We start from the raw sequence: 60,948 nt of genomic DNA, 5'->3' as shown, positions 1-60,948 counted from the left end.
TCTCTCTGGGTTCTCCCACTTTCTTCATGATCACCGTCTGCTTTAGCCTAGCCATCATAACTGTGGGACGTAAAACTGAAATATTTCATTTTTATACCCTTTTAGGTTAAGGGAAACGACAATTAAGACAAATGCTTGATGATAAAGATTTGGTAGAATTATAATGTGGGAGAAAATAGAACTGCCCGAAAAAACCCTCGGACATAAGGTTGTCCACTACAAACTTACTTGGTCTGGGATTGAATCAGGGACCCCATGCACCAGAGGTAAGCACTCTACCACGGAGCCACGGTGCTCCCTTAGCATAGATGGAATTTAAGGGGGGCACCATGTTAAAAAATTACAATTCTTTCACAATCTGTAAATAAATATAGCGTCAGGATATATGCAACATAAACTACAGTGCAGAAAACAAACCAGCCTGTGCTAAGTGGCCACTGAAAAGCATGAATGTTATGAAACCAAATTTGGACAGGGCGTTCAATATGTGCGTCTGCGCGATAAGTGGGGGAGGGGCGCGTCGCTAGGAAGCAGGCATGTCAGGGAGGGTAGTAAAAATACGTAAACTTTTGCTGTAATATATATTCCTCTAGCACTTGTAATGGTTTCACACTAGTAAAGCTACATTTGTAAAATAAAAATGGAGGTTTTGTAAGATTGTGCAAAAACATTGTGCCGTCAGTAAATATCTAACACAATCCTTTTCCATATGCGCTAACTTATTTTAACTGTCGTATTGCATATGTAATGATTTTAAACTAGCAGTGTTAGTCTTAAATATAAAATATTTTGCTGTATTAATTCCTATTTAAAACTGCCTCTCTAAGAAATTTGTTCCTTATAAACAAGTTTCTCAATGCAGAGTATTGAATTTTATCTGTAAAACGTGTTGTGCCTAAACTTGACCTGAACCGGATAGAATTCTACTTCTTTAAAAAGTTATCATGGTTACTCTTGAAATTGACTTTGTAAAATATAAATTACGTAGTAAACCACGCTCCGATCAATTGGTATAGCACGCTTCCAACATCCCTTTGCATGAAGCCAGTCCACCTCTGCCTATGCCCTGTGCAAATTAGTCTAGCGAAGCTACTGGAAATCAGTTATCAAAGAACATCCATTTGGTATGACCACTAACGTTTAGTCATTAAGAATAGAATAATAAAGGAAGAAAATGTTCAATAAGCATAAAACTCCGTATTCTTCAAAAGCGATATGTTATATATTGATTCCTGTTTTGTTACTCAAGAGCGGATATCACATGTTCTCATGAGTATTGCATGGAAGAAAACATACAGTATAGCAGAGTGGCGCAGTGGAAGCGTGCTGGGCCCATAACCCAGAGGTCCGTGGATCGAAACCACGCTCTGCTAGTTTTCTTTCTATAAACCACAGGGGATACATATTATGGGCGAAGAAGATTTTTTTAGTTTGAAAGATTGAACGGTGAGAAAAATTTTTATTTATGCATACGTTCTTTGTAAAAGTGGCACAACATCTTTCCCAGGTCTTTTCTTTGCCGACAAGTAGAGACAAAACTTTTTCGTTATGCGATATGTGCGAAACGTTTAAAAAAATGCTTATATGTTTCAGGAAACCTCAAACATTTAGTTTCAGAGCCAGAAATCACGTTTATATTATAGCGTTTATATTACTTGCGATAAATGCGAATGAAAACGAAGAAATGGAATTCTTGTTAATTATTGTTAATAATAATAATTAAAAAGTGCATTTCGAATAATATTTAACTTAAAAAACATTGCATTTATGAAAAGGCTCTGCGAGTTATTTGATCTACAAACTATTTCACTTCATAAAGATGTAGACATCAACAAAACTGAACTGTTGTTTAAATCCTTGACTGTGTTTTGTGGTAAAATGTTCATAATTTGTTGCTTACCGTGAATTCAAAAGTAAGGTTATTGAAGTTCTCAACAGTGAGGATAAGGAAGTTGGTATTATATCACTGCTAAACAGTTTAAAAGTTAACTACAGATCTTTTGCTATCAACTCGTTACGTTCAATATGGTTGCTAGTCTCGAGTGTTGATGACAAGAGATCCTTTTCCAAGTATAATATGATTGTTACTGACAGAAGAACAAACTGAAAGAGTGGTAATATTACTGCATGTTATTCTCTAACTAAGGATGAGGTTAGAGGAAGTTTTTAAATTCTTGCACTAATTTCTATTTCAGTGAGTACATTAGTTAGAATGTGCACCTAATCAAGGTATATCCTCATTTTTATATTAGAGATACAGCTTACTACCAAAAAAATATATTGTTTACAAGTTTCATGATTTTTTAAAAAACGTGCTACGTTTAAAAAATAAATGCGACATAAATGCGAAAATTGTAATAATTAATGCTACTAAATATCAAAATTGTTGCGAAAAAATTTTCTCGTCCCTACCTGTAAGTTGCCTGAAACAAATCTCGTAAGAAACATGTGAATATTATGCATTAAGCAGTACTAGTATCAAATATTGAAACATTTTGTTTTCCGAAACTTCCCTCCAAAGTCAGAACTAGTTTTGCCCACGAGGCGAAAAAGTAGTTTACCTCCTCTCGTGTTTTTTTTTTTGGGGGGGGGGGATTCTCGTCCCGTCTCAATTTTAGAGACCGTTTCTCGTCTTGTTTTGTAAATTTATGTACAAAACTTATGCACTGATATTCTTCTTCACTTCAGTTACAAGTTATCAGTACTCTTCCAGGTCACAAGAAGTCCATAGAGGGTGTGATATAGCAATATTTAAACATATTTATTAATCCAGTAAATTATGTAATAACTTACGTATTTTTAAACGGTGACAAATAGTGTTCATTGTGTTCGTATGATAAATTTATAGTTTGTTTTTAAACTATAAATCACGTAACACTAAAACAGTGTTTGAGAGCCAAGATTTTGATGACAGGATTGTCATCGTTTATATTTCGTATAGAATTTGAAAGTACCAAATTTCACAATAGTAAATCCCCACGTTAAGTGGGTTTGCATATCTAGGCTCCTAACTATGAAAACATTTACGATCACTCCAATCCCAATCATTACCCAGATTCAACCTGTTGCATATAAGTTACTAGGACGTAAAATTAAATGTAGTTTATACGAAAAAGGCCTTTATGCATTGCAAGACCTGTAACGCCCAAATATTCACCACAAACTTATAGTGGTATCGACATAAAAAAAAAAGGGGGTGGAGCAGGAAACTACTTTACACAAAAGTCTAAAGAAGCTCAGGGAAGTGTATTCGCGCTGTGAACGTTGTCGAGTAAACACGTTCTCTGTGCTCTCTGCTGCTACGCTTGTGTTGTGTGAAGTGAGTCAAACTCATCCATTAAGTGAAGCATTTTTTTTCTTTTTTTTCGTGTTTTTTTTTCACTGTAATTTTTGTGGATCTTTCGGCGGGACAGTTTTGGTGTCTTTTTTTTTCCTTGGTTTGTGACTGCGAATAACTGGAATATGTCTACACGTCGAGTGAATACATTGAAATTTGATTTCGGAGCGGTTAGCCAGCGGCCTACCTCTCTGACAATTCATGAATGGTTATATGATCGTTTTGCCTTTCCTGTTGAACAGGTTTTGAGTCTTGAACTGGATATTTACCGTAAGTGTGTGTTCCTCAAACTTTCGTCTCTCGCGTTATGTGAACAAGTTTTGAATGACACCAGTGGTGTAGTTCAATTTACTGATCCCTCAGGCACATATGATATACGGATTTCTTGGGCTGATACTCAGGTTGTTACTGTGCGCTTACATGTAATTCCTATGGAACTCTCCAATGACACCATTAAGGATGTAATGAGTCAGTATGGTACTATTTATAATATTCATGATGAACTATATTCTAGTGACCATGTTTACCAAATTCGAACTGGGAGGAAATTATTACGAATGGAATTAAAGAAATCGATTCCATCATTCGTACTGATTCAACAGCACCGTTACTGGGTCACTTATCCTGGACAGGAGAAAACTTGCATACGGTGTCACAGTACCCAGCATTTACATTCAAAATGTCCCCAACGTCCCAATAACGCACCTCGCAGCTCTAATAGTTATGCGGGTAAATTGGTCCCTTCTACTACTAGTTTGGATGCTGCAGTGAATTCTTTTGTTCCTCACTTCTCCAGCCTACCAGTGACGTCTCAGGATCGGGTTCCCAACCTATTGCAATCTGAGGCACCTCAGTCCCATCAGATCTCCATGGACATTAATGTTCCTCACACAACAGATAATCTTCATGAGCACCATGCACCTCATCTTCAGGATAGCGACTACCCCCCTCTCCCCTCTGTTGCCATCCCTCCGGATGATGTTTCTTCAGTTCCGTCTGTCGCACAGCGCAGCTTATCAACATCTGTCGCTGATCGTCCACCGATAGTCTCCTCATCCTTGTCATCTTTGGTCGTCAGTGATTCTCCGCATACTTCTGCTACAGCGGCGTCAACTCCCGACGTCCGATTGGCCCCTGCGATTTCTTCGGCTTTACCCACCACAGGTATGACGACCAGTGATAGTGCGTTCAGTGCACGAACTCTCCCTTCTGTGAATGTTTTGCCAATTTCTACCAGCTCTATGGCGCCGGCGGTCTCTGTGGTTTCCTGCGTGCTCAGACCTGGCAACCCAGAAAGTGTCGATGGTGAGAACGATTTGTCACCTTCCACTGTTAATACTGATCCTTCTCCTCTCGTTGTGGAACCTCCAGTCGTGGGCGCTGGTGTGAACTCTCCTACTTCTGCTTCTGGTACTGGCGAACGGTCTCGAATTAAACGTTCGAGACGCCAAGAACTCAGTGACAAACTGTTCAAGAAAAATAAAGAAGAGGCTGAGATCCTTCCTGACGTTGATATTCCCATTGTCACTGCTGCTGTTGACTCTCAACCAGATGATTCCTCGCAGAATCAACTCTGATGCTATAATATTTATAGGTAATCCTGGTTTCCTTTGGCACATTTCTTGATACTGATGTTTGCTTTTTGTGTGTGTGTATTGCAGTGCTGGTGCTAAGTGCGAATTGTGACAAATGTGTTATTGTTTTCCTTTTTTTTAATCTCTGTGCTCCGCCCTTGTTTTTAGTGCCTATTTGAAAGTTCTGTGATGTGAGCGTGCCTGTCATGCTCACTTCTCATTTCTATGTATGGTTCCTTCTTTTTTCAATGACATTGAAGATTGCCACTATTAATATTAATAATTTACATAGTAATACCAAGCTATTCTCGCTGCGTGACTTTTTACAACAAGCACATATTGATATAGCATTATTGCAAGAAGTTGGATTGGAAGTGTTAGACCTTGGTCCTAATTTTACTGTTTACAATAATTTTACTGTCACTGGCACTGGAACGGCAATTGTTGCTCAGCGTCATGTTCAGTTTTCCCCTATCTTACTACACCCAACTGGCCGTATTATCAGTGGTCGGCTCGGTAAAATTCACCTTCTCAATCTGTATGCTCCTAGTGGCTCTCAGGCACGTGTGGCTCGTAACAATTTCTTTGCATCTGATGTGGCTTCCTGCATTCTCCCCAACAGTGACATGGTTCTTCTTGCTGGTGATTTTAACTGTGTTTTAAATCCTGGAGACCAGTCTCCGGGGTTTAATTATAGTCCGACCCTGCAGGAGTTAACACAAGGTCTTCATCTCCAAGATAGCTGGCTGTCTACCTCTCCACGTCACCAAACCTTTACTTATGTTAGCCGTAATAGTGCTTCTCGCATCGACCGCATGTACACGTGTCCCATGCTGATTCGCAACATATTTGACGCTGAAATTGTGCCTACCATATTTTCTGATCATTGTGCTTATATTGTTACCTTGCGTATACCTGATGTCAAGGTTGAACGCGGGCCTGGTTATTGGCATTTTAATACTTCTCTTCTTGAGGATCACGAATTTTGCGAATCTTTTATAACCAAGTGGACGAAGTGGTTAACCCAGCAGAGACATTTTCGGACTGTTACTGATTGGTGGTATCAATATCTCAAACCACGTGTTGCCAGCTTTTGTCGCTGGTATTGTGCTGAGCGGGAGCGTAATCACCGAAGTCTTTTCCATTTCTACTATCGTTGTTTGGCTGATGCTAAAAGTGCTGTTCTCCATAACCCTTCTGCCTTACCTGTCATGAAGCAGTATCAAGCTAAATTGTTGTGTCTGACCCGCCGTCGCATGGAAGGAACGAAAATCCGCAGCAAATCTACAGTCCTCGACCCTCAAGAAGAACCGTCGCTCTACCATGTCTTGGCAGAATATAAACGAGGTACACGCAAATATATTGAGAACATCAAGGATGACGACGGCAACATCCACCATACCTTTGCAGGTATTAAGCGGACTTTTTACACCTATTACTCCACCTTATATGGCACATCGGACACCGTTGACATACCATCTTCCTTCTTAGATCGCCTCCCATGTGTGCTCGATCAACGTGAAGCGCAATCACTGGAAACTCCATTCACCAAAGAAGAGGTGCAAACCGCAATTATGAGTGCTTCGTCTGGAAAATCTCCTGGAATTGATGGCCTTCCGGCTGAGTGGTACAAACGTTTCTTTCCACTTATTGGTGATACCTTAACTGCTATAGTGAACGAACATTTTGCTCCTGCTGCAAGGACCCCGTATAAAGCGGCTGGCGTGACTATCTTTTTACCGAAGCAATCACATCCTACTACCGTTTCCCATTACAGGCCAATCACCTTGCTGAACTTTGACTACAAGATTCTCGCTCGCTGCTTGAACAACCGCTTACGCCCTTATTTAGCCAAGTTAGTGGGTCCTCACCAATATGCGTGTGTTGAAAACAAGAAGATCTACCATCTTTTACAGTGCATTCGTGACGTTATTGCTACCCTTGAAGACTCTTCTGCCTGTCATGCTCTCCTGTCACTTGATTTCCATCAAGCCTTTGACCGCGTCCGCCATGATTACTTGTGGCGTATACTCTCCACCTTAGGTCTCGGGGAGCAGTTCATTCGCTGGATTCGTATCTTGTACGACAATGCTCAAAGTAAACTTAAAATCAATGGATTTCTCACTGAGCCTGTGCGTGTCAAACGAAGTGTGCGTCAAGGGTGCCCCTTGAGTATGAGCTTGTTTGCCATTTCTCTTTGCCCTCTTCTTTATAGTATTCATGCTCGTCTCTCCGGCCTTTCCCTTCATGGCCATACCTTACGAGTCTGCAGTTATGCTGATGATGTGACAGTTTTCATCCACGATTGCAGTGATATTCGCACCCTTGATACCTGTTTGATGGAATACACTGCATTATCTGGCGCTCAGATCAATCAGTCGAAAACTAAGCTTTTGGTTCTTGGCACACAAGCTTCTTCTGAGTATCCACTTATCACTAATGTAGTGCCTCAGTTAAAAATCTTGGGCATCACATTTTCCTCTACCGTTTCTGAAACAGTCCATGTGAACTATAAGATACTCGTAAACAGCATCCGGCATATTCTCCAGTCTCATTGTTCACGCCAGCTGTGCTTATTGTCTCGGATATACTTTCTGAATACTTATGCTCTATCCAAATTGTGGTATGTGTGTCAGCTGCTTCCTATGCCCAGTGATATTGCTCAACGCATTGCGAGTGTTGTTAATTGGTTTCTTTGGCATGGTCACGTCTTTAGAGTTAAGTATCCCTTCACATGCCTCTCCCCAAAAGCTGGTGGTCTCAACCTTATCCACGTCGGTCTAAAAGCTCGGGCTTTGTTTCTGTTCCGAGGCTTCCAGAGCCTTACCACCAGCCTTACGGGAATCAGCCATGCCCTTCTTTCTTACTGTCATGACACTGTCTCATATACATTTCCCCTTAATGTCTGCCATATTCCTGATGTTTATTGGTATTATAGTGATGTTATTTGTTCCTATGCTTATATGACTGCCAGTCTGACGGCTGCGTTGCCTAGTTCAGTGAAAGACTTGTACCAGTATTTACTTAGCCAACTTTCTCTCCCTCCTCATCGCCTCTACGAAAAGCACCCCGCACGACAATGGACGAGAGTATGGAGTAATATCTTTGCCTCTCACCTTTCTGGACCGACAATCTCGAGTTGGTACGCTGTGGTGAACGACCTTGTGGACACTCGTGCTAAACGACATCGCTTACATTTCAGTGACAGTGCCCTTTGTATCAAATGTGGTCGTGTCGATGACTTGGACCATCGATTAACAATTTGTTGTAATGCAGCTCATATTTGGGCGAAGTTTCAACGAATGATCAATACTATTTGCCGTACAGTGCCCGCTTCTGTTACCAGTGATCTCGTCTTATTTCCTGATTTCCGTCTCTTTCCCAGCGCTAAACACAACTCAGTGCTGTGGTTAATATCGAGTACTGTTCATTATATCTTTACTCCTGAGTTACGCCGTATCACCGACTACCAGGATTACTTGTATACCAGATATAGACATTTTCCACCAACCAGACGAAAAACCCTATTTGCACATTTCCTCGATGTAGCTCTTGTTCAAGCTTATAACTAACGCCCTGACCTTGGACGTTCTACCACTATGTAATCGTGTATTCTGATCTCTGTCACTCTACTAATAGAAAACAAGGAACTGTTCTCTGATACTCATGTAATCTGACTGTACTTTATGATTTATATGTAACTCTACTGTAATAAAGAAAATGAAAAAAAAAAACTGGTCGAGCGGTTTGGATCAATAGTCTATCAATCATAAGTTTACGTGTTCAATCTCTATAGGAAGTATTCGTTTTTTTTTCCTTAAAAGCGTGTTCCTTATTTTCATCAGAGGACTGAAAACATTTCTTTGAATAAATCTTTGGCAACTACTTTCTCTCAAATTCGATTAGAAGGGAACATTATATGAATTGCAAATCTAAAATCCAAAACTGAAAACAAAATATTAAGTATGTTCATTATTTCATTATTATCCTTTGATTTGTAACGAAAAACTAATTATAATCATTGATGATTTCAGAAGATTCTCCCCGGGTAATGGTGAATATACGAATGAGAGGAAATTGATAGAACATTATTAGTCCACTTTGAGCATGATCGAAGATATGGCCACCAATTTATGTCGACAGGGTCTCAAATTCTCCCAAAGTCTCTCATCAAAATCTTGGCTCTCAAACACTGTTTTAGTGTTACGCGATTTATAGTTTAAAAACAAACTATAAATTTATCATACAAACACAATGAACACTATTTGTCACCGTTTAAAAATACGTAAGTCATTACATAATTTACTGGATTAATAAATATATTTTAAATATTGCTATATCACACCCTCTATGGATTTCTTGTGACCTGGAAGAGTACTGATAGCTTGTAACTGAAGTGAAGAATATCACTGCATACATTTTGTACATAAATTTACAAAACAAGACTAGAAACGGTCTCTAAAATTGAGACGGGACGAGAATCCCCCCCAAAAAAACACGAGACGAGGTAAACTACTTTTTCGCCTCGTGGGCAAAACTAGTTCTGACTTTGGAGGGAAGTTTCGGAAAACAAAATGTTTCAATATTTGATACTAGTACTGCTTAATGCATAATATTCACTTGTTTCTTACGAGATTTGTTTCAGGCAACTTAGAGGTAGATACGAGAAATTTTTTTGCAACAATTTTGATATTTAGTAGCATTAATTATTACAATTTTCGCATTTATGTCGCATTTATTTTTTAAACGTAGCACATTTTTTAAAAAATTATGAAACTTGTAAGCAGTATATTTTTGGTAGTAAGCTGTATTTCTAATATAAAAATGAGGATATACCTTGATTAGGTGCACAATGAATGTACTCACTGCACTAATGTACTCACTGAAATAGAAATTAGTGCAAGAATTTAAACACTTCCTCTAACCTCATCCTTAGTTAGAGGATAAACATGCAGCAATATTACCATTCTTCTTTCAGTTTGTTCTTCTATCAGTAACAGTCATATTATACTTGGAAAAGAACCTCCTGTCATCAACACTCGAGACTGGCAACCATATTGAACGTAACGAGTTGATAGCAAAAGATCTGTAGTTAACTTTTATACTGTTTAGCAGTGATATAATGCCAACTTCCTCATCCTTACTGTTGAGAACTTCAATAACCTTATTTTTAAATTCGCGGTAAGCAACAGATTATGAACATTTTACCACAAAACACAGTCAAGAATTTAAACAACAGTTCAGTTTTGTTGATGTCTACATATTTATGAAGTGAAACAGTTTCTAGATCAAATAACTCGCAGAACCTTTTCATAAATGCAATGTTTTTAAGTTAAATAATATTGGAAATGCACTTTTTAATTATTATTAGCAATAATCAACAAGAATTCCACTTCTTCGTATTCATTCGCATTTATCGCAAGTAATATAAACGTGATTTCTGGCTTTGAAACTAAATGTTTGAGGTTTCCTGAAACATATACGCATTTTCTTTAAACGTTTCGCACATATCGCAGCAAAGAAAAGACCTGGGAAAGATGTGCCACTTTCACAAAGAACGTGTGCATAAATCAAAATTTTTCTCACCGTTCAATCTTTCAAACTAAAAAAGTTTTCTCCGCCCACAATAGGTATCCCCTTTGGTTTATAGAAAAAGAACTAGCAGAGCGTGGTTTCGATCCACGGACCTCTGGGTTATGGGCCCAGCACGCTTCCACTGCGCCACTCTGCTATACCGTATGCCTCCTTCCATGCAATACTCATGATAACATGTGATATCCGCTCTTGCGTAACAAAACAGGACTCAAGATATAACATATCGCTTTTGAAGAATACGGCGTTTTATGCTTATTAAACATTTTCCTCCTTTATCATTATATTCTTAATGACTAAACGTTAGTGGTCATACCAAATGGATGTTCTTTGATAACTGATTTCCAGTAGCTTCGCTAGACTAATTTGCACAGGGCATAGGCAGAGGTGGACTGGCTTCATGCAAAGGGATGTTGGAAGCGTGCTATACCAATTGATCGGAGAGTGGTTTACTATGTAATTTATATTTTACAAAGTCAATTTCAAGAGTAACAATGATAACTTTTTAAAGAAGTAGAATTCTTCTCAAGAATTCTAGGTTCAGGTCAAGTTTAGGCACAACACGTTTTACAGGTAAAATTCAATACTCTGCATTGAGAAACTTCTTTATAAGAAACAAATTTCTGCAAGAGACAGTTTTAAATAGTAAGTAATACAGCAAAATATTTTATATTTAAGAATAACACTGCTGGTTTAAAATCATTACATGTGCAATACGACAGATAAAATACCTGAGAGCATACGGAAAAGGATTGCACAATATACAAAACCTCCACTTTTATTTTACAAATGTAGCCTTTGCGCTACTATTAGTGCAAAAGTTTACGTATTTTTACTACCCTCCCTGACATGCCTGCTTCCTAAAGACGCGCCCCTCCTCCGCTTATCACGCAGACGCACATATTGAATGCCCTGTCCAAACTTGGTTTCACAACATTCATGCTTTTCAGTGGCTACTTAGCACAGGCTGGTTTGTTTTCTGCACTGTAGTTTATGTTGCATATATCCTGACGCTATATTTATTTACAAACTGTGAAAGAATTGTAATTTTTTAACATGGTGGCCCCCTTAAATTCCATCTGTGCTAAGGGAGCACAGTGGCTCCGTGGTGGAGTGCTTACCTTTGGTGCATGGGGTCCCTGATTCAATCCCAGACCAAGTAAGTTTGTAGTGGACAACCTTAAGTAAGAAGGCTTTTTCGGGCAGTTCTATTTTCTCCCACATTATAATTCTACCAAATCTTTATCATCAAGCATTTGTCTTAATTGTCGTTTCCCTTAACCTAAAAGGGTATGAAAATGAAATATTTCAGTTTTACGTCCCACAGTTATGATAGCTAGGTTAAAGCAGACGGTGATCATGAAGAAAGTGGGAGAACCCAGAGAAAACCCACGCATACGGTGTCTGTCTACCACAAAGCTCACTTGGCGCGAGCTGGGGTCGAACCAAGAACCCCATACGCTAGAGGTTGAACGTTTTACCCCTGAGCCATCGGGGACGAATCTTTGGATGTGAGTGATTGAGGTTAGGACGCACAATAATAATAATAATAATAATAATAATAATAATAATAATAATAATAATAATAATAATAATAATAATAATAATAATAATAATAATAATAAAATGGAAATGAAACTTATGTATGTCACGTATTATTTTTCAATCTCTGGGGGAATTATCAATAAATTTCAATCTTCTACATGTTAAAATAGTTTCTGAATAACTATTTTTCTTAATCGAGAACAAGTATTGTTATGTTGTCAGAAATGTAGTCGACCTCATTGTATCATGACTTTATACTGAACTGAATTATACTAGAGCCTGTCTATTCTATCTGTGTTCTCGGAAAATATGCGAAACGTACTTCGGCCCCAGCTCCGCCAACCTCTGACGGAGGAATTCCTTTCTTTGCTTACGGAAAGGAAGTGAATGACCTCCGCTGTGTTGCCAATTTGTCATTCAGTTATTTGGTCTTGACGAATGAAGATCGTATGCTACTTAGAATATCTAATAAGACAGAGGACAGCGAAGTCCGTGAAATAATTCATTTTGACAACGCTTCCGCATCCAACAATTGAAAGATCTTTCGAGGGAGGTACAGTAAAATACACATCAACGGCAGCGCCAGAATGGGCACAGTTGAAATAGAAAGGCATCTAGAAAAGCTTTGTTTTCCCTACATTTCGTGTGGATTGATTGATTGTATCTCGTTTCATTTTTAACCTCCTTTTTTCCCATTGTATTTTTCTTCTTTCTTCAAGTAACAGAGCTCAAATTTCGTTTCTTAGTACTTGATTTTTAGGAATCACATATAATAAAGTCACTCCTCACAAGCACGGACTTCACAAATGACAAAGAGAAACTTCTGACTAAAAACTGATAACACGCTTATTAATGATTCATTATGCCTATTTCCCGTTCATAGAGAATTTTTTAGCGTGGATTATACATATAGCGAAAAATTCCATATGTTTCCAATTTCCACGAAAATTCCCCTTATCCCATTCCGAATAATTAACATCAAAACTTCCCACTAAATGAGATTTTTCCCACGGGGTGGCATCACTAATTGTGCCGCGCACTCCGCATATTTTGTCATTGGTTGTAAATGTTTCTCTTCATATTTTGATTTTAGATCAAGATTTCGATCACATATAGAGATGTGTTTTTAGTTGGATCCGAAATGTTCTTGCTATACCTTAACAAATCGTTCATTACTAGAATATATTGCGTCTGTTGTGGACTATTTGCTGATGAAGCTTTAACAGAAAAAAGAATAGCAGAGCGTGGTTTCGATCCACGGACCTCTGGGTTATGGGCCCAGCACGCTTCCACTGCGCCACTCTGCTACACTCCAAGCTATATTTCATAGTATACTCATCAGTACATGTGATATCCGCTCTTGCGTAACATAAGAGATATCAAGTTGTAATATAATACATGGCTTTCGAAGAATAAGGAATTTTATGCTTATTAAACATTTGCTTCGTTTAGTACTCTACTTTTTATAACTGAATGTTAGCCGTCATGTCAAATGGATGTTCTTTGATAATTGATTTCCAGTGACGTCAGTAGAAGTAAACTCAATAGTATTCAGCTTTATAAAAGTTAATATATAATTGCTTTTAAAAAACACTCACTCGCCGGTAAAGTACCGGATACAGGGAGCTCAATATTTTACATGGAAACGACGAGTACAAATACACAAGTTTTTAGATCTGATAATGAACTCCTTCATAGCTATATGGTTAGCGCACGCGCTGTAGGCGCGGAGACACGGATTCAATTCCTGGGGCGAGTTTATGTGCCTGTTAGGCTGTAGATACACGCTTCATAGAGCTTCGCTGCTGAAAAGGAAGCTAAGGCTAAACTCTAATTCATCTTTCAAGCCATAGATTTGCTAGTCGGGTCATTAAGCCAACATGTAAGCGGGATTCTGAATCTAACATTTTATGTTGGTACGCAGCCAAGGACGCCGATCCTGGGGGACGAGGCGGCCCGGCCCCCCCAAAGCTGATGTGGGACCCCTTACTTTATTTAAGAATATACACTATTTGGCTTAATTTAAATGCAATTTGTGCCTTCTGTATCTGAATGCCCCCCCCTTCCCAAATTTACAGAGAAATCGGTGCCATGGAAGCAGTTAGAAAAATCATTCGAAGTAGGCATAATAAAGTTTAGTTGTGGCAATCTGTAGCTATTGGGCTATTAACGTTAACTCTTGGATATACAGAGGACGAAGGATTATGGCCGGTCACAATTAGCTGTAATTTACACTAGTAGAAGATGTGTAACGTGTCTTCTGCCCTTCTTCCTACTGGTGCGTATCTACATTTATATACTACTTCGAAGATTCAGGAGAGCAGTGGTGTACACAAGTAAGTTTTCGGGGATTTAACCCCTGTTGAGCAATATATTATATAGAAATAAAAAATTACCATATTGATATACGTATACACACACCTGAAATTATAAGAATTTGGGAAGTTGAACCCCTTCCCCTTGACAAAGTTCTTTATACGCCACTACACGTGAGAGAAAATGGCTCCTGGTTCTGCTATCACAAGCCCATTTCACTTCAGTTTTAATCTCCTTTTTTCCCCCTTTAAGTTTGTTTCTTCATTTCTTAACACGAGATTACGTATAAATATTCTTCTATCTAATTATTTGAAGACTGCATTCTTTACAAAGACTGTAAAGCTTTGCGAAAACTAATTTAGTACTGCTCAATGCATAGTATCTACATGTTTCTTACAAAATTTGTTTCAGGCAACTTATAAGGGAAGAAAGGAGCTGGGAAAGACATTTTACCTGTTTTACAAAGAACATGTGCATAAACGAAATTTTTCTCATCGTCCTTTGTATTATTAGTAGACAGAAATAAAAATAGCTAGCAGAGCGTGGTTTCGATCCACGGACCTCTGGGTTATGGGCCCAGCACGCTTCCACTGCACCACTCTGCTACACTATATGTTTTTACCCAAATAATAGTCATAACGTGAGTACATGCTATATCTGCTCTTGCGTAACACAAAACAAGATATCAAGTTGCAATATAGTAAATGGCTTTTCAAGAATAAGTAATTTTATGCTTATTAAACATTTGCTTCGTTTAGTACTCTGTTCTTTATAATTGAATGTTAGCTTTCTTGGCAAATCAGGGGCGTAAATAAGGGCCCTGCATTGCGGGGGTCCTCAAGCTGTAAGTGGGCCCCAAATCATGAAGTGAGACCTAGAGAAGATGCCCCAATCCACGCTGTTTGCGGGGATGCCCCTAAGCCTTTAGTTACGACACTGTGCCAAATGGATGTTCTTTGATAATTGATTTTCCGTAGCGTCGCTAGGCGAACTTACAGAGAGCATAGACAGGGGTAGACTGTCTTCATGAAAAGGGATATTGGGAGGGTGCCAATTTATCGGAGAGGGGACTATTAAGTCATTTGTATATTAAAAACTCAATTTCAAGCACCATAATAATAGTTTAAAGAAGAAAGTAGAATCCTATTCTTATTTTAATTCTTTAACCGAAGCATTAGTTTCAGAAACGTTATGAGAAACACAAGATCTGAGAAACCCATAAGTCAATTTCGTATTATATTTATTTTGAAATGAATTTAAGGTATTTCTTAATAAAAGGGTCAAATAAATTTAAAGCTTCACGAGAAACCAGGGCTGCCACTATTGTGTTTTAAAATTTACCACTACGTCTTAGAGACCCATGTTTCAGTTAAGGTGTTAAAAGAAAAATATGTCATTCTCTGTGTTATGCTCGCAATAGTTCAGTGATCATGCTGAGACTGAAAATTTACCTTTTATTTCATTAATGATTATAATTGCATTTACAGGAGATTTTAAACCGAGAAGTCTTAAACTATTTGTTTTGGAATTAAAAGTTAAAAAGAAATTAAGTATACCCAATAAACACCAATTTTAACTCCAAAGCATTAAATTTGTAATTTATATGTGAAATAAATATTACACTTTTAATTATTTCACCATACCTTCATGTTTAAACCAGTTGAGAATGCTCCAAGAACATTGCCGGAACGAACTTAAAATAATTAAATTTTCTTATTAATTTTTACAGGCTTTATACCAATTGTTATATGTACTTTATTATTATACTCATTAAACAATTCTTGTAATATATACATCCATTTATTAATTTCGTTGAGTACTAATTTTTTTCCACATCTTTTGTTCAAGAGTTCTGTTAAAACGTTCTACGATATGTTTTACGAAGACACATGCTCAAAATGGAGGGATCAAAAAAATTGAAAAATTCGCAAAATATCATTTCGCTACAACGTACGGTTCCCAAGATATAGCTTCTTAAATCTCCCGAAATCCAAACTTTTTTGGTTAATATCTGGTGAACGGTGGCCATCGGTTACTATTTGGTACCAAAATATTCACCATCCTTTTAGGTATTGATCAACACCAATATGTTCTCTCTATCGCTTACCATTCTCTCCCGCAATAGGAACTTGTTTGACCAATATCTGGTGAACGGTGGCCATCGGTTACTATTTGGTACGGTACATACTGAAACCACACTAAAATTATATATATTGATGATGCTATTCAAATGAAAAACGTATGTAGCGCAATTTGAGAGGTCGCTCCAGTACTCACTATTACAGTAGTCCTGTAACTTTTATTATATCCAGTCACCAAAGTCACAATAAAAGAATATCAGTGCGTGGACAAATAGAATCACTATTAAATACTTCGAAAGCAAGTGCCTCTAAAATGATTTTATTTAAATTGATATAAATATGTCACATTTTCGTCGACGTAAAATAATTCTGAAGTGGGTCAGCTTTTCTCATGGGAAGCCTGCCCTCCTGGTCCCTCCGCTAGTTATTTCTATGATGATTAGCTATTTTAGGGCAATGTTACTTCGGAATAAACATCCTGTATTTTGTATCTAAAATATAAAGATACTTTAAAGATTGCGAAATTATGGCTAGGAATAGTTTAAGCATAAAACGACCTAAAAACAATTTACGCTTAATTAAACGTAGTGCATGTAAAAATTGAACAAAAATTTAAAAATTTTACCTTTTAGTTTCTCATTACAGTAATTCTACGATTATGTTAATCCATCGCTTACGTCAATTCGAAGATACATAATAGATCTCGAAGAATGAAAATAATCTCGAAATTATAGTTGTATTTCGAATATTACATTCATATATTTTTGTTTACATAATTTTCACGATGTTTTTGCTTATACCTAGTCTAGCCATAAATTCTGTCACACACTTTTTTGTGAATATATGAGATACGGTTTGAGATTTTTCAATCTGCTTTTAATATGTTATAACCACATATATTCTTTACAATTGGCACCTATTAAACTTCAAAATGTCCACCATTGGCACGCACACAGGCTTTGAGTCTCTTGGGCCAGTCATCTATCGCAGTACGGAGAGTATCAATCGAAAAATCCGCCACTGCTGCCACCAAGGAACGCTTCAAACTTTTAAGTGAAGGGTCTTTTCTTGCAGACCATGTCTTCTAACACTGCCCACAGTTTGTAGTCCAGAGGGTTTAAATCGGGGCTACCAGAAGGCCTCTCAGCACTGGAGATGAAATCTGATACATTGGCCTCCAACCACTGTTGTGTCATCCTTGCCTTATGAGCTGGCGCAGAATCCTGCTGGAAGGTCCAATGATCATTGTTAAACATGGTGTCACTCAAGTCCTTCACAATAGGCTCCAGAACAGTTTCCAAATATACCCTGGCACTTGTTTTTACATCTTGCTCACAAAAGTGAAGTCTGGTGTGGCCTTCATAGCTCACCCCCACCAAACCATGACTGAGGAGGGGTGATGACCTCTCTGAACCTTCGGAACTCTCCCACGAGCTTCTCGAGAGCTTGCATATATCCTATCATTTTGGCGGTTAAAGGTCTCTTCAATGGTAAAGATTTTCTCGTCGGCAAAGAGGATTTGCCGATGTGCATTGTTGGCGTACCGCTGTAGGAGCTGTCTTGCTTCAGTTTCCTCTGCTGCTTCAGCTGTGGTGTCAAGAAATGCTCCGTGCTCCGCCGATAAGCTCTGACCTTCAGGTCTTCAGAAAGTAACCTGGATATTGATCTTGTTGGCCATGTTGAGCTCCCGTGCCATGATCTGCTTCCGGAGTGGATTTCGCCGCACACGAGCAGCCACTGCTTTAACAGCTGCCACTGTTCTCACACTGCGAGGACGACCATTCCTTCGCCGGCCACGTACACTGCCGGTCTCAGTAAACCGCTGAATTGTGCGGTAAACAAATCTTTTGCTGATTTTCAGAAGTTTCAGCAGTTTGAAAATCTCACTTGGTGAATTTCCACCCTTATGCAAGGCAAACACTGCAACTCTATTTTTGTACTCACTCCATTCCATGCTGAAGCGAAGCAGATCCACCCGTTCTCTTTCTCTGTTCGACACACACTGGCCAGGGCTGACCTAGAGCTAAATTGTACCTTGCCACCTGCACAACAGGTTCTACAGTCAAAGCCAAAAGTTTGTGACAATATTTAAGGCTAGACTAGGTAAAATATATAAAATCATGGTATGTAAATTATATTATATACGAGGAGCAGTCGAAAAGTTCCTGGAATTTTGGTGTAACTCTTTATTATCACAATATAAGTACACACTTACTTAATCGCCTTCAAAGTAGGTACCTCCGGAACACATACATACTTGCTCCACCCAGGGGTGGACTGACTATGTAAAAAGGGCGCGGTCACATACTCTGGGAGGGCGCCGTCCATCTGAGGCTTTCGCTTGTATGAAATACCCCCTCCTAATAAAAGAAATTACTAGGGGACTTTCCCCGGGAAATTAGTACACAAAAAACAACAAAAGATTAAGTAGGTATTGCAGTTAGTCACGATAGAATTATACAAATTCAATATTTTCATAAACAAACAAAGAGACTTTGAGTACTAAATACGAGGCGTGTTTTTTTAACTAAATACGAGGCGTGTTTTTTAAGTAAGGTCCGTTTTGTTGTAGACACTCGTAGTTCGCGCGCATACCGCAACTAACGCAGTGGTGCCCCCCCCCCTCATGTCCATGACGCACCCCCCTCAATTGTCTATCCGTAGGTGTTCTTCCATAAAAAAAAACTTTTCGATTAATTTTTACACCCCTCAAACATATTAATATAGATTTTTAACCCTCCCCCAAATATTTCAATGACGCAGTTTGCGTCATAGCCCCCCCTTGTGGGCACCCCTGACTAACGTGTGCGTCGTGTACCGGCATGCCTCGGGAACAACTGTGCTCAGTTTCAATTCTGTAGCTGACCTTTACGGTTGTGTTCTGTGCTTTCACAATGTTTAAGACTATTAAGTCGCCCGCCGCGTGTGAGGTTCGCTCAGTGATACGGTTTTTGTCAGCAAGTAACCTGTCTGCTGCAGAAATTCATCGACAGATTTGCGAAGTGTACGGTGATACTGTTATGAGTGCAAGCAAAGTGCGTAAGTGGGTAAGAGAATTCAAAAATGGCCGTGACAACGTCCATGATGAGGACCGCTCCGGTCGCCCTTCTTCGATTACAGACGATTTGGTGGCTTCAGTTGAAGCGAGGGTTCGTGAGAACAGGCGCTTCACAATAACAGATCTCTCAAACGAATTTCTTGACGTGTCGAGATCAGTGCTTTACAAAATTGTTTCTGAACACCTAAAGTTTAGGAAACTGTGCTCCCGTTGGGTCCCGAAACTCCTAAAGAGAACCACAAAAACCAAAGATTTGAGTGTGCCATGAAGTTCTTGACTCGTTATTACGAAGAAGGTGACGGCTCCTTGAGTCAGATTGTAACTGGAGACGAAACATGGATTTCGCATACCACGCCCGAATCGAAGCAACAGAGCATGGAATGGAGACACACACAAACCACATGGAAGGTGAAGGCCAAACAGACTCTGTCCCAGCGCAAAATCATGGCGTCGGTGTTTTGGAAGAGGCATGGTGTTTTGTTGGTCGACGTCATGCAGCGAGGAACCACTATCAATGCAGAAGCATACTTCCAAACCCTGTGAAAGCTACGCAGAGCGATTCAAAACAAACGACGCAGCATGCTGACAAAGGGCATTGTTCTTCTCCATGACAATGCAAGACCTCACGCTGCAGGTCAGACTCGCGATTTGTTGGACAGTTTTGGCTGTGAAGTTTGAGCACCCATCCTACAGTCCTGATCTTGCGCCGAGCGATTACCATCTGTTCCTCCATCTCAAACAACACCTCAGTGGCAACCGTTACAATGATGACGACGATGTGAAAACGGCAGTGAACTCTTGGTTATCGGAGCAGGTGGCAAGTTTTTATGAAGAGGGTATTTTGAAATTGGTTGAGAGGTATGATAAGTGTTTGAACAAACTTGACAACTATGTCGAAAAATAGAGTAAAGTATGTACTTTCTGAAAATAACCTTTCGTTCGTGAATAATTTACTTTTTTGAAATAATCTTTCGTTGTGTACTTATGTTCAAACGGTCTTACTTAAAAAAAACACGCCTCGTATATTAAGCCTATATAAATCTGCACACTTTAACTGAGACTACAAAAATCACACCAGTTGTTTAAATTCTTCGGCTACATTTGTTAACAGCCTAATTATAACTGAAGATTTGAGTTAAGTTTGGGGCTTATGCTATTTTTCATACTTCTGTCCTTTTAAAGCTATGCTCATCATAACATTAACTTGTTTTTCATCTATTTTTAAAACCGTTAATAAAAAGTATACACTGAATCATTTACTACAAATTAACAAAAGTAAATATAGAATTATATACCTACCTAGCGAAATAAGAAATTCAAAAACAAAACTGGAAAATGAAAGTAAAGTCACTGCTTTATGCTTGAAGGAGCCTTCGCATCTCCTTGCTTTTTTCACACATTTTGTCAATAATAAGATTGTTGTCTATTTTTGTCAGAATGTCTCTTTCTGAGTTCATCAAGAACAATGATTCCAGATGTTCATCTGTAAGTCTTGAACGGCGTCTTGTTTTTATGTAACGCCACTAGCACCTCTAACGGCGGGAGTGGGAGGGAGAGACATGTAAAAATGATCCAAAATGACCAAGATTAGAGTCAAATCAATATATTTCGAAGTCGCTGAGATCATTAATGGTACCACCAAAGACTAAAACAGAAAGGGCAAGGCCGTAGGCCGAGTAAAGACGGGATCTGGGGGCGGAGTAGTGGGGGTGGGAGGGTTGATATATAAAAAGCATCCAAAATGACCGATATTAGAGTCAAATCTATAAATTTCAGGGTCCCTAAGATCATTATAATGACATTCCCAAAGCCAAAAACAGAACGAACGAGGCCGCAGGCCGAGCAAATACTGGGATTTGGGGCGGAGCGTGGGGTTGGTAAGGGTGATATGTAAAAATCGTCCAAAATGACCGATATTAGAGTCAAATCTATATATTTAGGGGTAAATCTAATATCATTAATAGCATTCCCACGCCGAAAACAGAAAGAGCGAGGCCGAAGGCCGAGCAAATACCGGGGTCTGGGGTGGAGCTCTAGCTGGCCAAACGCTAGCAAATTTATAAAGTAATTTTGTAGTTTTTTTTTTTTTTTAATGTGTTCAGAGAGGAAACTGTGCGCCTTCCCGAGGCTAAGACGGGTCTTGTCTTAGCCCCTCCGAGGAGGGCGCAAAGGCACTGATGTGAGGAGGGCGCAGCGGCCATCGGGCCGGTAGTTGATTATGGCCAGTCCACCCCTGGCTCCACCGTTCCTGCGATTGCTGGAAACGCTGACGAAAGGCCTGTTTTTATGTGTTCCGAAGTTCAGCCAGTGTTACCACACTTGGTACAATTGTACCAAAATCAGCCCTTTTTATCATACATTGGCCCGTTGGTACCACGCTGACATTTTCAGCCCCTTTTGTGAAAAAGTTGGTACAATTCTACTCAATTCAGCACCATTTAACAAAAACGTGTTACATTTTCAGTAACAGTAAGTGACAGTAAGACTTATCCTACACCTCATGTTACTCATACTGTACGTTGACTGTTAAAAAATGCTGTTGAACATTCATTCTGTGACATTGCTCCAAGTGACGCTACGAAGTGTGTGTGGAAAATTCGTAATTCGAACTATACCGGGAACGAATAACGTTAGATGGATGCATCCACGCCGCGCATGGAGACGAGAAAGAAGCAATGTAGTGGAAATTTTTAGCTGGAAATCTTAAAACAAATGAACACACACGTTGAATCAAATGTTGAATATTGTGAAGAAGACCATCGTGCAAGTGAAGTTTCATCTACTTCTACAGTTGTTCGGTTCACCCTATTTGGATGTTTTTAAAAAGCAATTTTTAAAAAGAGTACTTTCTTGATTTGGACTCTTGGAGAGGGAGGGATGTTCTAGAACTTTACCTCTTTTACTTTCGTGTTATAGAGCCTTTTATTACACTGGTATATGGTAAAACAATGAATTCAGCCCTTTTTGTTTCAATTCGGTACTATTTTTCAGCCCATTCCAGAGCTAGGACTGTGGCAACACTGAGTTCAGCCGTCGCGTTGGTTATGATGACTTCTACGGTGACGAAACGAATGCCGATGCTATTTTCCTTAAAACATTGCTAGCGTAAACTGACTTTAGGGCTATTAAAGTAGGTATCTGAAGCAGATTTCCCCAATTTGTATATAAAAAAAAAACTTGATGTTGCGGCGTTGCTCAAATTGTGACAATACATCAACTGATTAACACATACTCCTCCGTTTAGGTACCTACTCGTAAAATGACTGTTATGATCTGTTCACACTTATCGTATTCATAATTGGGGAACCTAAGGACTTTACTGTACAAGTTTCATTGTAATTGCATCACAAATGCCAATACTTCAACATTCCGGGAAATTTTTGACTGTTCCTCGTATATATATTAGCCGAAATGAGTTGAAGAAATTCCCGAAAACGCTATATCTATAGATAGGCAAAGTATATCTGTATATAGCCATAATGATTAAGGCTTCCATAAAATAAACTTGCACCGAGGAATAAAACGTCGCTTATAAACTATATTGTTTATTTTGCCCAGAAGGAGGGATATATGTAATTATTTTGTATTGGTATTGCTATTCTTGATCTACACTGTAGAGATATCTACTTGTTGATAAATGTATATTTTGTGAAATGAAATAATGGTCTCTGATAATGGATTCTAGAATATAAGTAATTAATAGCTTGAAACCGGCAGGTTTGAATGAAAGAGAAATAGAAAATTATAATTTTTCTTCATAGTAAATCATACATAAAAATACGTTACTGTCAAAACTTTTCTAGCCAAAACTGATGAGATAATGTTGCAATGTTATCTGCCGAGAAATTTTTACTCTAAAATTATTTGAGATATCTCTCAATAATAAACACCAAATGGCGTTTGTATTCACATTTTAGTAAAATTATATTTCCCAACATAATTTGGAGTGCATAGACCTCGCAATCTAGCGACCTCTTCGTGATGTGCTCTGGGTTATTTTCAAAGCATAATAAGCTTGGGGAACTGTTAGTAATTAGAAAGCCATCTTTTATTTAGTTTTTTATATCCGAAAACTTTCGAAAGAAAAAAAACAGTCAAACCTAATAGGAAAAAAATAAATAGAAAAAAGGAATTTTTAGCGTAAAATTTACAATTTTGACCAAGAGCATTAGTAAACAGCATCGGAATCCACCCCTGAGACACGAAATTAACATACTTATCATAAACAAAACAATACACAACCATCATGCAGAAAAAAATAGCCATATATATATATTGTGAAATAGTTGTGTGTTGCATACCCAAATCACTATCAAAACTTCAAGGTCGATGCACGAAACCTAAACGATCTCCAAAATATCTGAAAAAATGAGACGTGTTTTTGGTCAGAAATGGCCACTTTTCCTCACTACCTACCTTACCACAACGAAAAAAAGTTTTTTTTTTCGATACACCCTACTAGTCATTTTCAAATAAAGACAGACAGATTTAAACGTAGCGGAGCGACGATTGTTAACTATTAGGAATTAGTATTATTCATAGGCTGAGATCTTCTTGCATTAATATAGTTTCTTGCGATACTACACTTAATGAAAATGTACAAATTCGATTTACACAAAATTCAAGTTACTTAAAGATTTTTCCACTCGAGTCCCCATGTATTCCTCTCGCGACCTCCGAGGGGTCCCGATCCCCAAGTTGAGAAACTCCACTACACATGATAATGATATATTTTTTAAATATATATATATATTTGATATAACTAAGAAGTTGCTGTTATTCTAAACTCTTTTGTATACCAGGTTGCTAAAAACTTAGTAAGCCTTTGGAAGTTAAAATTGAGAAGACATTATTGTTATTCGAAAATGATATGAAATCATATATGTGCCATTTTGTTCGATGACCTTCTGCTATTTTTTTCGGTAATACCAAAATCCTGTTGCTATAGAATCTGAGACTTCTGGTAATATATACAGTATATGACACGCGGTTTTCGCAATGTGTTTTGAAACAAACTCAACATCATTTACGGAGTTCTGCAAAGACCAAAACAAATGATACTCATATGGGGCCGGGATCGGGCTTAAGAATGGATCGATTAAAACCTCTCAGCCAATTATTTTCATTTTATGATAGGTTGTTAAAAAAAACGTATGCGGTCTTTCATTGTCAGAGTGGTATACAACACCTTATCTGTTCACCAATTCCAGCCGTCCTTTTTAAATTGCTAGGCACACTGGTGCTAATTTTCAACACTATAAGTCCGAATCTATCGTTCTGTACGACGGCAGCAGCCCTTGATGTACGATCTAATTAAATTCCATCAAAGGCATAGCATAAAGCCATTGAAAACAAACTCGTTCACGTGGTGTACACGTGACTCTGCTACTTGTTTTATTGTAGCAGAAGTATATTGTTAATAAGAAATACATTGTTAAGTTTTCAAACTACATTAGCAACAATAAAGTGAATAATTACGTTTCAATCTGTATTCTAGGAAGTCCGCGTTTTAATTATATATATACATGTTGAGGCATTGTTTCTTCATTTATATTTCGTCAGCTGTTGAAGATGGTAGCATAGACTGTCATCTAATGTAAATCGAAGCCTTGTACTTTTCTGCGTTTCTTCTTCAGGGATAAAGACAAGTATGGTGTTTCGATACTATTTCCATTTTGTAACAATTCGTTGGAATTCTAATCTACGACTTTTTCTACGGAAAAGAGAGAAAGAAGAGAATACCAACCAATTGATAAAACAGCTGACCTCCACCGATTATGACGCCAAACAGGAACTTCCTTCAAGACTTTACCCTGAGATGACTACACTGAACTTGACAAACACGAGATATTATAACCCGAGGGAGGAAGCATCCTGTTTCTACCCGGACTTGACAAAAAAGTCTTCGCCGTGGGAAAACTTACCTCTACTTGTGCCTTCCCTAACTGCGAACAACCCTGGATATGACTAACCGTGCCCATGGCTTGAGGACTTCCTTTACCCGGACTTGACGCCCGACACACCATGCCTTAGCGCGATCTCTTCTAGTTGAAGTTATGTCCATACCTGGCAAGACAACCCAAAAGCGACTACCCCGATTTCTCAACCGCGGACTTCCTAGGATCGACGATTCGCGGGTATGGTGATGTCTAAGGAGGAAGTGGGTCAGAGGAGGGTACATATTTCGGCCTAAACCGATGTTGTCATCATCGACGGCATTGAAATTCTTGTTGGTATTACATACTATGGAGTACAACCTTTGATGGATCATCAACCTCTTGCCTTGAAGCCACCTCATTATGTGAAGAGACAAGTAGCTACGTTTTTGCTGAAATAGATGGCGTAGATGAGATCAATGTATTGTCTTCAGATTACTCTAGATGTCACTTTTGGGAATATGTGACTAGAAAATGAGGTATTGAGACATAGTTTATCTTGGCTTATGCACTAATATGGATCTAGAGACTGCAGCAAGTTTACTGATTTTAAACTATTCTACAGGATCTACTGGTTCCTAATATTATCTGGTCAAAAACATCTTGGTCTTCATTTTATTCTATGTATGAATTTGGAATATATTTTTGCAAGGTTGATAGTGATGCATCGAATGGGTTTCAACAAGCTAGTTGTGTTCCACCCAGATCGCCAATATACAAGACGTTTGGATGAAATGCATTATGCACACCTCATGGACCGTCGAAATGTAGATCTGGTTTCACTGCTCTGTTATTGAATAACAAACTGGAAGTATGTGCTGCTATTGGAACATACTCTGGATCACCAAGCTGACATTACCTGGATCCTATAGACCGATCGATCTATAAAGACATTCAGTTTATGTTTGCGATTCATACTGGGTGTATATTGACGACTATTTACATTTGGATCGCATAGGATCATCCATATTGTCAACAAATTTGCATTGGACCCTACTATAAAGCAAATTTACGCTTTGATCTCATATCTATGGGCATGTAGACCGATCCAGCTATATACAGTATTTGTGGATCTCAACCAACAACAAAGTCTTCATGCAACCAAATTTATCTGCTGCTGAACTTTCCATTTCTGATCTGCTTGTGAATTGGGCTATGTTGTGAGATATAGTTCATCAATATTATGGACCTTCGGAATCTAGATTTGTATGCTGAACTTTTGTCTTCCTGCATTGGACCAGGAAGCGCTGTATGGATTATTGCCCTGATAATTTGGCGAATTTATGGATAGTCTAGATCTGCTGAAGTTGGACCATGGTTTCTTGGCGTGGAATCTACTGAATTGATTTCAAGACTTCCATGTCGCTTGTGCATGATTTTCAGATCATTTAGATGAACCTCAACTTCTAAACAAGATGAATATCCAAAAACACAAATTATACAAAGCAAATGATTGTACTTTGAAACAGAAAGCAATGACAATAAAATTGCTCCAGAATTTTCCTAATCAGTTTGTGTTCTTTCTTTGATATGTGAGAATGTATTAATATAAGGATATCTAAAACTACAGTTGTCAACAAAAGTGCGTGTTATTATACATATACATACTTTTCTGCCAATAACTTAGGCCATGTTAGATCGGCGTGAATGAAATATCCTTTTTGACGTCTCCTTTGAAACTCATCTCAGCAACACATCACAGGGATAGACTAAGATCACATGTCTAACGTCACCAACTTTGTACTCATCCAACAAACAGGGTGGAGTACCCAAACAGGCAGGATGTAATGCGTTCTTGAACAGGGATATGTGAAAGTGTACCGTGGAGGGCACACAAACGCGAATTTGTTTTTCTTCACGAATTCAAACGGGAATTTCTGCACAGCAAATCATAAAAACAAAACAAAAACAAAAAAAAACCTAGCAGTGCATTGGGTTCAGTAATAGCGAATTGCCACATCATTTGTCAAAATTCGTTCCGGAGACACAGCTTAGAAAAATGAACCTGTAGGCACTAATCAACATCATGTTCGGATGAAATTCTTGAGTGGACCCTCGGAAAATGTTCGTGACAATGCAAACGAGTTATGCATACACCACATCACTGTCACTCGGTGTCCCCGTGCAATTGATAAGGAGAGAAAGTTTATCTCACAGGTACCACATGAGCTCACATTGACCAATAAAAATTGCCGTCTGGAGATGTGTATTTCTCTGAAAAAATAGATGAATGAGCGAGGAGATTTTCTGTATCGGATTATCACATAATGGAAAGTGGATATCCTACGTGAAGTTTCACGTCCCACGATTATGCCGGTTAGGCTAAAGGAAACGGTATGATCAGAAATGAATGAAATGGTGGAGTGAAGAAAGTGGGCGGAAACGGGAGAGCCCCGAGAAAACCCACGAGCACGGTGTTTGTCCACCACAAAGTCCACACGGCGCGAGCTGGGATCGAACCAGGGACCCCAAGCACCAGAGGGGAACGCTCTACCACTGAGCCACCGCGCCCCCTTCATATTTGTACAGTAGTCAGTGAAATGAAATACATAATACAATATGTTTATTATTTTTAGTGGTAGTAGCTACAGTGGCGGACATTTTTGTGAATATACAGTATTATTACAAATTATCTTTCCGAATACAAATTGGAACAAATCTCGCTTAACAATAGACAGACAGGTGAAAGTGAAACCGGAAACCTAATGGAACCGGGGGTCAAGTAGCATATTGTATGAAAGCTATTGTTAAATAAAAGAAGATAGAACAAATTTCAACTCTTTACGATAACCCTGTGCAAACGGGCAACTGATCAAAATGTCAATACAACCTACATCAGAAAATCTACGGCCAAGCTTCTAAATCCTTTAAGTTGTGACAATAACAAAACAGAAAAGCACGTTTAAAAGTGCAAGGTATTGAAGTATAGCAAATTGCTGCAGAGACTCTCTCTCAAAAGCATCATCCGATATATTTTATTTCTGCACCATTATTACAGTTTTCTCCAACCCTCCGATAGAAATTTCACGATGCAATCTGTGAATCTGGGGTCCCGATGCGCGAAGCATATAGCGTTGTCTTTTGACCTCTCCACCCTCCACGGCGGTTGTGATTGACAATGTATTCTTTCTCTACTAGGACACGAAATCAATGGTCATGGTCATTCTATGGTCCATTGGTCATTCGAAGTCACACTTATACTTGGATAAGGTCCGTTGTGCAACTGTGTGAGAGATTGCAGCAATTTTCTTTACTTCAATACCTTGCACTTTTAAACGTGTTTTTCTGTTTTGTTATTGTCGCAACTTAACGGATTTAGAAGCTTGGCCGTAGATTTTCTGATGTAGGTTGTATTGACATTTTGATCAGTTGCCCGTTTGAACAGGGTTATCGTAGGGAGTTGAGATTTGTTCCATCTTCTTTTATTTAACAATAGCTCTCATACAATATGCTACTTGACCCCAGGTTCCATTTGCAAATTTTGAGTTGGACCCCGCCTGGGACCCTGCGAGTGCCCCGGGGACACAAATTTTTCATTCAAAAGGTGCTGGGCTCCACACACTAATTTGATATGTATCCGCTGTGTTTCCTTACCCAACGTTCCCGAAAAATCTGACTCGGAATCCGACTTTGCAATGTATAGTATGGAGCTCAATTCCTAATTCAATTTCTCAATTTCTTTTCACGCTTATATCTCCAGAACGGTTGCGATCGATGAAGTATCTCTTTTCGTGTTATGTTCTTTTGGGACAAGGTATCCAACGACCATAGTCTCGACTCGAAGTCAGAGTTACACTTGGATAGGTTCCCTCGTCAGACATCAGACGTGAACTGAACTGCGACTACCAAACAGACGGATTGTTCTTTTTCTCCGATGTTTTGTCAAACAACGTGTATATCAGCTACCTTTACTAAACACAATCCAGGATCTTCGTGTTTGCATCACAGAGACCATTGCATTAGTGGATCTCGACATGTCTCCGAGTATGTTGCATGAAGCTGGTGACATGCTGGAATATTTCAATGTTACGACGCCCCTTCTCATTACAAGTTAATATGTTGAATGTTCAGTCTCCTAACGCAATGATCTTCTTGAGTGACCACCCTGACCCCAGACCTATCACCTATGAATTTCTACTTTTATGGTAATTTAATGCAACCGTCTGTAGACAAAGTAATTCAAAGAGACAGGACATATTCTTCGCTTTGAGATTGAGCTTGATTTCATTCTTAGTTCTTGATGGTGTAGTACAATGGTTCCTAACTGTTAGGATTTCAACGTTATGAAGCATTCAATATTTGGTTAAAATCAATTCTGAGACAGAATGTACCAATCAACCCCTCAGTAATACGTAAAGTCGCTACTTGATAGAAACCTATTATACGAGGAGTGATCAGAAAGTAAGGTTACAAAGGCTGCAGTGAAACACAGCGAACATAAAATACAAATTATTTTTCGACATAGCTCCAATATCGGTTGAGGCACTTATCCCATCGCGAAATGAGTTTGAATATTCCCGTTTGGTAAAAATCCTGTCCTTACGTATTCAGCCTTGTTGTAACCAAGTGTTTCACCTTTTCGTCTGAAGAGAAGTGACGGCCTCCTAGGTGCACCATCAAATATACTAACAGGTGAAAGTCGCTTGGAGCGAGGTCGGAGCTGTAGGGAGAGTGGTCGATGGTATACCAGCGAAACTGTTCAACAGCGTGGTCTTCTGAGATGTGTACGGGTGCGCGTTGTCGTGAAAGAAAATGACGCTCTCTTTATGAGAAGTCTACAAGCCTATTCCACTATTGTACTTTGCAACTTTTCATTTTCACATTGTGAAATTTGCAATGTGAAAGCTTTTGAGTTCCATCATTATTTTTGAAGAACTTTGCAGTATGATGTTCTGCAACTGCGAAGTTGCAAAGTCTTTGCAAAGTTATTTACTGATGAACAGAAAAAGAGATTCCAGATATGAATGTAATTGAAAGATGAAGAACAGGATATAGAGTCACAAATTACAGTGTATAGTGATTAGACTTTTTTTTAAATAAACGACAAACATGTTATAAATGCTTACGTTAAAATCGGTGTATAATGAATAAATAACGTTTCTGTTGGAGTAGTAATTATTAATTGAGTTAATTCATGTGTTCCAGTAAATTCATGCAAATAAGGTACTTACTTTAGAATTAATTACAGTAGATGAATACCAAGCAGCAATAAAGAAATTGAAACCAAGGAAATCCTGCGGTGTTGATAGTATTCCTCCTTATATACTTAAAGCATGTGCAGATATTCTTAGATATCCCTTATGTTACATATACAATTTGATTATTAAGAAAGAGTCATTTCCGAATATATGGAAGACATCGAGAGTTACACCCATATTTAAAAAAGGAAATGATACGGTGATTGAAAATTATAGACCTATTTCCATTATTTGTGCCCCAGCTAAAATATTGGAACATATAATATATGCAAGAATATTTAATCATGTGCAAAGTTATATAAGTGTAAATCAGCATGGTTTTATACCAGGTAGGTCGACAATTACCAACCTTATAAATTTTACTCAAGATATATACGAGGCTTTAGATCTCCAGAAATGTATAGATAGCATATATATTTTGATTTCACCAAAGCATTTGATAAAATAAATCATGATGTTTTATTAAACAAATTATCTAGCTTTGGACTTAATCGGTCTTTCCTACGTTTAATTGCCTCGTATCTCTCAGAAAGGAAACAATATGTTGCATATAGACAAGCTTTATGATTCTATTATAATATGAATTCAGGTGTACCGCAAGGGTCAAATTTAGGACCACTATTATTTATTATATATGTAAATGATCTTCCAGCAAAAATAAAATATTCTACATGTACAATGTATGCTGATGATATAAAATTATATAAAATAGCTTTAAAAGAAAGTGATATGAAAAATTTACAAGAAGATATAAATGCCATATTTGAATGGAGTAAAGATAATTATTTAGAACTAAATGTAAAGAAATGTCATTATGTAAGGTTTGGAACTTATAAAAACATACAGAACTACAAGTATTATTTGAATAATGTTGAACTAGAAAAGAAACATCAAGTTAAAGACCTTGGTATTGTTTTTGATAGTAAGATGTCGTTTAATGATCATATTCAAATTATTATGGCAGAAGCATATAAAAAACTAGGTTTCGTTATTAGAAACACAAGAAACTTTACAAATTTGGAGGCTATTAAACTGTTGTATTATAATCTTGTTAGAACTAAACTAGAGTATGGGTCAATAATTTGGTCACCGAATTATACTTCTTATCAGAGACAAATAGAAAATATTCAGAAAAAATTTTTACGTTTCCTTTTTTATAAGAAATATAATTTTTCATCGTATAGAATGAGAATTTCTTATAATGAAATATTACAGGAATTTCAGTTTATCCCGTTACATAAAAGGCGCAGATTACATGAACAAATGTTTCTTTATAAACTTATGAATGGAAACATTGAAAGTAGGGACATTTTAAAACAGATTTACTTTAATGCAGGTCAATGTAACTTAAGAACACGGAACTTTTTCGTAAATAAAATACCTAAGACGAACCGTTATAAAAATTCACCACTGTTTAGAATATTAAGCAACTACAATGACATGGTAAGAAATCATGATTTGGATTTCACTTTCAATGTTAACAAGTACAATATTATTATGCAAAACGCATTAAAAATATAAATTAATTCTAATACATAGCTGCAAATTTTTGAATGTATATGAAATGTAAATATGTAAACAGTGTAGAACGTATGTTTATGTGTGTGAAGGTGAAGTATTTATATATAAACTATTTATCAAACAATATATAAATGTGTGTATGTAAAATTGTATTTATATATTTGTGATTATTATTTTTTATATTCTTTTGTAAAATTCTTTATGTGTATATTATGTGTATTTTTCTCTTTGCTTAACTATAAGTTAAATTGTAAACCAATTGTAGTAAAAGCTCCCATAATTGGGGATGATCGTTCCTGTTGGAGTTAGATTGTTAAATAAATAAATAAATCTTGTACGAGTATATACACAGTATGTATGCTATAAACTATACACTACATCAGTGATTCCAAATCTCTTTTAGTGACGACACATTTTATTGAACGTCCACTATACCGTGACACATGTGGTTTCTTATTGATAATAATGTAATTTATAACAGTATAATACGAAGGGGAATCAGAAACTAAGTCTACAAGGTCGATATTTATCGAGTTTCAAATGTTACAGAGAAATGAGGCGTGTGTGGTATTTTAGTACATCGAGTTGGCAGCTGTGCAGAGTTTCAGCTACCCGCTACCAACAGCACCAGTTGTATGTAAACACAAAAGGCGACTCGTTTGGAAAACTCGTCTCGTGAAGAAGTCTGCTCAGTTATTCTATTTCAGTAGGCGAAACATGTAACCGGGGCTGAAATTCATCGGCAGCTGGTAGAGGAAACGGTCAGAGACCTATTCCACCATTGAACTTTGCAACTTTTCACTTTGCGCTTTGCAATTTACAGCAAGGTTTATGTTCCACGAAAAAAATATTTCTGCAAAGTTAAAAGTGCAAAGTGCAAAGCGAACACTTGCAAAGACTTTGCAGAAATTTCTGACTTTTGTTCCATCATCATCTTAAAACTGAAAAGTACAGAGGAAGAGTTTGCAAAGTTCCATGGTGGTTCCCTCTCTTAAATCTTCACCATTGCCGAAAAAAATACGTGTCGATTATTTTTCGATGTTCTACAAGTGTGCAAAGTTTCATTCAAATCGGTGAGTAACACTTCCGTAAGTCTCCTTGTCAGACAGGCCTAAACACTACAAATACAATCTCGTTGTGTCTGCTTTTTCTTTCAAAAATAATCTATTATGTTAGTGAAAGATAAAGCAAACATATCTGCAGAGGAAAGTTGGTAATCCTTTCTATAGAATTCAATATCGAGTTTCAATCTCAATATATCAGTTTGCAATTCCGGTGCAACTAGCTCTTTTATCTTTATCTCTTGATTTTCCTTCTACATCTGTTCAAAAAATTAAAGAAAAACATGTTTCCACCTTCAATGATAAGGAATTTGTTTGTGACAAAGACAAGACTAGTTTTCATATCAAAACTGTGATAACTAACTAAATGGAACGTATGTTCACTATTGTTCTTGTATTTGACAACAATTCGTGCTGGGATTTGTTTGACCATTTGCTTTAGCACTGTCCATGTGATTTTAAACCAATGCGATCTAAACATGATTTATAATGTAGTATTCAAATAGAAGTTCAGTTTAGTAAATTTAACTACCATTACCATGAAGTCTGTTTCCAACAAGAAATATTTATATTAAAAAATATAATTATGATAGATTTTGCCGCCCCTCAAACCTTGCCACCTCGTGCAAATGCAAGTGTTGCACATATGATAGAGCCGGCCCTGCTCCCACTCAAAAGAAGTACTAGAGTCCGGAATTGGTTTGTCACAAAACCAAGATAACTTGCTTTGAGGTCTAAACGTTATTGAATTTAACGTTCTTATAAGTATCATTATAATTTCAAAGGCCTTCGTGATGGAAATCACACAAGTAAAAGGTAAAGATTTTATTGCTTTAAACTGAAAGAAGAAACCTTCCTTAATGTACTAATTGTTGTAAAGAAAAAAATATATATATTAGGTAACCTTTACTCCCTTAATTTCAAGCGACAGAAATTTAATCTTTTCCAACGTGATTTATCTCACGAGTTGCCTATGGTTATAATGCAAGTAAAGTTCGATTGTTTCATTTTCAATAAAAATTGTGTGCGCCATAAAAATCTCATGTTCGCAACCAGCGGCGCAAATCTGTCTTCAACATAGGGGGGGAGGGGGGGGGACAAGTAAGACCTTTTCTTTTTCTTTCTTTCTTTTTTCTTATTTTTTTATTTTTATTTTTTATTTATTTATTTTTTTTTTTTGTTTTGTTAAGCGATGCTCAAAATATTTGTGAAGTTGAAAAACAATCCTGTGGAGGATCAGGGATCAGAGTTGTCTTCAACATTGGGAGACGGACAGATTTGAGGACATGTGGTAATCGGACACAAATCATCAATTTTTTTCCCCAAAAAACACATTTCAAATCGGATTATTGGGGGGGGGGGACAGTCTGTCCCAGTTCCAAGATTGGAGGGGACATGTCCTCCTCATCCCTACCTCTATATGAACAACCTCAATTCTGTATTAATTACAGTGTCACACATACACACTCAAAAAAAGTTCCGTGTAGTGAAGCCCAGGATGTGGATTCGATGTATTTTATTACACAGAATCCAAATTTCGAAACCCCAGGAAGATCGATCGTGTCAATTTTTTGTTATGGTCGAAAAAACTTAAGCGATTTTTGATAGGAAGGATGCATATAATACAGCAATAAAAAAAAAAAGTTCGCTGCATAGATTTTTTTTCTATAGTTGTATTACGTGTATCTTCCCTATCAAGAATCGATTAAGTTTTTCACCCATAACAAAAAATTGACACGATCGATCTTCCTAGGGTTTCGAATTTAGATTCTGTGTCATATCGAATACATACCCTGGAGTTCGATGCACAGAACTTTTATTTTGTGTGTTTATGTAGCTGTGTTTTTAAACACTGTTGTGGACTCTACTAAAACACTATTGAGTGGAAAACATCATTATTACTACTTTAATAGATTATCGAATGGATTTGAGCTGTAGTTAAAGTAAAGAGACATTTCACAGAGGAAACAATCGCTAAGTAATTTTTGCCTTCTCAATGTGTACTTGTTCTCAATGTTGTTTTCTCACTTTCACTTTTATCAATATCTTCTCATTATACAATTTTTGGTTAAGTAGAGAACGAATACTTCACTTCTTATGATGAAGTAATTCAATGAAATATTTAACTTCCTTAACTTGAAGCGTATTTGGTATATTCCCAATATAAAATAAATGGTAGAATCAAGAGATATCTGGATAGTAAATGGCAGAGTATTGAATAAGTGTATTGTCACTAGAAAAGTGCGTACGAATACTACCGCTGAATAAATATAAAAACTATTGGACTACCGAATGAAACTATCGAGTATTTATTCTATAGGAAAAAGTATTCGATAGTACCCATCACTAGCTTGCATTGAAGAAGATGGAGAACTTTAGTGTAGATAATGTGTTCTAGTATTCTCCAAAATTATTATTTTGTACGTTTCCGAATCAGCGAACTTGTAGACTTAAAAGTTCTGATGAGTATTGTCACTACGTACTGCGTCTTGTTACAACCTTCCTACACTGTTTCGGAAGATTCGCCTGTCTTCATCGGTAAGATGAAGTTCTTTAGTGGAAAATCTGTTCATATCTCAAAACGAAATACCATCTTGCACTTTTTGTATGTACAGTCAGAAACAATGTTAAGTATAGGTTGGAGGTATAAGAAATGACAGCTCTGTCTATTGTTTCTGACTGTACATGAACGATGAGATGACAAATCTTAATAAACAAGAATATTGATCTTCAAAAATGCTTGGTGGGGAATATATACTGCTTCCTGTGAAAACTATAGAAACTAGTACTGTTCTACTTTGAGATTCACGAAGTGGAACACAACTTTGGTAATCAATGATGATGACTGAAGGCTAGGTGCTCTATTAATGTGTTGACAGCTATAAATACTTACTTCTTAAAATCAATATACATCAAAAACTATTAAGGACAACCAATTAGATTACTGAATTGTACAGAAGAATTCTTGTTTTCAAAATTTTTACAGAACATTACTTTTTTGTAAGATTTATGGCCTTATCCTTCAACAATCCTGTACATATAAAAAGTACATTTATTGAAGAATTGTATTATTGAATACGTACCATAAATAAATTAGTTTCTTGGCCCTAAAATTATAGAGTAACTTTATTTCATTAGAGTCTTCACTACAACGAAATTAAACTACCGCTAATTTTAGAATTTTTCTGTAATATCTTCAAAACAAATAAAAATATCTTTACCACAATTCACCTATCTGCTTTTGGTATGCCGCTATTTACAGAACCCGCAAAAAAAAAAAAAAAAAAAAAAAAGCGAAATCTATCTACAGTTCTAAATCGAAAGATGAGTTGTGATAACGGTATCACATGTAAAATCGTATTGTCTAGTTCACTACGTTCCTGCTTTTCCAATATTTTTATTTGTTTTGAAGATATTACAGAAAAACTCTAGAATTAGCGTAGTTTAATTTCACTGTAGTGAAGACCCTTAATATGTTTAGGTCCTCCTAAATGAGATTCCCTATAGTCGAGATCTGAAGAAATCGCTTTCTTGCTCCCGAAAATGATAGGTATATCCATCATGTATGTCATGAAAATTGTTAAGCCCATATTAAGACGAAATTTGCAACCAACTCAACCAATATTTTCTGCCTTTAGTGTATTTTATTCAACACTATAATTTCTGTAATTCTTATTTTTTCTTTGTTTTGTTTGGCTGTTGCTATACTATTCCTGTTGATGTATGTTATAAGTTGTATTAGCTGAGCATAATAGAAATTATATTTCATGTACTAAATCACCATAATCCATAAAGCCCTGGCTTGATGTATGGTATCTCTTTTTAACAAAGAGTTGAAATCTTGATCATGAAATTATAGCGCTTGAAAACAATGTTGCAACATACAAAAATACACTGGTGGAAACGCATTTAAGAATACCCCTCATACATAATTCGAATCAAGCGACATTTGCAATATTGAATGTGTGTTTGTAGAGACATACTGATTTCAGTGTGAAGGTCACAACACATTGGTCACCGTATAGAGGACAGGCTGATTGTAGTACTTTAGAAGCATTTTTGTAGTGATTTGAAGGTCGTTGGGGCAACTCGACAAGTATAGTTGTGTGTGATCACAGTCAAAGACTGTAAGGTCACGACAGCCACGTGGTCGTTCCGTAGAATTGCCGCTCACATAGGTCCATCGATGGTGTACTCAATAGGAGGCAGAGGGTTTTCACAATAGACATTTCCCGCAATATACCCGGGAGTGCCTGGATTGTTCAGATCGCCCTAGCCGACAGGAATACAATAGTCAGTGTAATCAGGACCACCATGACTCCTTACCCCAAACCTAAACAATTGATTAATGAAAACAGATATTTGACATCTCTGCTAATTTCCGAGAAGGTTTTGAATGGAATCGATAGAGACTGTACTGGCAGAATGAATGAATGGTGCTAGTTTCCAATGATGAGAATTGTTTCTGTCATGTAGAAACAGGCCCGTAGCCATGGAGGGGCTATAGGGAGCACTGCCCCCGTCCCCTCTAAAAATAACGCTAAAGAGCATTTTCAAACTGACTCAAAACCAATGAAATTCTTGCCATTATATTTACCAAATTATTTCAAATTTGCAAATTCTACTCATTTCTGTGTAATATTATGTGTCTCTTGCTAGATGCACTAAACATCTTCTGTTGCCTTTACCCAATTCAAGAATTTCAAATCGTACCCTATTACTGCAACCATGACAAACATCCAAGAATACCAGGTGCACTTCCAAACAACAGTATCATAGTCTACAACGTTAGTTGTTAATATTAATAAACTGTAGTGTCTCGCTTATTTTGGAAGGTAGAAAATTGAGTGCAAATGTTGAATAAAACATATACGTACTCCTATTTTGTATTGATATGATCTAAAATTGCTATAATATAATTTTGTTCTTATGTTTTAAAATTAAATACTTCAATTTTAATTTATGTAACGAAGTACCTCGCAAAGAGCTTGTATTAAACACACAAAAATGAAACAAAAATTTTGGTTTCGATAATTCAAAAATAAAATACAGATTCTGTAAATAATAAATAAATATACAATTTTATGGTGTTCTTTGATGTCTTTGTCATTGTCCCCTTAGTCATCATTTGTGTTCCCCCCCCCAATAATAAATCAGGCTGTATAGACAGTAATGCACATGTACGTATTCGTAGACGTGCAGATGACGGGAAAATCCAGTATGTTTTCGCATTCGCCACACAAAACCCACATCTGGCATCGGGTACGGGAGGAAAATAAACAATATGACCAAGTCGCTTTTAGTTTTCATTAGGGGAATGTAATTAGTGCATTGTACATACGTAACGACGTCAATTCCGTCTCTCAGCAGAAAAATGCGAGTTTCCATGCCACTGTGGCAATCCAGTGTGTTCTATTTACTGTATGCGTACTGCTAAGCTCTATCGAGTACTGTAGAACATAGTGAGACGGCGTCTAACCACCAGCTAGACCTTGAGAACAACCATCGCTCAGCTATGCCAAAATTTGCATAGAGCGTAGTATACCATACCCCAGACACACACTCAACATCTGTACGAGCGTCTAACTGTCCGAACAACTTTTTGTGTGCTCGTTCGGGCTGGTTACATGTAGTATTAAAGGGACTACTGATTTTTTTAAAATCCTCTACAACCTGTTTGAGATGTCCCTCGGCTCTTCGCTGCAATTACTAACACCTTTTTTTGTTAACTAACTAGCCACGAATTCCTACTGGGGGTTCTTAAATGCCTGTCCATCAGTGAACATGAAAGGACAATAGGAATAAAACTACAGGAAATCAGGTCACTACACACAGGTTTGATTTACTGAGATTTGTGCTTCCAGACGACAGTAGTCATATTTCTGTTTCCGTGATTGTAAGACTTCTAAAAGTAATCAATGATAAAATATATCAAGTTTTGATTGATTTCCAAAAACTAATTTTATTCTACAATACTCTTCTTACGTCCTTACAACATTTTTTTTAATGACTTGTTATAAGGTGAATTTGAAAGGGACTAGAGAAATGTTAATTGTTTGAGGGTCTCCCCGGAATTTTTTACACTAAATCTACGTTAAATATTTCATGTGCTTTTCTTTTCAGATTCTTTATGACATACTTATTTTGAATGAAAGGATGTCCAACAAGCGTCAAATCCCATGTACTGTTGGTGAGTACTCATTTCATTTTCTACTTTAGATCCTTGATCGCGTCGGTAGAAGTATAATAGAAGGGTCCATATGCTACAATAATATGACGGACTGACCTCAATCTTTTTGGTAGGAAGACTCAAACAAGCATTTGCGATCGCGAAAATTCGACCAAGGCCTACAGGTTCTGCGCCTCGTGATCCCTGCGGGGCCCCTCGGGCATAGGGTCCTTGGCGATTGCCAAGTAGCCAACGTGGCCAATCCGGCGCTGGAGGTTAGGTAACTTAATTTCCCCGTGAGAATTACAAACAGTTTACCAGTTTCTGAGGTTAGGTGCATTAATTTATTTTGAAAATATACAAACGATATACCAGTTCATGAGGTTAGGCAAATTAATTTCTTTTAAAAATGTATAAACGGTATACCAGTTTCTACATTCCTCAAGCAAGTGTACTCGTGACACACTTGGTACACTAACTTCATATTATACAATGCAGGAGATGATCTCATGTTACACTAAAACCAATCCTGTCTACTACATTAATTTCTCGTTTCGATACATTGCTTGTTCTCAACTGTGAGGAATACTGTAGCTACCCAGGTAGCACACGATGTCCCTAGGACGTCCCATTTTGATCCCAATTATCCCATATAGTTCCCGGGATTATCGGGATAATAAGTACACATCCCATGCACGTCCTGCATGGGACGTCCTAAAGGATTCCACGTAGGATGTCAACGGGACGTCCAGGATGGACAGGAGATCCCAGGGAAATACAACGCCGGACATATCTAGGACCACATTATCCCACGATTTATCAGTGGACATCCCTTTGAGGTTCCATTTAATATCCCACGGAGGTCTTATGATGTCCCGGGAGCAAATTCAGATGATCCCAGGATGTTCTGTTGTCCATTGCGGATCAGTCTCGGACGTCCCGTGGACGTCCTTGTGCTATGTGGGTATACTTATTGATACATAGGAAAGATCCACAGAAATCCACCTGGATCAAAACGATAAGCGTTTCTACATCTGTTTTATATGTACCGTCCTACTCCTATTATTTCGCGAAATTTAGTATGGTCTACTTGCCGCGCAAAAACAGCACTGACTGCTACATTTTGTTGGCCACGTTGTTATTGTAGGAGCTATAAATGATTGGAATTACAACCAACCATGCCATAACACCACCCTTTATTATTTTAAATCAACCACGTATCTATTGCAATTATTCTGTGTTCCTCCTTACTTCTAAATAACAACAAACACAATTATTTGTATCCTTCCATTATTGAAAAGAGAAAGACAAACTACTCTCGGTTCCCTCTTACTTCTAAACGACAATAAACAAAAATCATTTATATTCTTCCAATATTCAAACGACAACCTACTCTCTGTTCCCTCTTACTTCTAAACAACAATAAACAAAATCATTTATATTCTTCCGCTATTCAAAAGACAAATTACTCTCTGTTTCCTCTTACCTATAAACGACAATAAACAAAATCATTTGTATTCTTCTGCTATTCAAAACCTGATTGGCTAAAGAGGTTTCCTCCCACTGTTAAAGACAGGGAGGAACAAACTAAGTGTGCTTTTTGACGAGAGTAGAACACATAGAGAACACGCAGCAGAAAACATGGCAATGCTTTGTAAAGCAACGATTTTCTTTCATTCTTAAAATTTTCTGCTTAATCAATGATTATAATGAGCAATTAATGTAGCAGAAGTGCTTTAGTGAAAGATGCTCCTTTGTTTTTGTTTTGGTATAGCATTTTCAGAACCAAGAGCCAGTCTTCATACACATATACGTAGTCGAACTATGCCGCTACGGAGAAATCCCTCAGGACGCTTGCTTTTGCAGTGTTATTACGTAATTAAATCATCTTGTTATTATCTCATTTTCAGAACCTTAGGTTTGCATGGTTGTTTCATAGTAAAATTCAGTACCTCAATAGTAAACTAAAGTCCTGTAATTACACATGATTCTGTTTTTAGTCAAATATAAAAGGTTACCTTACATTCGGGGGAAAAAAAAAAACTATCAAACTGTTTCGATGCTCATTGGCATCTTCATCTACGACTTCTATTCGCTGCTGAACTGGAAGCACATAAGAAGGTTCCTGCTTCCCTGTAGAATCCTTAGACAAGAGAAAGTAAGTGAAATTCTCACTTCACAAAAATGTGTTGAACTTCGCTTCTTGACAATCACGCTACAAGGCAGACAGGTATTTCATTACTTGTAGGTTTATATGCATTACTACAAAGGCAATTGATGAGATACGTTAATCAAATTTACCCTATACACGCAGTCGTTATCAAAGTTTGTAATCTTATTATATTTGTATAATTTTAGTATTCTGTTGATGAAAGAGAGGCTGTTGAATACACACAAAAAGCACACTTGTTATCCACTTGACCCCGAAAAGGCGTTTTATCGCGTGCAGGTTTACAATATATATGAGCGAGGAGTTAGATTGTTATACCGTTCATTTTCACAACATCCTAAATATTAACGTGAACATGAAATTGTTCATACAAAATTCTAATTTCTCCGAAAGAATGGTAAGATTTTTATATCAAAGTATTCAATATGTATCATGGATCCGCGGCGGCTCAGTGGTAAAGCACTCATCTCTGTTGTGTGGGTCCCTATAATTATATGTTTATAGTAGGTTAGAAGCAAGGGGAAACAGATATTAATAGTACTGGAACTTCCTGAGTGGTGTGATTTAATTGGTTACCTGTTAACCTACACCATATATAGAACGACATTAAAGAAACATATTATCTTCTTACGTACAATACATGTGTCCTGTCACAAATTATGCAAATATTTTAGTAAATGTCTAAGTAATAAGACCTTTGATTTTGTGAAGTTTATCACATTCATTGTGTGAAGAAGGTATATGATGTTGTCATATACCAATCACAGCCATATTGTGTTTGGATTTTTCTTTCTTCTGTCTTTTATTTATTAATCTCTCGGGAAAGATTGATTTCTCTTTAGCAGTTTGATCCAGTTGTGTGCTAGCCACAACTACTCTTGGACGATCATGAGTTTCTTACTTTTAATTTTTTTTTCTTTTTTTAAGCTGTTTCCCTTTTTATGTATACCAGTTCTCACGTCACTTGTTCTGACTCAGAGAATGTGAGTGTGTAGCCCCCCTCACTCCCATTCCATTTTAAAATTTCCCAGTTACTGTTGGCTGAATTGGAATGAGGCTTTATGTACTGTTCGTCGACGCAAACTGTGTTTTGGTTTTATCTTTGTAAAAGTTGGCAACCCTGTGAGTGATGACTCGTGCTTCCTGTCCACCGAACAAAGGAGGTGCAAAGTGGTTATGACAATCTAAAAAAATAGTCCCTTGAATTCAAATGCCATCGTAAAATACTTTTACTGTTTTTAACACTTTAATTATTTTGTTTTAATGGTGAACTTATTTAACGCCCTTTGATATTTGTATTTTTGATGAAGGATATTTATTATGAATATTTATAAAATCTTTTCTGGCATGCTCAGCGTAAACATACGGACGCTGAGGCAAAAAAAAGCCGCGAAAGGTACTCTCTAAGTGGTTATGGTGGTTGATTGGTTTTACTACAGTGACGCCCGAGAAGAATATCAAAATTTTTCCTCGTAATCCTTCAAGATTTAATAAGTTTGACAATAAAAAGAATAAGCTAAATCTGCGCAGGTATATAAATATAAAATTAGTACAAAATCTATGTTCGTATACCAAGACAACGTTTGATATGTGAAATCATGTAAGCAACGAGGCATGATAAAGGAACCTACACAAGTAAAAGGGTGAATTCCACTTGGAATTGACAGGTAATAACTTCCACGGAAGCTAAATAATGACTGGCCAACGAGCAACAAGAAGCATGGAGAAATCTTCTTCGTAAGAATAACTACATGATCCCCCCCCCCAAAATCCATCAATTTATAGTGTGGTTAAGTGTGATACCGAAATGGCGTGTGTTTAACACTAGTGCATTGCGTAATATAAAATTTAGCCGGCATTCGTAGTGCGTCATTTTCCTTAAAGAAAGGAAGAATAAAATTAAAAATATATAATAATTTCTTCGCATAAATTACACATTTATAAAGTTTTGGGCTCATGGTATTTTGGTACATGTTAAGTAAAAATCACTGACAAAATGTTGTAATGTCATTAACGTAAGTACTATACATAACCTGTGTTAACTGAATAAAATTTACATACAATCAATTTCTTTATGTACAATTACCTTTACAGCATTTCTGCACAATCACTACCCAAGAATGGTGGATGTTTTCGTCTAGTAACTTGTACTCATTCCGCTATCGCCAGCAGGCGCGGCAAGGACGGTGGGCGCTCGTAGTTGCAACCTCAATGAAACAGTATTTTGGTTCGCGATCCAACTTGGAGGTTTGCGCACTCTCTATTGTAGTATTATCATTTTTGTTGCGAATGCCTTTTTCATGCCAATGGCTAAAATCCACCACAGGTAAGCTGTATTGAACGGGAGTTGTTTCCAGCAAGGTTATAAGATTTGGTTATCCCGAATGGAATCAGGTAAGGATCAGACTCTACCAGTCACAAAAGTGGTTAGCTCGAACAAGAATTAGACCCTGCAGGCCATAAGAACGGCTGCCCCGAACTGGAACCGAACCCAACACGATCCAATCGTGTTACAAAAATGGCTTATCCCGAACAGGGACCAACGAGAATCGAACCCTGCGTGTTACAAGAATCATGACCATGAGTCACATAGCAAGTAAAATGTATTTGTCTTAACATAATGGAATTTCATATCTTATCCTTCAATATGGATAGAGGGGGAAAACGTTAAGACGTTCCCCTATTTAGGAAGTCTAATATCCTCGGACGGAAAAAGTGAAAAAGACGTAAGTTCCAGAATAGCACAAAACTAAACAAGCATTCAATACGAAAAGAGGGCTGCTAACATCAAGAAAAGTGTCATTGGATGTTTGAAAATGATTTATTAAGACTCTAGTATGGAACGTGACGCTTTACGGATCAGAGACTTGGACATTGACAAAAGCTGAAATATCTAAGCTGGAAGCACTTGAAATGTAGTGTTGACGCAGAATGCTCCGCATACCATGGACTAAAAGGAAAAGGACGTTTTAAAGGAGGCTAATGAAGGACGATAGATCATGAAGATAATAGGAAAAAGAAGAAACAGCATGCTTGGTCATCTTATTCGGCACTCCGATCGGATCACCGTGTTGATAGAGGAAAAGACAGAAGGAAAACCAGGAAGAGAAAGACCAAGGATAGAATATCTAGATGCAGTTACGAAGAAGAGATCTTATGAAAGTATAAAACAACTCTCCCAAGGGAGAGGAAAGTTTTAAAACTTCCATGTTACCCACTAACCTATGGTTGAGGTAAGGAAGAAGAAGATCCCTAAATATTAGTTGAAAAGAGATAGCAAAATTATAATCTGCGAACGATATATTTCAATATTATGAACAAACTCTATACATGAGGTCATTCCAACAAAGATATCTAATAAATAGTGAGCCTTTTGCGGATGAGATGGCACCAGTGTCCTATATCTCAGGGTATACAAATCGCAGCAGGTCAGAACTAACGTCGTTTACAGCTGACGCTGAAGCAGGTAGATATACAAAAAGTAGTGAAATTCTTATAATTAGTCGTAAGGTACTGCGCCGTGAAGATAAGTGAATTTTCCACGAAACTGCGCTACATTGTACAATGTCATTTTGACAAAGACGCAAATTTTTCACAGAAACGAGAAGAAATTTGTGCTGTTTATAGGCAAGATATGTTATCGAAAGCAACAATTAAAAATGGCTCAGGTGCAATTGTTTATAGAAATTTCAATATCGAAGATGCTTGTCGCAGTGGGTAACTAATCATAGCATAGCAAAAATATGGAGAATATTCTCACATACATCGAGCAAAGACGACATGTAAGCAGTCCTGACATTGCTGACGAACCAAACATCCATCAGCAAACATTGTCAAACCATTTCGAGAAAGCTGGTTACAAAGAGAAGCTGGTCGTTTGGGTGGTGCTACATGATCTGACTCAAAAACATTTACTCGATCGAATTTCTAGCTGCGACTCACTACTGAAACGAAACGAACTCGATCTATTTATGAAGTGATTGATCACGAGCAAAGAAAAATGGATAACCTATGACAATGTCCGAGAAAAAGATTGTGCTCGAAGCGACGAGAAAGCTCTATGGTCTGTGCAAAGCCGACACTGACGCCCAAGAAAGTTACGTTGTGCGTTTAGTGGGATTGAAATTTCATCGTTCATCACGAACTGCTCCTGCCGGGCAGAACGATCGACTTGGATCTGGATCTGCATTATCGACAATTAGCGCGAGTACACCTAACAATTAAAAAAAAAAAAAAAAAAAAACGACCGGAACTGGTCAACAGAAAAAGTATCGCTGACAACACTATACCACATACATTTTAACGACCCGATAGAAATTGAGAAAACTTGGTTGGGAGGTTTTAATGCATCCACATATAGACCTGACCTAGCACCGTCAGATTATCATTTGTTTCGGTATCTACAGAACTCTCTGAATAGTGTTAATTTAGTTTCAAAAGAGATCTGTGAAAACCATGTGTCACAATTTTTTACCAGAAACCACAGAAACACAGATTATGGTGTTGCCAGAAAAATGGCAGAAGGTCATCGAACATCATTTTGGCCTCCAAGGGATCAATACTTTTTAGACAACCTAATATATCAATCTATCTCACCAAATTGTTCTTATTCAGTTCTACAATATTACATTAATTTCTACTTACGTAAAGGACTATTTTCGTTGGAAAAAAACCCAGATTAAATTTTAGCTTTTTTAAAAGAAAAAAAAATTACAGGTACAGTATATCTGTGTACTAATCGACTAAACACTAAGAATGTGGTGATCGAGATCGGTGAAAGCAAAAGTTTTACAGCTGCGACACCTGACAATGCTACTATCCATGCGGCCATAGTTCAGATCTGACAGCAATCGGAAAATAGTTTCCGTTTTATCCCAATCGAGATGCTGTTTTATATCCTAAGAACAATGAATAGTTATGTATGTAGCACAGTACGTTAAACTCACTTCATTTAAAAGGATCATATTATAACTAAATTAGAAGGTATATTTGAATTGCAGAATTTGTAGCTCTGCATTCGTTAAAGAATTGGATTCTAAGAGAATCTTGAAAAAAATTAAATGAAATCTTTGAGTTTTGAGTCAAAAGGTTATGCCGGCTAGGCTAAAGGAGACGGTAATGATGAGAAATGAATGAAATGGTAGAATGAAGAAAGTAGGAGGAAACGGAAGAACCTCGAGGAAACCCACGCACACGGTGTTTGTCCACCACAAAGTTTACTTGGCGCGAGATGGGATCGAACCATGAACCCCATGCGCTTGAGGTGAACGCTTTACCACTGAGCCACCGCGGCCCAGAGAGAATCTTGGATTAATCGTTATACAGAAGATGTAACAAATGAAGTTCAGAAGATCAGTACAGTCTCAGGGAAATACCAGGCAATATCAATAATTTCTTTCTGATTCAAAAATAAAAATCCAAATGCAATGATTTGGATTGTTCCTACATTGTTCAATTGACTTGACGACCTACCTGGGAAACTTGAAAGCTTACCAATCAAAGAAACAGAAAATGAGTGTCATAATTGAAGACTTCAGTACAAGAAGGGGACAACTATAATTTTGAATTTGGTTCAGGACTGAAGCAAAACATTGTTAAAATCAATTTATTGTATTTTTGTCTCCAAACTTTTTGCAAAGAAAGATTTTACTCCTATAATAATACCTTTCTGTACAAGAAGTTTGGATGCTAAAGTAAAATAAATTGATTTTTAACAACGTTTTTGCTTGAGTTCTGAACTAAATGCAAAATTGGAGCTGTTCCCTTCTTGCACTTAAGCCTTCAATTTTTTTTTTTTCAGTTCATTGTTGAAGAGTCTATAGATGTATCAAGGTATTTGATTAGTTTCATTTATCAAGGAGTTTAGGGTGTTATTTGAGAAATAACGATAAATATACATATCTTATTACATATTCATTCATTATTTTCTCCAAATATTTATACACAAATTACCAAAATAATACTTTTCAGAGATTAGTGGCATAACATTTATACAGTCATTGTTAATTATCATCTTTTTTAAAGTTAACATTTAACATAAAACAGTTTAACATAATACAAATTTGTTAATAAAATTCTAAATTTAACTGCACGTCTTTTGGTGTTTGTGCCAATATATATATATATATATCTTAACTTTAACACACATTCTTCCGAAGCATGTTTTGTCGCTGAGAACTATAGTTCCTTTTATTATGTATATATATATATTTGACGTCGTTTTCCGCTCCACATAAACATTATTAGGCGTAATTCAACATATTAAGTTCTCTATATTAAAAAATCTTTTGTTTAAGAAAACAAACAAGAAGTAATATTTGTATACAGGGTGTTTCAAAACAATACCGACAACGTTTGGGAGATGATTCCTGACACCAAGATAAGACGAAAAGTATAGATTAACTTTAGTGCACAAATGCTTCCTTTCGGAGTTATAGGCTGCCAAAAACATGACAAAAATGAACTTTAATGGCCCATAGCTCCAAAACTATGGGTTCTACCGTAGTCGGGTCAAGATTTCACTTAGGAACTACCGGTACCGTATTTACGCAAATCTAAGACGTCCTCAAATATAAGGCACACCCCCAATTTTTGAAGGAAAAATTGAAAAAAAAAAAAATCCTCGAATGTAAGACGCACCCTTGGCGAAAATGAAAAATAAAATAAAATCTAAAAATAAAATCTTGATTTTAAAGAATGGAAAAAAAGGATTAATAAACATGGGAAAACAAATAATGTCATGGGAAAATAAAGAAACATTGAACTTACTGCTGGAATTTACGGTATATTCATGTGCATCTGTTGGTACTTATTTTTTGCTAATGTAATTACGGTACAATACTTGCTTGCGTCTGTTTTATAGCAATCCATGATCGGTATCACATTATCATGCTATACTGGTATGTAGCAATTTTTGGCAAAACTTCATCTAATCCGACCTAAATTTGCATAACTCAAATCTAAGATGCACCTTGATTTTGGAGGCAAAAAAATCGACAAAAGAGCGCGTCTTAGGATCATGTGCGGTAAATACGGTAATATGTGCGCTATCCAGAAATACATGTTTCAGAATCCTAAGGTACTCACGCAACAATTTTTATAGAGGCAGTTTGGCTACGGGCATATAATTTGAATTACTCACCAACTACCTCTATAAAAATTGTTGCAGAAGTACCGCTGGATTCTGAAAAATAGATATTTAGATAGAACACATACTAGTTCTTAAATAAAGTCTGGATTCGATTAGGGTAGGTTCCTTAGTATTTGAGTTATGGACCTTTAAAGTTCATTTTTTTATGTTTTCAGTAGCCTATAACTCTGAATGGAAGAATTTGTGCACCCTGGTTGGTATATATTTTTAGTCTTATCTTGGTATCAGGAATCACCTCACAAACGTTGTCGGTGTTGTTTCGAAACACTCTGTATATATTGTATATACACATATATATGTATATATCCTGTTTTATTTACTGTTTTGTATGCGAAGAAAATACGTATATGTACTAATAATGTAGTACAGTATCTATATTGCATTTTTTTTTTCAATTTTCCCCTTGAAACATACATACATACAAAACTTCTAACGTTGACTGAAGACAAATCTGTTTTTTATTATTATTATCATTATTATTATTATTGGTATCATTTAGTGAATATGGCATTTTTCCTTTTGCAAAATTATTGTTTGATTATCGCAATAAATCTACTACATTGAAAAAAAGTAAATAACTCTAGTTTCGTAGTTTTAATTTTTTTCTTTGTTATTTCTGAACTAAATATTTGTTACTGAACGTTGTTTTTATTTGTATATAGTTTAAAACGTTTTTGTTTTCAATAAATGTTCTTATGTTAACAAGTATATATTACAAATGTTCATTTTAATTATAGCCATTTTTAGGAAAAAGGAAAGAAACATTACGACATAAAACATGTAAGTAAAAAAAGAAGAAAAATAAGTTAATTCGAGTACCACAGAGGAAAAATAGTAACATAGTTATAAGGCATAAAATTTATTACGCAACGATCATTAAAATATGGTTCTAGTATTACTGCATCACAAAAAATACATGGAAGAAATGGGTGATTTTTTTTATCGTGTAGAAAGAAAGTTGTATTTGTAAAATGGATCAAATATTGAAATTCATTAAACACAATACATTTTTTTAATTATACTACATACTTTTGAGTTATAATAAACAGAAACACTTACACCAGATAAATTCATGACAATAAAAATTGCAAAACGACTATGTAACACATTTTTTTTCTTTGTTTTTCATCCAATGACTCTTCAGCTTTAAATTTATAAAGAGCTAGGAGCGTAAGCAAATATGACCGTACATTTTTTTTTATTATTTTAAATTCCATCAAAGTTTGAAAATAATAATATTTTTTCCCCACATTCTAAAATAACATTATATAAACATGGAATTTTTCTAATTATAAGTCAAGTGGTTTGCAAAACACAATCATCCAAATACACTTAATTCTGTTATGGCATTGCTAGCAGTTATTGTCTTTATGAGAAAAACTACAACATTGGTTTACTTTCCTTTTGTTTATTTTAATGTTGTAGTTTTGTGAGTTTGGATGATTATTACTTTTCCCGTCTTAACTAAATATCTACTTATGACAAAGTACCGAGTAGGAATGAAATATATTAACAGACTTCATACAATTGAACATTCATTACAACAAATAACTTTGAAAACATGTTTGCAAAATGCCATTCATTTACACTAAAAATTCAAGATTTTTCTTCAGTCTGATCCAAGTTTGCAATCAGACAGTACTGAATGAATTGGTTGTTGAACAATTAATAAATATATGTACGTGTATCTGTGTGTATGTGTGTATTTGTTTATTAATATGTAATCAATTCTGTTGTTTAGTTCGTATACGTTATGCATACGTATTGTTAATTCTGAATCAGTACCGGGTAGTACATTACAAATTGTAATGTTAGTTACTTTTCTAGTATGCACGTAGGTAACATTTTTCTGCAGTCTTTTGCTTATATGCAGTTATATTTTTTTTACTTAATTTCTTTTTATTTTTCCTATACCAAATCCATTGAATGATTATGCACGTTTTGTTACTGTATTTATACATTTTACAATACTTATGATGAGCTACAGATGTATATTTTTGGCACGTATTTTGATCTACACATTATCTTAATCATAATTAAGTCTTCCACGACAAGTAGACAATAATTAAATGTTCATTCAATGCTATTCAATCTCATAAATGTAACAAAATAACAGGAAGTACAACTCTTTCGAATTATTATTATTATTTTTGTTTTCCTAAATACAAGGGCAAATAACACTTTGTAATATCCCCAATAAATGCGACCAAAATAGTAACAAGAACACATTCTTTTTACCATTACAAAGGAGAGATGTTGACATGTCTATGCATGATTTTTCTTTCACGCTACACGAGTTTCTGAAAACATTCAGCAGAATCAATTTGAAATTTTTCATGGTTTCTAAAACAGATTTAAGTTTTTTTTTCACAAGCTTGTTTTTCTTCCTTGTGATTATACGCATTGACGCATTGTTGAATAAGTTTCATTATAGTCCGCGTCACCCGAATTGGCATGTGGCATCAGCCAATAAGCTCGCACTGCGCTGTTACTAAGCCTTCAGTGACTAATCTAATCATTCATAATTGTCCACAAATACGAACAAAATCAATTATGAATGATTAGATTCCTCCCTGAAGGTTTAGTAACAGCGCACTTCGAGCTTATTGGCTGATGCCACACCAATTTGGGTGACGCGTAGTATAGTAGAGTTAATTTTGATGATTTTTTTTTTTTTTTTTGACAAGTAGAAAGTTAAACAATTTTTTTCCTTCGCGATAATATTCTAGTAACTTTTTACTTCCGGAACAAAGCTGTTATCTTTAATTAATGAGATTTAAAAAAAAGAAACTAAATTGGAACATAACGTTAATAAAATACAATTTTGAATGATGTTATTAAAATTATTTTAATGTTTTAAGAGTTTTTAAAAAGATATTTTCATATTTAAAACATACTCTGTTTACAAATACAGTAGACTTTCGAGTATCCAGCTCGCGACTATCCGTCCTAGTTTTCCTTTATCGTAATTGAATGAGGAAGGCAAGGCATTTTATTGGGCAACATTGCCAACACATTGGAAGCGGGCGTCTGCTACGATGCTCCTACGTGTCGTGTGCAAAATACAAGTTGTGACAGGAAAAGAGCTAGGTCGATAAAGTAGGTTTTAATCAAGGATGTTTTAAAATAGAGGATCTGCCCATACAACAAAATCGTGAAGCCACGCGTCACAGCTTCGCAACACCTACTCTACCCACTCCGCGCCACTAAGATCGCAATGTTTCGAGCCAACAATCATGGTGGATACGAGAGTAGCCAATCAGACGTGCCGGCTCAAACGATGCTCGGTTTTTTTTTTTTTTTTTTTTTTTGGCTTCATTGAGTTTATGTGATTAAGATACGTATGGGCAGATCCTCTATTTTATAACACTCTTGGTCTTAATATTTAAGATTTTTTTGATAGAAAACAATTTCTTTCTTTTTAAGTTCCCAGAAGAGTGTTACTAGTAAACAATAGCATCTTTCTTCTTCCTTCTTGTCATTGATGGAGGGGAGCGGATGAATAAAAGGATTGCATAATATCTTATTTCACGGGTATACGATTCCAAGGCTTGAAACGAGAAACCAACATTGAAAGAAGGTTTTTCACATGACTCACATCAACAATCAGGTGGAGGAGTATGGTGTAAATAATAGGAATAATGATTAAATATCTTAACTTAAAATCGGAAAAAGTAACTTTTTATATTTATTAATATCATTTTCACCACAATTTTAATTTAAGACTCGCAACTTATTATTAATCGTATAAGTGGTCTTCAAGACAAAAACGGTGCTAATTGATACATTGATACTCAAAGACAATAACATTATGTTGTAGCTAATAAATTTTAAAAAAAGGTAATAAATAGAAAGTTTCAGAGTTAGTATTTGTGTTAATTTTCTTTAAATGACCAGTAAATATAATCAAATTTATCCTAACGCATTATGTAACTTTTTCCAATCTATAATTAATTTTACTAATCACATACTTAAAAATAAATATTCTTCATTCCATTTTAGGTTTAACACATTAATAGATGAGTTATTGTCATGTTACACTCAGTACTTTTGAATGTAATTAAATAATAATCTATTTTTAAAAGCATTTGTAAGTTACTAGGACTTAGATTTATAGCCTTAGTATACTAGTAATGATATATGTGCATAATTTTAATTGTTGAACCACTATGGTAAAATTTGATCTAAATTATCTTCACTGGAACAACAAAAATTCTTTAAAATGTAAAACATTTTCCAAAGCAGCGAGATAAGTAAATTTAATTGAGTGATATATAAAATAAAAATTCGCCAGTAGTGCAAGTTTTTTGTGAGTAATGTAATATATTTATTTATGGATTATTAATGAAATGGATGGATTTTGGGTTCGAATTTATTTGTTGAAGTATTGATCCAATTTTAACAAATTCAGATCTCCCCTGGTTTTATATCTTGAGTAATTGAAATAAATTTACAAAATTTGTATTATTTATCCTTTGTTAGTTAAAAAAATAAATTTTGCGGCTACAAACTAAAGAAGGAAGCTTAGAAAGTAGTACAGCCTCAGAAAGCAGTACACAAGAATTAGTTTATTTAAAATCCTACCAATGTGGCTTCCCTCAAGAGCCACCACTGGATAATTCTCACACGCTGGAGCCTATGTTAAACGTACAATATCTGGATTGTTTTTCTGCAAACGTCATTGGCTGCATAAAGAAAGATTAAGGATAGTCAAAAAGATGAAAAATACGGAAAAAGAAAAACTACAGAAAGCGAATATAAACTTTTTCTTATATAACATGTTTTCCATCTTCTTGCTTTACTGTAATAAAAATGTAGCTTCAATGTAGGTCTAAATTGTGAGAATCATTAAAGATATGTATACATATATGATAATATTGATTCTAAGTGCATCAGAAACATTAAATATTGCTTAAATTTTTCGTGTTTGTTGAAATTCACAAACACGACATTAAACCATTAAAAAAAAAAAAAAAAAAAAACAGTTTCTTTGAATAATAAAAATAAAGCTTTAGCGTTCCGGAATTAAAAAGAGTATTTTGTCAATATTTTCCTAAATTTCTTTATCGTGTCGTAAAGAAAGTAATTGAGCATTTGTCTTCTTTCACTAATTTTCTTTTAATTAACAACTAGAATAGCACAATCATAAAACATACGTGAAGAGAAACTAATGGCTAATCAAAGAAAAATTAATTATGTTTCTTTAGTTAATTTTGCTAATAAATAATAGTATGTAAAATACAGAATAAACACTTTCCTTAACTCGAGTGATAATAGTTAATTTTGTGAATACAAATCAACAAGTTTAGACAAGGAACTTGACCGTCTGTATAATGAAGTTCGACACAAATTGTATTTTGTTATAAAATTCATTTAGGACGCAATGAAAATAAATACGAAACAATTTTTAGATTGTTCATTGAATTCTGAATATTTGCAGGTTGTATTTTGATTTACTTCGGTATAGTTTAATCAAAGTGTAAAAGTATTTTTCAAATTGCTTCAGATTATCAATGAGCAGTCGTGTTCAAAACATCCTAGCCATCTCTCTCTCTCCCTCTGAAAGGTCGCAACTGACAAATAATATATATTTCCTATTATGGATGAAGTACATGATTTTTTTAAAGAGAGACGGATTCTAGGATTTTCTGTTAACAAGACTGTATAATATATAGCAACATAAATTTTAAATACTAGCACAACTATTGATAATTTTATTCACTAATTTGAAACTCGGAGTTAATGTTTGAAACATCTTTGTCCTGTTGTTTGTAAACTTTGATATTTGACTAACTTGGCATTGAAACAACTTGATAACTTTGTTATAAATACAAAGCCATTGTAAGTCAATTTATATATATATTTTTTACGGTGTATATACGTACTTGATATTTGACAGCACCGTTATGTCTTTGTCATGTCTCTCACTGAGAATATTGCTTGCAACATAGCACATAAACAAACTTAACATGCATATCTGTTAACACCTCTCATGCACACTCATATCAAGCTATTGACACAAAACAATGTGATATACACTGTTTTCTTTTTTACGATATTGTTTCTACAAACAATATACAGTTTACATTATTCAATAACATGTTTGTATATACATTTTCTTTTTTAATTCATTTTGAGTCACTCGTGAACAATTTCTGAGCTTAGTGTGTCTACCCGAAGGCACCACATTCTATCTGCAAATGTTGTTTTTCTATTTGATAATTCGTAAATGTAATAATACATTCTCCATACACGTTTGATGCTTGCTCATCTTATATCAAGGCACGTGACTTCCTCACGTGTAGTTTTCATCATAGAAAGAAAAAAAATGTTCAAAAAATAAAAAAAAATAATAATCAAAATAAAAAAAGAAAAGTTATAGAAATTAATTAATTCGATGTATAATTTCATCACTCTGTTCGAGTATAACTCCCAAGAAATGTACATTTCTCGAAAGTTATTTCATGTTGTTTTTTTTTTTCTGTTTGTTTTTACCATTTTATAAAATTATTTTAATACGACTTTAAAAACTAGTCGTATTTACGTTTCAAATAGGTCTTGTTTTTCTGTTTTTTCTATCCACTGACAACTTCTGTTCTACGTAACATAAAACAGGTACCAAGTTGTTAATCTACCCCCAAGCAGTGTTTTTCTCTAGCAGTTGACTCACTGAGATATGACATCGCCAGAAACTTTTCGCAGGAGATTGTTTTCTTGTTCCCTCATAATCATTGTCTACGTAATTTGAAACACTAGGGAGTGTTCTTGATTTGATGTTAGCCCTCTAATAAATAGGCGTCGTCAGAATTTTTTTTTTTTTTTGCTATAAAATCCCAGAAAATGGCTTGAACCGATCTTTACCAAATTTTGTATAGAGTAATTTCTGTTGCTGAAAAAAAAATAAAATAAATAAAATAGACTTGGGAGAAAATTTATGGAAATCTACGTATAATTTATTGTTACAATTATATTAATAAATATTTTGCTTCAAAACTGCCTTTGATATTATGAGAAACCATCTGAATTGCCTCTGTCAAACCACTTTTTGAAGATGAAGTACGAAATGATAGGCTTAGTCCCGCTAGCCACTTATGCTTCGACTTCAGATTGACAGAAGCTATTCGGAAAGTACTTGATTTTTTTTTTTTAGATTAGTTTTGAAGTTTTACTTTTTGTTATTAATTTTCTGAAAAAAAAAAAACATGTAGGAATACCTTTTGTATAAATATCTAATATGAATTAGAAAATATGAAATGAAATATTTCAGTTTAACGTCCCACGATTATCTCCTTTAGGCTAAGAGAGATGAAATATTGGTTAGAATGTTTTTGTAAAAATACGGAATTCATTGTAAAATTGCTATTAGTAAGTCATTGTTGAACAGCCTCTGTGTATTTTATAAAAACGTTATTGTTTTAATTAGAATAATTATCGACCAAAGTATGAACAGAACAATAATTTATTTTGTTTATATTTTGTTTTACCAACCTTCCATATATTGACTAAATTTTTTCATTAACAGGACAGTACTGTGCTATGGAAAATTGTTTCTTTTTCACTTTTACTTCCAACGTAATACAGATTCTTTTTGTATTTGTAATGAAGTTGTTGTTCAGTAATTTAGTAATATATTTAACATAGTAGCATTGAGACTAACAAATAAATATGATTTTATTGTTTCAGTTCAATCTCAAAATTCCGTTCCCAACTGTAAAACGATAATAATCTTAAAATCATTTGTTACTGAAGTATCTCATACAATCAAGTCTATATGAGACGATATTTTAAGTTTTTTTTCTTTTTTTTAAAATACGAGTAGCATGAGTTTATGCCGTGAAATATCTCTATGTTGTTCTGAATTTTGTCAGTGATCCCAAGATTTTACAAATTGGTTACAAATTCCACTCAAAACAGCTATTACTAAACAAACCGATTCTGTATATCTTCAAATAATAAGCGAACTTCAATTTGGTTTACATAGTCAGTACGGACATGAATAAGTTTTCAACTTTATCGCGTTCCCAATACTTGAGAGATTGTATAATATTTTACAGGATAAGATATGATTCTGTTGTTCTTTTTGAATAACAGACTACTTTTTTAAAAAAATATAAATCAAAGTAAAAACCATGGATAAAGTACTGATATTTTGGATACTACCGTATTTTCAACAGTGTGGACTGAAATTTAACACTCGTCATCAGAATATTCCTTAACAAGTAATTCTTGCTATATCATGACACTGTTCTTTATCTAGAATGTTGTAACGCGTCGTAAAGTTGAGTGCAAGAGGCATTCGACCCAAGAACAACTTATGAATTTTATCACGTATAGGATAAAAATACGAGGAAAGACTTTTTGATCTTTGATATCCTACATATTTAGTTTCAAGACTAGGAAAGGAATAATGTAAAAATATATGGATTTAGAAAAGAACACACTTAAAAGTGTGAGAAGGAAGTTGACAAACTTAACAATCGTTCGGAGCCTCTTAGAGTGTAAGCTCGCAAACACATTTTTGAATAGGTAATTTCGTGGAAAACTCAAGCCGATGAGAAGACTTCTTTCCACGTGAAGCAAAGTGGTGAAGTAAAGTTTCTTAATCTATTTGTTTCTAAACGTAGGTATTTAGGATTAAATCATACACCAGGAGGGAAAATATATCTCCTGTTGCGATGCACATGTACATAGCTCTGCAATGAAAGTTTTTTTTGAAGGTGTTGCAGGATGAAAGAAACGCATCTTTATAGAGTCTATTATGATAAATTATCAAAATGTCCATCTCCTGTGACATAATTCACCATTCAAAAATTATATTTTTAATTGTTCAATATATTTAGTTTAACTATAGGATATCTAAACCTTGTACTAAAATATCCCTCTTGATCAGATCAAAATACAGTGACATCCAAATAATTGAAAGCATTAGAGAGTGAGAAGTAGAAAATCGTCTTTTGTCACCATCCTTGTTTCAATGCCTTAAATTTGGCGAGATACAACATTCTAGCTCCTTTTTCCTCTTCTTCTTTTAATTTGAAATTTCGTCAAAATCTGATAATTTTGGATCAATTTTCCCTTATATGTATATGAAAATTCTGACTCTTCAAAAAAATAATTTAAAAATTACTAATACATGTCGATCGGAAATAATTAAATGAAAGATGTTTCATTGTAGTTCGGCGTGAAGTATTTGTAAGCTCTTTAGTCCTGAATAGAGCATTTTCTTACACTCTTTGGAAAAAAAATGTAAAAAAGAGGAATATTGTTTGTTCAGTAGTTATTTTATCTTTACGTTTTAATAAAATACCTTTAACATAAAAATACGAGGACACCATTTTCTTTTTTGACTGACGGTAATGTAACCAATCTCTTAAATACATTTTCAGACAAAACAATTGAATGACGATTGACTTTTGTATATGGACTGAAATCTAATATTAAATCATTTTTCTTTTAAGATTTAAGGTTTTCCCCATAATTTTCCTTTGTTTTCTTCTTAATTTTTTGCACCTTCTTTGGATTCAGTTACAAATTTTCTTATTCGTAGCTTCGATAATGTTAAAATATGTCTGTAAAACAACTTATACTAGTTATAAATAAGGATAGGGTTGTAAAACTCGAAAATAGTATATTTGTGTTGAAAACAAACTATTTGACTAATTTCTATCGAGATTTCTACGCGTTGATAGCTAACGTAATCCACTTACTATATATTTTTATTATATAGCAAGATTCTGTAATTTGAAAACAAGATTCTTTGATTTGTTCATTTTACGCATTGAGGATGCAAAAGCAATGTGTCTTAGTTTACTACTTTTGTACATTCTCCGTATGTATAGTCTTTTTCTTCTTCTTTAAAAAAAAACTGCCCACCCACTTCTCTTTGAAAAGCACTGTACTGTTACACACTACGGAAAATTACGCGTAAATCAAACACATGGGAATTTCCTTTGGGCAATTGAGATCTTCATTTGGAGCCAATGTATTAGAATTTCTTACGGATGGTTGCCAGAATTCAATTTTCAGAGCAAGGTGGGTGGCCAAGATGTTTTTGAACAACACAGTACATAAGAAAATGTGATTTATTTTATATTTCGGTGAAAATCGTCAGCCTTGATCACGATGATTGGAGAATGAAGCTTTCCTGAAGGTTTAACACTGTGCCTGTTCTTGAGGGAAGTCACATTGGCAATATATTATACTTGGTATATTATTAATTTATTAAGAGATTATTATTCTCTATCTTGGATACTGTAATATTGAAAATGGTGACTGAATAAAAAACTGATTGAAAGTTCGATTAAAAGTATATTTCAGACAAAGCTGAATTTTTGTAAAGATTTTTACAAACTTTTGTATCTAGTGGAAGCAGGCTGTTTGAATTTCCAAGTTGAAAAAAGAATATAGTGTTTTTTCTTTTCAAGTTTTTCACATATACATAGTTTCTGATAAAGCTGAGTTTTAATACCCTCAGATCTGTTATTTTGGAGTTTTATAACCCTCACATCTGTTATTTTCGTGTTTTATAACCCTCAGATATGTTATTTCTGTGTTTCATAACCATCAAATCTGTAATTTTTGAGTTTTATAAGCCTCAGATCTATTATTTTCGAGTTTTATAACCTTTAGATCTGTTATTTTCGACTTTTATAACCCTTAGATCTGTTATTTTCGTGTTTTATAACCCTCAGATCTGTTATTTTCGAGTTTTATAACCCATATGTGTAACAAGAAAAAAAATAACTTTTCATATCTTGAGTCTTTAAGGTAGAAACACAAAGTTAAAGAAGTAAATACATAACTTATTCTCAACGTAATGTTCAATTTGATTTTTTTTTATCATTGTAATGCTGCATTTACTTGTAAATCTTATTTTACATTTATTTTGACTTAGTTGAGTCATTATTGAAAAGCATAGTGAAAGAACAGATAAAATATAAATTAACAAATCTTTTTGTTTTACACAAAAGTTCTGTGTAAACAAATCTCATAAATCTGTTACTTTCATACCTTTTATCCTTAAACAAAAATGAAGTTTAAATCAGTATCAGAGGAAGTCTGTTTTAATTTGAATTCAATTTTCATTAGTCTTATTTTCTCAAATTTATTTCAGTTTACGTAAATTATTTTCATTTGATTCGACAAGTAGTGATAGAGGTAGTTTTGTTGGAAATGATTGTTTGTCTTAGCCATGTCATGAAGGAATTATCTTAAGTTGCTGGCGCCTTTCTCACACTTTTCTGCGTTGTTGAACAACTTAAAAAGAATACTACGTTAGAGAATGGGGAAATCATTTTACTCTTTATAACATTTTTGGAGCGATATACTCACACAACTTACTCATTTTTTGTACCTGTTTTCTTCCTTATAGATATAATATATATAATATTTCTCATCTTTTTATTTTCTTTTTAAAAAATAGGCAATAGAAACTTTTTGTGACCTGTGTAAATATCTTTAAAAATTTAAAATTATATATTACTCTACCTACATCAAATAAAATATATTAAGTAAAAATGTTTTTCATGATAAGAGAGGATTTGCATAATAATAATATAGGGCTCTGCCCTTCAATATATTTCTTTTTTAAAAACGAACATTCATTCAGGGTGCATAAAATTATTCTTTCGCAAACCCAAACATGTTTAGTATGAAAATACCCTGTAATACAATATCTTCCCCCTTTTATGTATAAAAATACTTAATTCCTAAATGCAAATTCTTTTTATGCTTTTTCTTATCCTACGGTATTAAATTACTCTTATGATAGTGATATTCTCAGACACTTTTTTAAAAAAAAAAAGACAGAACATTCTCTGGTGTACCGTAGAGTTTGCTGATATATATATAAATTTATGTGTTTTTTGTGCTTCACTTGCCTTTTACTTGCTTCACACTTTTTTTAATCATGTTGTATGCTTTCTGCTGAATTAACAGTTTCCACTAATACATATTTTGACTTTCTCTTTCAGGAACTGCATATATTGTACATAACCCACGTACTTCTACATACACGAATCCAAATGTTAATGACCTTAATGCAGTATATTTTGTTAAACACAATCAGTTCTTTATAATAATCTGGGACAGTCATTATTGTACTGATATCTTAATTATAAACACTTGCTTCCAGGTTTCACTACAAGATATATATATATACACATCCTTTTTTACTTTTTCACTTTTTTTTAAAAAAAATCAGAAACATACATTACATGTAGGCGTGATTTGAGGAAGCTA

General features: G+C 35.6%; 4 non-coding genes across 4 annotated transcripts; 1 reads left to right on the top strand and 3 right to left on the bottom strand.

Moving 5' to 3' along the window:
• Window positions 1-1,301: 1,301 nt before the first annotated feature.
• Window positions 1,302-1,373, top strand: TRNAM-CAU (transfer RNA methionine (anticodon CAU)). The gene has a single exon. It is a non-coding gene; the product is annotated as a tRNA-Met (tRNA).
• A 9,197-nt stretch (window positions 1,374-10,570) lies between these two features.
• On the bottom strand, window positions 10,571-10,642 carry TRNAM-CAU (transfer RNA methionine (anticodon CAU)). Its single transcript has one exon. It is a non-coding gene; the product is annotated as a tRNA-Met (tRNA).
• Window positions 10,643-13,283: 2,641 nt separating this feature from the next.
• TRNAM-CAU (transfer RNA methionine (anticodon CAU)) lies at window positions 13,284-13,355 on the bottom strand. Its single transcript has one exon. It is a non-coding gene; the product is annotated as a tRNA-Met (tRNA).
• A 1,542-nt stretch (window positions 13,356-14,897) lies between these two features.
• On the bottom strand, window positions 14,898-14,969 carry TRNAM-CAU (transfer RNA methionine (anticodon CAU)). The gene has a single exon. It is a non-coding gene; the product is annotated as a tRNA-Met (tRNA).
• Window positions 14,970-60,948: the final 45,979 nt, after the last annotated feature.

Source organism: Thermobia domestica, chromosome 5 (genome assembly GCF_964235325.1).
Source record: "Thermobia domestica chromosome 5, izTheDome1.hap1.1, whole genome shotgun sequence".
Taxonomy (NCBI): Eukaryota; Metazoa; Arthropoda; class Insecta; order Zygentoma; family Lepismatidae; genus Thermobia; species Thermobia domestica.
This window is presented reverse-complemented; position numbering and strand designations above follow the sequence as displayed.